General features: G+C 39.2%; 3 protein-coding genes across 3 annotated transcripts; 2 read left to right on the plus strand and 1 right to left on the minus strand.

Moving 5' to 3' along the window:
• The first annotated feature begins 17,256 nt into the window (after positions 1 to 17,256).
• Positions 17,257 to 28,933, plus strand: e2f8 (E2F transcription factor 8). The gene is made up of 14 exons (XM_053319526.1): positions 17,257 to 17,309; positions 19,096 to 19,156; positions 19,296 to 19,562; positions 19,664 to 19,817; positions 20,908 to 21,225; positions 21,576 to 21,737; positions 22,072 to 22,209; positions 22,382 to 22,597; positions 22,709 to 22,790; positions 23,888 to 24,377; positions 25,449 to 25,718; positions 25,819 to 25,954; positions 26,617 to 26,972; positions 28,666 to 28,933. The coding sequence occupies exons 2-14, from the start codon at positions 19,103 to 19,105 to the stop codon at positions 28,834 to 28,836; spliced, it is 2,814 nt and encodes a 937-aa protein (XP_053175501.1). The 5' UTR covers positions 17,257 to 17,309; positions 19,096 to 19,102; the 3' UTR covers positions 28,837 to 28,933.
• Positions 28,934 to 33,746: 4,813 nt separating this feature from the next.
• On the plus strand, positions 33,747 to 37,524 carry csrp3 (cysteine and glycine-rich protein 3 (cardiac LIM protein)). The gene is made up of 5 exons (XM_053322921.1): positions 33,747 to 33,858; positions 35,275 to 35,446; positions 36,117 to 36,240; positions 36,834 to 36,927; positions 37,454 to 37,524. Exons 1-5 carry the CDS (start codon positions 33,747 to 33,749, stop codon positions 37,522 to 37,524), a joined length of 573 nt encoding a protein of 190 aa, XP_053178896.1.
• Positions 37,525 to 41,602: 4,078 nt separating this feature from the next.
• On the minus strand, positions 41,603 to 58,032 carry zdhhc13 (zinc finger DHHC-type palmitoyltransferase 13). Its single transcript, XM_053316089.1, has 17 exons — positions 57,983 to 58,032; positions 55,884 to 56,116; positions 53,611 to 53,733; positions 52,485 to 52,562; positions 52,035 to 52,179; positions 51,701 to 51,765; positions 51,192 to 51,354; positions 50,298 to 50,423; positions 50,052 to 50,185; positions 49,802 to 49,904; positions 49,167 to 49,289; positions 49,004 to 49,066; positions 47,967 to 48,060; positions 46,641 to 46,724; positions 46,369 to 46,526; positions 45,652 to 45,749; positions 41,603 to 42,224 (listed from the first exon to the last, which is right to left on the minus strand). The coding sequence occupies exons 1-17, from the start codon at positions 58,007 to 58,009 to the stop codon at positions 42,086 to 42,088; spliced, it is 1,956 nt and encodes a 651-aa protein (XP_053172064.1). The 5' UTR covers positions 58,010 to 58,032; the 3' UTR covers positions 41,603 to 42,085.
• Between the last annotated feature and the right edge of the window lie 14,057 nt (positions 58,033 to 72,089).

Genomic DNA, 72,089 nt, shown 5'->3' on the forward strand with positions numbered 1-72,089 from the left:
GAAAGAAACCACAGACTATGTTTAAAGTCCAAAAAAATCAATGTGCACTTATACAATCCATTACTCCTACAGAAATACAACAACTCGATAAGAGCTTTTAAAAACTTAGAAATAGAACCTGCACTGTTTTCTGATAAATGCTGTACATTAGTGTTACATTCTTTTTATAGTATAGCTGAGACTGTGGAAACAATAAAAATGGTATTTACTGTAGAAAGAGACACTTACCGGAAAATAACACTCAGACTACATTCAGACTGAAGCTTGAAATAATCGTTTCCACATCATCATGAAAAACACTGTTGCTATCCTAACCTACTGTAATTTATATTTCAAAAGTAAAAAATTATATTAACTTGTTTTAAATGCTTGATTATAAGGGTTGGCTGATAGGATGAATACATCGTATTTCTGCCTCATTAGTATTCGATGCATCGAGCTTGATGCAAATAACTTATTATCTCTCAAAGCACAATTTGTGCCCCATCAATATTTATACTATAACCAGCAATATGAGGCTTGACTCACAAACAGCCAAAGCCTGCATTCAATTGAAAAGCACTGCAATCGACTTCAGATGTATAGCTTTGCAGATTCACACTGCAGTAAGATGTGAATATTTGACCACTAAAACTTTTAACTTTTTTTTTTTTATTATTGCACATTTTTACTCTTGGACCATTTTTGAACCAGCGAGCAACCAAAAATAGAAAACCCTGATCTTAAGGTCATACCAGCTGTCGTTTATTTACATTGATTGAGTCCTTGTTATAGACAGAGTCACATGAAAAACATCTGTTCAACCGCCTAGCTTTAGTGCTCTCCAAGGAATTGAATGGGTCAATTACAGCCGAGCACCATGTCTGCAGCACCGCCCTCCAATATAGTGCTAAGGCAGCATCCAGCAGGCCATCAGGGGGGACCCGACACCTTCTCCTGGGGGCAGAAACTCCTCAATACATCCCAACCTACTGTGATACAAGGATTAAATAGTGTCATGGTATCCCTACTAATGAGCCACGTAGTAAGAGCACTGCAATTATTCAGTCAAGTATAAAAGCTGTGGACCGTGCACTTCTATCACATTTTGTTCCCCTCAAATTAACGACATGTGTCTATGATCAGATTCATCAATACTATCGCAATTTTACTAAAGGTATAGGAGGTAAACTGAAGATTAAATTGCTGATGATACTATATATGATTTGCAAATGGATCTTGTCAATGTGAGGCAATTGGGTGCACATCTGACATAGCTCAAAATGCCTCCAGTTTAAGTGATATGATAATTTCATATGAAACTTATCTTAGTGGTATATTTAATACATGCAATTCAAATGCATTATCAATAACGTCAGAAAATGATTCCTAAAAAAAGAAGCAGCTACCAGCGCTCCTCAAGTACAAACACCAGCAGTCATAATTGGCTCCTTCCCACCTCTGCATTGTGTAGAAGTTATTCATCCTTCAGATTCAACAGTACTCTGACTCCTTTGCAGCACATTGACTACAGAAAGCATTAAGATGCAGAGAAGAGCAACAGAAGGTGTCGAGGAAAAGGAAAAGGAAAAGCGAGAGACTTGGGGGAGGGGGGGAAGGTATTGGAGACAGGAAATCATTGTCTGATTCATCACTTCATGTTTAGCGGATTACACACTGAGAGAGACAGTAGTGGAAAATCTGTTCCATGAATAAAACAGGATTAGATATTCAGAGAGATAAAAGGAGCATTGAGGTGTAATCCCTCCATAGGAATGCTAATAAATGATCTCTTGGAGGCAACATACCAACAAGAAGGTAATACAATGTATGGTCATGCATCTAATTAACACTTACATATTGTTATCTGTATACCTGTGTTACATGGGTTTATATAGCTTTTGGATTAGTGAAGTGAGATGGCACCACGCTCTTGCATTCTGTAAGGTAAAAAAAGTGGACAAAAATTGTAAATTATGAAATAAAAATGAGATTTTGAGCAACAGCTAGAGGGAAAATATAATTTCCCTTCTGGAAAAACAGCCCTTGATAGAATTACAAAGAGACCCCATGTTCCCTCAGTACCATTGTTCATCGCCGCAGTGCCAATTGTGTTTCCCCTCGCCCTGCAGGCAAACACTGCCCAGCAATATTTAATTGAACAACAAATGGAGCAAATCTCTATTTCTCTTAACAAAAAGGAGGCTGGGGTAGAGAAAACTTGTCCACCTCCTCTCTCTCTCTTCCCCTTCCTTTTGTTGGGAGCCTTCGACTACAACAGTGACCATAAATTGCTCTCCAAGTGTGGCGGATTTACACTATGGGCTCAGTGATGGAGGAAGGGGTTGAGGTGAAGAGGGCTGTGTGTGTGTGTGTGTGTGTGTGTGTGTGTGTGTGTGTGTGTGTGTGTGTATGGGTCAGATTGGTTGAAAGAATGTGAAGAAACTCAAGCTCCACACTCAGTGCTATAAATGAAAAACAGCACCTTCTCTTTTTTACCCCTCATCCCTCCTTATCATTTGGAAAATTCCTGGTGTGTAAAATTGAATTCTGATGGTGTTTCCCAGGTTGAAGATGAGAGGGCAGGAATTGGGAGGCAACTGCTTTTTAAAACCCCACCGCTCAGTCCCTCTTTTCCTGCAGACGGAGAGATAAAAAGGGGTCTCTGTGTTTATAGAACGAATGCCAAGGTGGGCTCGCATTAAGGCAATGAGGCAAAGAGGAGCCCACTTCCAGGATCATACATGCTGATCCGGTGGCACTGTGCTCTTCCATGTGTTCGCAACCCGGTGGCAACAAATGACAGACATTTGCCGATTTTAATATAAAATCATGCCAAGTGTGTCCCTTTCCTCCTCCTTCAATCTATTCCAGTCACATACGCACAGAGATACAACCTCAGCCTTAAGCTATCCTTACAGGTGTTACACATGGATTTTATATTTTTATGAGCTTGAAATGAGAAAATGCATCTAATAATATCTCCGCTGGAAAGAACCCATCAAAATAACAGCTCTAAGAGTAAAACATAATTAAACAGTGAAAGTGGTTGCAGCATTTACATCTAATGGAGGGTAGAACCGCTTTAAAATAAGCTGTCTCCTGATGTGATGAACGCTGGTTCTCAGCTTTAATTATAACCTCATTATTCACTGAAATAAAAACCCATAGAGAAAAGAGTCCTTAATCTTTAAGGACTGTTCCCAATTCACAGCCACCTGCTGAAATTATTAACAGTGTTAAATTAAAAAAAAATGGTGCTGTTCTCCGTGTGTATATGGATACAATGGCCACCGCACAGAGGAAATCCCATCGCCACAGGAGCGAGCTGAAGCACCTGTTCATCAACCGAGCACCTCCTCTGAACCAGACTGAACCAGATCCTGCCCACTGACCCCCAGACAGGGATTACAATGTTGTGCGAGTCAGGACAGCCGGACCATCACACACCCTGCTGGGCGTGTTACTGACAACCCCGCTTCTCTGGTCATATAGACTTGAGCTGTCACATAAACATGCAGTTAACTCTGCATAAAATCTGCACATATTCACACGACTGGGATTTAGCTGTAAGGTGTACAGTTGACAAGATTATCTTCAGAAAGAGAAAAGGTTTATCACCAATCTTTAAAAGAGAAAGTTAGGAAATTAATGGAGGTTTAGAACAAAAAAAAAAGCTCTGGAATATAAAAAAAAACTGCTCATGCAAATCAAGGTGTGAAATTGGAAGCTTTTATGTGCATTTCAATTGGTTATTTTCTTTTATTAAATTGTCATATATTGATGCCTCAGTGCTACTGCTATCCTATTTGGTTCACTGTAGGCAATTTAAAAATTATTATTCTTTCAAGTGTGATATCAGAAAAGGCGGTTTGTGTTTTAGGGAAATTAAGTAGGCAGTCTGAAACAACAAGAAAATGACTTTCATTATTAAACTGTGAAATAAAAGTCATATCATATTTTTAAATGAAACACGTTGGGGGTAAAAATGTATTACACCAACCTTGAATGCACCACAAATGCATTACCATGCAGTTGTAAGGACCAAAAATGACAATGAAATGTCATTCTAGGGTCATCAAGGATGTCCTTCCTGACACGAAGCTGAGCAGGCGTTTGGTATGTGAGGGGTCAGTGATTTAGGGGGCCTAGTGAGCCAATCCTGTGGCCCCATAGCCAAAGTCCAAGCCATCCCACCAGCCCCTGCCACCTGTCCTTCATCCTCCCTCTGGGTGCTGCGAGAGGGTGACGGCCAGATGGCTCTTGAGGGCCAAGCAGCATCCTGAGTGCGGTATCCTCCCCGCCCCCAGCCTCAGAGCTCCATGCCTGGTCCCACCTCCACCCTCTGACCCCCTCCTCCTCCTCTCCCCTTTCCCCAATCCAAACCCCTGAGCCCCAGCGCTCGTCAGTGCTGCATGACTGGGCAAACACAGTCCTTCACCAAAATAAATCCCCTGTCTCTCCTCTGCAGCTGCCTGGTTTGGAAGAAAAGCTTAGCTGGTGCCTAAAAGAGCCCTCATCTTTAGTGGCTTTACCACAGTTATGCAATTAAGATTTTCACGATCACAAAACTCCCAAACGCCTGCTCGATGAAGATCCTTCTGTTGGTTAACTAAAAATCTTGACGTCTGCTTCAGCTACAAAGAACCTGAGCTAAACAGGATTAGGAGATCCAGGCTCTGTGATCAATAAGGACAGTTATCACTTATCTTGGCAATCCAGTCCAGTGCTGGCTGGAAAGGAGCAACTGTTAAAAAGGAGGCACAATGTCTACAATAGGTTCTAAATAACCTCACAAGGCCGCTCGTTTGTCATCACGCTATCCTATCTCTCTGATATTACATTCAATTAGTTTCAGATACCAGCAGTGCCGTGCTGCTGGCACACACAATCAATCAAACACTGTCAATGACAAATTGTCACCCTGCTAATCGCTCTCCATATCTAGGCAACGGGCCAACGTAACAGCGGAGGGAAGAGCCGGGGCGGCGATCACCAAGTCTGATGGATGCCTCAACTTGGGGTCGCAATCCGGTGTCAATTCTCGCTGAGAGCAAAGAAACTGATCATTATTCAAATCTCTTCCTGTGCCAGCAAACAAATTGTCATCATAAAAATATGCAGAGTTTACCGCAGACGGAGACATGGCCTTCGGCGTTTGTTAGCTTGTTTAAGAGAATAATGTAAGAGGGCACTGACTGCAGCAATCTCGGTGATGGTTAGCACAGATGTTGCGGATCTAATGAACAGGTTGGCAGCTCAGGGAGGGTACTGCCACTGTGACCTTGGCCATATGTCTGGCTAAATGTCCACTGCTGGAGGAAATGCAGGAAATGCAAGTTTTCTCTCTGTTGCCTTGACTTCTCTTTACAAGCACACTTTGACAATTTGATACAGCTAACGATTATAATGGTCAAGTAAACACGTCAACTCAATAATCTGCTCAGTGTTTCTATTTTGCTGCAAAATTACCTTGCTTTGCTCAAACAAGAAGATCACTGGAAGGATTGATGTATTGACAAAGTAAAGATGTCACAGAGCGGTTGCATTTCAAACAGCACATCAGTTATTCAATAAATCCATATACACCGCGTTATTACAGCAACTCCATTAATAAGAAGCATGTAAATACTGTAACTGAAACATACAGCCTTTGGGATCTCTTACTGATCTCATACCTTTTGTATTAGAGGTGTTCCCATGAACAAGAAGCCAGAGATCTTGTATACAAGCAAGTGAAATGTGTTTAAATCTCCAGGTTATCCAGCCTCAGGAACATTAGAGTAGAAAGAGTGCCGCTACTGATGTCATGCTTCTAGCAATAGAGATTATTCAATGTACCTCAGGAACCTAGAGACCTTAGGAAACTGGAACAACAGCAGGAGTAGAGATGCTACAACTGTGCAGTGGTTCAGGAATCTGATCAGGATGCCTGCCTATCCTTGTGAAGGTATTCCAGGTCTACACAACAAGAAGGACACCTCAGGGCATGTCCAGAGCCTACTGGAGGAATTACATATTCAATCAGGGATGGGAACGCCATGGGATCCCCAAGGAGGAGCTAGAAAGGTATCAATGGAAAAAGGTGTTTGGGCTTACATACTGATGAAAGATGGATGGACATGTTGCTGTTGTGCACGTTGGGATCTAATTTAACTACTTCACACATACCTTTGATAGCCTTTAGACCATTTAAAAAAACTATTTAATATAGTAATAAACAATTAAAATGAAGCAAACTCTGTCATTTTAACTATTAACAAGCCAGTGCCCCATCATCATGTCTCATTCCTGCACAGAAAGAGACACCAGAGCCTGACAGGCATGGGAAGAAACTGTAAAGCTCAATAACCGAGCCTCTCCTGCTGAGCGTGAACTGTATCCTGAGGTTCAGGATTAAGTCCGTCCTATGAAAGAAATAAACAAAGCCCATGTAGGGTTTCCCACTCGTCTGTGCCTCTTTAGCTAATTATGAGGTTGTTGGAGAATGGCTGCAGCAGAGCAGTCAACAGCACACACATCCACCGTAAACACCTCATTATCCTACAGAGCCCCACCCAACCGTATCAAACGCCTCTTAATGAGCAGTCAGAAATGACTAGTGAAAATAAATACATAATTTCCAATGGTTCTGATTGAGCAATTAGTGTCAAATTCCTTTTCATCCTCAACGAGCTGAATCAATAATGGATTCCATTACAGAACGTCCTTTGTCACCTTCTGAACGCCCTTCATCATTTGCGTCAGACGTTCGTGGGAGGAATCGAGAACTGCTGTCAATCTATTTATATGCTTTATTTTAAACAGTTGTTGTACTCAAATCTGGTACAATTTTTAATTTACCTCTCTCCTCATTACTTATTTTGTTCTCGCTATAGTCAAACCTGGACTACTACATGTCTGACACTTGTACAGCTATTGTGAGCAATGCTTTCTAAAACAAAACATGTGGTTCACTTTAACCCTTAAACAGGCTCAGATACAGACTCCTTAACACCCTGTTAGGAGCATGATTGGTGAAGGTGGTTGTTCAGTTGTAGGTGTCTTGAATTGGTAGGGCTACATTGGTAGAATTGAAGCTTGTGGTAAGTCTATACTATGACCATTTTTATACCTTTTTATACCTAACACTAACATGTATCTTGAAGGACATACAACTCATAAAAATCCAAAATATACAAAATATATTCACGGAAATGTCTTCCTTCGGTGCGCATGACATAACTAGGATTTTATTTTTCACATCTCATTTTCCCCACTGTTTAAGGGGTAAGGCAAGATAAAAAATAAATTCATTCTTCTGACTTATATCAACAACACTGCCTGTGTTTAACATTAGTGCTGCAAATCTCTACAGTATCCGCACCAACTCAATGTGAGGTCAGGATATAAATCAAATAGCTGTTTGATAACATTATTCTTATTCAGTGTTTCATTAACGCTCACATGAGGCTGCATACGAGGCAGCGATATGCCAACTGTTCAATATGCCGTTCAGACATTGCTAAATCAAAGATCAGTTCACGGTTAAATTTTTCTGACTGCACTCCAGTAAATTAAGCATGCCTGTCTAGACCTGTGTTCACAGACATGTAAATCTTTCCAACTTCATTTTCATGTCAGCTCACGCAAATTTGTGCAACAGAGATGCTACAAGTGAAATTTAAAAATTTAAATATATGGTGCTGTTTCTCATAATGTCAACTTGTCAATTAAAAAAGGCGACCTCTTTGTTAACTTAACAACATTAAATTCTTCAGGTCATCTATCTACCTCCGATAGTAATGTTGGAAGGAGTTTAAACTTTCACTCCTGCCTCTTTGTACTTCAGTAAGATGTTACAGATTTGACTGATCCCTGCTGGAGTGGTCACTTTCCCCCCCACGCTTCATCAGGTTAGATTTTGAATGTGTTGGTGTTCCCACTAATTCCACTATTACCCAATAACATATTTTATAAAGGCAATCAAACATACAAAAACATTTAAAGTTTCTAAGGTGGGGTTAAAAAGAAGTAAGATGTGTCATTACATTATTCAAACTACCCATTCAGGACTGTCCATCAGTGTGATCTCACAGCTCAATCAAGTCATTTCCATTCAGTGTGGCTGTATCCGAAATCACTCCCTAGTTACTATACAGTGCACTACATTTACTCTCCGCCATGTGTCCCAATGCTGAGTGTGTAAATATCTCCACTATATAAACATTAGAGTCCATGACATGTACAAAACTTTCTGCTAACAGTCCCACAACACAATGCTCCACATTTTAAAACTGTAAGGCATGACTCCAGCTGATGTTGATGACACAAAAGGATGATGATTGATTTGCTGCTCCTCACTATTCAGTGGGCTATTTAGTGTCTATTATATATTGAGTAGTGAATGAGTGGACAGCCTATAACTTTTTGCAAACCAATAATCTTCTGACTCTGGTGCTTCAAAGAATGTACAGCCCCCTCCCCCCCAGCATTTGTTCACAGTGCTTCTAACATGCTCTGAAAAACATACTTTCCAAGAATAATGTTACCATGCAGAACTTTCTCAAACCAGAGAAAACTATGTGATTTTCATCTTTACAGCTAAAACATAAAAATAACCCCCCAAAAAAGCATATATGAGTCACAAAAACCCAGTATAAAAAAAACCAAAAAAAAAACATATTGTACATCATCCCGCCTCTCTTTACTGCAGCTGGACAATTCTAAACACTAAAAGATCCAATCTCATACTACGCTAGTTGAATGAATATCAATTGACTCCAAATCGGCAGGTTTCTGATGGTAGCAAAGTCTGCAGTTCTGCTCTATCGCACAATGAGCCTGGATTCAGTGCCACACAATAGGCCTATGATTCCCCTCTAATGCTCTCTGCTTCACCATGTAGGCCCATGATTGCCACTCAAATGAACATGAATATATGGAGCAGGGGGGGGGGGGGGACATGTGAGGGAGTAAACCTGCAAAAAAAAAAGGAGAACAAAATCCAATTATCGCCGACTGGGGCCGAGTATCACATATAGGATCTTGAACTCACACAGCCTCGGTAATTGTTCGGGGACATTGAATCTTGCTGCAGGTAATTCTCCAACAACGGGCGTCCATGTGTCCATATTACTAGCCCGGTGTTTTCAATTTACTTAAGTCGGCCGATGTCCATTAAGAGGAAAAGGTGAGTATTGGCTCAGTCTGGCACAACCTCTCCTTCCCCTGGAGAGCGTCAAGCGTCTGGCCTCGTCTGGTCTCTGATTGATGATGCCGCCACCTTTTTGCAGCCGCGACTGAGCCATCTAATGAAATCCAGACGTGCCGCTGCTGATAACTCATTGAGCATGCAAAGGGCAAAAAACTCACTTTATGTATAGTATCAGGGGTCAGTTACCGTAGCAACAACAACACGTGAAAAAACCCTAGTTTGAGTGGGATTTCATACACCTTAAGCTTTATAGAACAGTAGACAGTAGACGCTTAAGTCCTTGTGTTGCTCAGTGTGTCACTTAGCATCCAGAGAGAGGCTCGGCAGTCTGGAAAAATGGAAAACAGCAGCTGGGACTTTTGGTTGCATCAATTAATATTCATGTTCTACATAATCCCACGTGACTAATTTAACACACCTGATCAAATCAATAATTTACCGGGGGGGTGGACAGGAGGGAAACGAGAAAAGGGAATAAACCTCTCTTTTGAGTCTGATCTTTGACACACCTCTGGCAGGAGGAGTACAGTCCGACAAATCCCTGCACTGTTTGAAAGTGAACCAGATACAGCTGTGACCAAACTGCAAAATGCATGCTGTGACCTTGTAAGCTTCAACAGCTGTCCAGTCTACAGCTGCTCCGAGCGGCTGATACCCAGTTGAGGTCACCCACCTAGGGATGTCTTCCGTTTTGCTGCGTTCGCTGTAATGCACATCAGAAACAGAGCTGGACGTGGCATGAAAGCTGTCGTTAAGTGAGAGTCAGCTTTCACTGAAGCTGAGGAGCAGAAAACCAGTCCGTCTCCACATTAAGATGAAGATTGATGTCTCGTCTTTTTGACCACTCAAAGCGCTTTTACACAATAAGTCACATTCACCCATTCATACACTGATGACAGCTACTACCACGTAGGGTGCCAGCCTCCTCATCAGATGGAGGCTAACATCCACACACATTCATAAACCATTGGCACAGCCATCAGGAGTAATTCAGGGTTAAGCTGGGAGTTGAACCCGCCGATCCTCCGAGCCTCAGCCACTCAGGAGGTAGAACAATTCCTGTACTCTGAATCAAGACATCCATCTATTTAGCCTGCACAGGTTTGCCGCTTGGTGTACCTGTCTAAGTCCATCACAACAGCACATCAAAAACCTTGTATCCCCCAAATGTACGCTTATCCAGAGGTAAGAAGAGCCAGATAAAGCGTTGAAAGGGTTAATGCCACAACACACGACCATGTAATCCCTCATCTGATGTCAACCCATGAAAAAAAAAAAAAAAAATCAGGAACCTGGAGCTATGAGGTTTGCACACAAGCATCATCAGTACATTCACGTCATGTGGAAAATGCAGAGCGAAGCTGAAAAAAGGGAAATCGAGTCTCCAGATCAGGTCTTCCATCAATCTTGGAGGCAGACAGCTGAAGTAATTCTACACAACCACAGACCGAAAAGAAGAAGACTTCATAGACGCCTTTGTTGCTTTGACCAGCTCTTTGGCTTTCAATCAATCTAGTTATGCTTCCTTTGACAACTAAATTGGTTTTCTGATGAAGGTTGAACTAGGTCGCAATGAAATGGTGACAAATATTTAAATCTCCTCCATGACAAAGTAAAGGGATGAGAGTAACTGTTTAGGAACTTGTTACCAACTTATCGAAATGAAAGATTTTAATGACTTTTGGAGGTTAGCAGATGTTCTTCAACCTTGGCTCAGCACATTAAGTAAAAGCAATGAAATACTTCTTCATCCACTGGCGTTCAAGACTAACCGAGTAGATGTATGTACTTTTTTAACGTCATAGCAACTGTTTTGGTTTGCTTGAACATCCTAAATTAAACAACTTATTCAGAGCGCTCACTTGTTGGATTCGAAGAAATCAGCCAGCACAAAGCAGACAGGTGCGAGTACCGTAGTAGATAAAGAGGATTTGACATGGACTCACTCTTTTCTGGTCCTCCAAGGCGTGCAGCACAGGTTTCCTCCTCTGGTGCTGTTGTGGACTAGCCTCTGCTCCTGCCTCCATCTTCCCATATGTGAGTGAGTCTTCAGGGCTCTCCCACTGCTGAATATCCAGCCTTTACGACAAGCCTTTTTAGGGAACGAAGGGAAATACCTGCTCAAAGTATTTCAGTCCCCTTCCTCCTTGGTTTCCAGTTGTGGTGCATGAAGATCTATCCAAAAAATAGGTGAAATAAAATGTCTGTCCATCAACTTTGCTTCATGAAACTGATGACACCCAACCTCTGAGAGGATCCAACCTCAGCTATGCGCCTTGTCTCAGTCATATCTCTTCTTGATGGTTTCTCTTTGCAGCTCTTGGTCCCAAAAGGCCATCCTGAAGCGAGCATCAGGGCAGACGGCAGCGGGAGCCAGAGATAACCAGGATGTCTCTTTCTCTCAAAACCATCACAGCTGCAGTGGAGATCTGATCTTAAAGGAGAATGTGATAATCATGATCCTCTTTACTGGCCAAGGGTCACGGTGAGATCCACTGTGAAAAATGTGAGATGGGTTCGGTTTCCCGGGTAGCATCCACCAGCAAAAAAATGTGTGTGTGGCGTCACTCACAGCTCAAAGGTCAAGTGTGGTATCCTGATAGCGAACAAAGTGCTTGGGTTGGGAGAGAAAAGAGTTCAAATGAAGCATTTAGAAAGGTGTTAAAGGGACTGAACACCAACCTAGATTATAAAATGCTGCTTTACACTACTAGATAAACCAAATTTGATACATATTTGACTTTATATTAAACCTTACATTCGGTTCAGAGTCAAATTTGACCCACTTTTACCTTTAAGAGGTTCTTCTAGGTGGACTATTCCTAATATGACCCACAGTACACAAAAATGTATGTGTTGATAAACAATATTCAAAAATCAGCATTCAAACATACTGAATTCATCATATTCTGTTCTGATGGACCATAAAATAGTGATTTTGAATGTATTTTTTTCCATAATATTAATCACACATTTATTAATGACTAATGGGGAACTTCCTCTAAAGTTGCATTTCTTTCCATTTTTATCTATTTTATCAATTAAATAGTTAATTTATGCAAGTAAATGATGAGAAAACTGAGTCAAGGTCTCATTAAACCATCACCTAATTGCTGCAGGTGTGCGCTTTTCACCATTCACACCATGAAATCACTTATTAAAACATCTCCACCTAAAACTTTTTATTGCCTTACAAACTTGCCATCATGCCATGCACTTCTCGTGAGTGTTGTAAACATGACTATCCAGCTTACACTCGGGAGGGGAAGGAAAACATTAACTCAAGAGTTACAATCTGGAACAAATTGCTTGTCGAAAGGTTTGAGCTACTGCAGCATCCCTGCAGGAGAAATCTGCGAGACCTTCCAGGCTGCACTGACAGACCGGCTGCACTGAGCTTTCTGGAAACTGCTCCCAAAATTAAGCAAAAAGATAAAAAATGGCAATAACATAAACTGCGGAGGAGAAGTTAGCTTTAAAGAGAAGTATCAGTGGTATGAAATGATGCTTACCCCGCACTTCTGTGTTTGTTTCCTTCCCGGTGGAGATGGTCCCTGCCTCGTGTGTACTGCTGTCCGTTTATTTGGCTGAGAGCGGAGCAGCCAGCTGGTGCGTTTACGTGCTGTCGGAAATATTGCAATGAGGATAGTTTAGGAGGCTTATACATTAGCACCAGCCACCAGCCAAATCTTGGTAAAATGTGAAAGTGGCTGGTAGATTTCAGACACAAAATGATGATTGAGTGACTGGTGAATTTGAGCATTTATATATCATTGCCTGGTAGACACACACATTTTAAAACGTTAATTTATACCAACAAGTACCTTTTTCTGGGCAACAACTACAGTTTCCTCTTTTAATACCCCATTTTTACAGGTGTACTGTCAGGTGGCTCTTATGTTAACTTATCTGATATTAGCTGTTTAGGTTTTACTGTTTTTATTCTCGTTATGTTATGTTCACTTTTACCACTGAATGCTGGAAAAATCTCTGTAAACTTATTTTAAGAATAAACCATGAGATATTTAGAGACAACAAACCTATTTTGTTACACCATTGTCAAACTTTATTCAAAACTGATTTTAATTAAGAACACTAGGCTACAGAACACAACACATAGGATATGAAGGAATTAAGACCATCTCTGCCTGAGATGAGACTATTATAGACAAGACAAGGTAAAGAGAGAGAGACAGAGACAGACACCCTTTTCCACCGAGCTGGAGCTGGTGCTGGTTCGGAGCCAGAGCCTGACTAAGCACCGGTTCTTTGCTTTTCCACCGCCAAAGCTCCAGCCCGGAGCCTCAGAACTCTTTGCTGGTCTAAAGCAAGAACAGAGCAAGAACCGATTACGTCAGCGGGCTGGGGGCGGGGCTAACGTTTATTAGCCGGCTAGCGGGGTTAACGTTTATTAGCTGACTAGCGTGGCTAACTGTCATTTACAGAGGGTTAAAGATTTGTTGATTAAAAGTCGTCTTCTTCTTCTTTTCTTCTTCTTCTTCTTCTTCTTCTTCTTCTTTTCCAGCAGGCTAGATGCTTTGCGCCATGTTGCTGCCTCTCACTGGTGAATCATGGAAGTGCTTCAAAGGCGTACACTGGCTTCGTAATACAGTGACGTAATCGCGTGGCTCCTTGCCGGTGGAAAAGCAACAGGTTCATAAGAGGTGCTTGGATTCAATTGAGCACTGGCTCTAGCACTAACTCCGAACGAGCACTGGCTCCAGCTCGGTGGAAAAGGAGAGAGAGAGAGAGAGAGAGAGAGAGAGAGAGAGAGAGAGAGAGAGAGAGAGAGAGAGAGAGAGAGAGAGAGAGAGAGAGAGAAATCAAGGATTGCAATACAGCAATAAAAAAAGGAAAATATAGTAGATTAATTATAAAAATAATAAAGACAGAACATACATTTACACACATTTACACTTTATATACATACACTCAAGGAAGGTAATACAATTGAAAAACCATTGATAAACATCTAACAATAATTATTAATAGGGTAAAAGAATAGAGATCTTAAAGTTAAATACCAGCCATCAATCATTAACAAAGTATTGTATAGTATCCTTAGTCCAGGGGAAGGTCACCATTATCCATTCATATTGTACTTACAGGTTTGATCTATGTGAGTTACTGTAGCCTACTTACCCAGGTACAGTGGGTGGTCTAATTTACGAGGAGTAAGTGAAGGCAGCGTCAGGGTCCCACTCGCTCTCTCTCTCACATCCGTAACATTACGTCACTGGGCTGCTTGAAGCTCCCAGCATCCTTGAAGGCGCCCGTCGGTTTCCATGGCGACTCTCGAGAAGGAGGGTCATACCGCCACCTAGCGGCGAAATAGAGACACGTCAGTGAGATAGCAGAAGACGAAAGGTCCAACTTTAATGTGTCAATTAAAAACTGAGTGTTTTAGATATCTGTTTTACCCTGTTGCATGAAAGTTAACACTTACTATAACACACAGAGAAGAAGAGCAACAGTACATCTTCATTATTCTCCCAAAGACCACAAAAAGATAAAATATATGTGCCATGATGGGGACATTTACATTACTGCAGGAGCAAAGTGTACAGTAAAGATAGAAGAGCATCAATAAAAACAAACAAATAACATAAACTGAAAATAATAAGGGTCTAAAAACTGCCACAAAATGAGTAATACTCACAAAACTTTTCAATTAGACCTACTGACATGTGACATGTAAATTGTTACCTTTCTTAAAACACTTCTCAAACACACTCATTTTATGTTTCCCATAAGCAGTTAAACATCATTCCAGAAACTACCCCAGTAATCAAATCATGTAACTAACTCTGGTTTACCACAAACCATGAAAAGGCTTCAATCAAGCAATCATGTTAATTTAGTTATTTACTGTATAATCTGGTTAGTGTGTGCATCTGTGCATTTAAATGTGACACACAAATCTAAGCTGCTTTAAATGAGAGTGGCAGTGACTTATTTCCCTTTCTTTCAGTAAGAGATACATGAGATCCAGCATGTAATGATGATTACCTACCTATTGCATGTTATGATATATTAGTGTGCTATATTTATGATATCTTTGGTACACATAATACTGTGTTTATTTGCTGCACAAAGCCATTGATTCAAGCCAGCATCAGTGTCATGTGCTGTTTTGCGTGACAAATTGAAATGGAGTGGAAACCGGCACTGTGTCTGGCAGGTTTTGGAGCACACCCAAAGGGGCCTTGTGGACAAAGGCAGGACTTCAACGTGGGGGTTGATCAGTAAGGCCAGAACACAACACTTAAGGGGGTTAATCTGGCCATGTTTCCTTTATCAATGTTATAATATGAGTTTAGGATCAAAATATACGTTAGGCTTACATTAAACCACAGAAAGCAATCTGTAAAGCACAGTTGCAGAAATATTAATAATAATGTAGACTTATGTGTGTCAAGTTTGTCTTAAAGCAGCAGTCAGGTGTCCATATGAACACTGAAAGAGGTTTCCCATGTTTAATCATTCCTCCTGTTCATATTGACTATTAAAATATCTCCTTCAAATGTGTACTCAATGGTAGTGATGGAGAACAAAATCCACAATGTTTCCACACAGTCACTTAAAAGCTTCTATTGAGCTTCAGCAGTCTGAGTTAGTCAAGTGGATATGAAACATTTACAGTCTTTATAGCATCAAATTCCCTCTTTGTGTTTCGCTGTTGAGCTGTGGTGGAAGTATAGTAACAAAAAGAGGGACTTTGGCACTAAAAACACTGTAACATTAACATATAGCTACTTGATTTGACTCAAGTTGACAGCTGAAGCTTCATATTAGCTTCATATCAACTTTTAAATACATTTTTGCACAGAAGGAGGACTGTGGATTTTGTCCTCCATCACTTACATTGTAAGTTTATTATGAAGGGATCTTCATAATATGAAGTAATAATAAAAAGGAGGAATGATTACAGCAAGAACAATGAGTTTCAATGCTCATTTGAGCTCCTGGCTGTTTATCGTTTTTTAAGATAGACTTGAAAATGTGTGAACTTGTCCTTGTCAGGCATGTGCTTTTAGCAAAGAAACATTAATGCAGCTTTAAAAATGAGTTAGAATTGGTGAATGTACATCTTGTCTATCTGGAAAAGGAGACTGATGACTCCAATTGAGTTTTAAATAATGTATATCAGCATTGATATGTCAATTTTGAAGTATTTTCTGATTTCCAGCACATAAATCTATCCCAAGAAATATCATTAGTCTTAACAAGCAAATCCAACATGAAACCACAACTGAAGTTGTTAGTGAAGCATATCAGCAACAAATAAAACCATTTGTTAACTCAGGATATGTAAATTTGTGATTGTTCTTGTGTGTGTAATTTCACTATATTGTAATATACCAGTCTGTAAATTCACATTATTATGACTATAATATTAAAAAATATTGACCAAAGATACACGTGAGAGATTTTTGACTCATGAAAAGCATCAGTGTGTAATTATTTTGAGTCTTTATGTTTAAAAAACGCTAAAATTATCTGGTGTCAGCTTCTTAAATGTTAATATTCTCATAGTAAATGGTTTCTTTTGTCCTCTGTGACCATAAACTTAATATATTTCAATTGTAGACTGATGGCTGGGTCAAAAAGGTTACATTCAAGACTGCCATCTGGGCTTTGAGAAACAAGTTGTTACATGTTAAAAGACAAGAACAACTGATCGATCATGGGACTGGGTTCATCAGGGTTACTTGCCCCCCTTCCCCTTTCCTTTCCCCTTCCCCTTCCCCCACACACAGGGAGGAGGTGTGGAGCTGGTTGGTGTTGGTGCTGCTGTGAGTGCGCATGCTCGCACTGGGCGGGCCAATACAGTCTATGGGCCAAACGCTGCTGGTCACCCACACACACACACACAACTAGGTAAACTTTTTCCACAACTGTAGTAAAGTTGACCAAGAGGTAGGCGACTGCTGCCCAGTGGTGTAAAAACTAAAGAGCTGTGAACGTTTTGTACAATTTCCCCTTTTTGGAAAACATATTTATTTGGCGTGCTTGTCCGTAACAGTGCGTAAAATCCACATTTTTAAACCATCAGACGGATCTACTTTTTTTGGAGGTAACTGGGTATCCACAACACGTTACCGCGAAGATGAGATATGTTTTGCTGATTTGAGTAAGTCAAACCTTACTAATATATATATATATGTGTATGTGTGTGTTTTACCTTGACAGTATTTGGCACTGTTAGTACGAAATGAAGATAGTTTCATGTGACCAGAAGCTCTGGTTTCGGCAGTCGCTGAGTTGCCGCCGCCTCCTTTACCTTTTCCACTCTCTGTGGCTATAACACATTAACATAACTATTATTACAGTAAAACAAAAAGGTTGAAGTATGAGAAGTATCAGTATTATCTTGCTTTTTATTATGTTTGGTTATACTGTCCCCCAAAACCTTGCTCGGAGCTGGCTGCTACGCGACAACAAACATTAACATTAATGGGGGAGGGGGGTACGACGCTATTAAAACTATCACATTAGTTGTAGTGATGTGATGTAAAAAAAGCACCATTAACTTAACGCTTAATGGTTTATAATTTAAAGCGAGGCGCCGCTGTTACCATATTCACGTTCCGCGCCAAGGATTTTCAAAAAATATTTACCTGCGCGGGACATTCTATTCACTTCCTCCACGTCATCGCACGCCGCGCTCCCGTTGGCTACTTCACAGAAAAAGGGCGGGACCTCTGCGTCCGTTGGAGCCTAGCGATTCGATGGATCGCACGTCACTTACCGCCAATATGAATCTGGTGTTTTGATTAGATTCAAACAGATTTATTTATTTTAATAATAAGATTAAAACCTGCAAATGAGAAGACAAGACTAATATATCCACACCATCAATATATCTATAAGTTATTGTTAGTGCTGTTATAAATATAATAATAATGTGGGCAACGGATAAAAAGCGGTAAGAAGATCCCTCCCAAAATATTTTAACGTTGGATGACTTTAATGTTACATAACTGTAGTGTAGAAATGAATGATAAGCATAATTAATAATGGAAATGTTAAGTTTAGGGTTAGAAGATGTCATAAACGAGCGATAAACTAGATTAATGGGGAAATAATGTTAATTTATTGTTTTTAAACGTGTGATAGATGAAATACATGTAAAGTAGCTTAGTCTAGGTTCATTTCTGTTAGTTTTCTTAAACCACATACTGTTTAAGTTAGTTATTAAAGATGTGTCCTAATATTTAACTCCATCTCTGAGCTGCACTTATTATATTAATCCCTGACAGACATCAGCTAATATAATCCTTATTAAATCCTTATGCAAAGGTGGAAAATGGGAGGGAAATAGTAGATATTGTTAGTCTAGCATGTTTAAAGTTTGATAGAAATGTTAAATAGCTTACTTTAGGTTAATGTCTGCTGTTTTCTGTTTTTCTTAACCTCATACTTTTTAGTTTTTAAAGATGTTTCCTAATATTTAACACAATCTTCTGCTGTCTTTATCACTGTATTAAACCCTAGCAAACATTCTTGTGCAGAGGTGAAAAATGGAGGGGGGAGGGATAGTAGATAATGTTAGTCTAGCCTGTGTAAAGTGTGATAGAATTGTTAAGTAGCCACATATTGTTTAGTTTTTAAAGATTTTCTGTAATATTTAACACAATCTCCAAGCCTCTTTTATCACTGCTTTAAACCCTAGCAGACCCCAGGTAATATAATCCTTCTTAAACTCTTATGCAAACGTGAAAAATTGGAGGGAAATAGTAGATCATGTCAGTCTAGCATGTCCTAGCAAGTTTGATAGAAATGTTAACTAGCTTAGTGTAGGTTTAAAGATCTTTTTCTAATATTTAACGCCATCTCTGATCTGCTCTTATTTATCACTGCATTAAACTTTAGCAAATGCCATCTAATATAATCCTTGTTAAATTCTTTATACAAAGGTGGAAAATGTCAAGAGCAGCGTTTGAAACTCAAAACTTGGCCCAGAAATCAAATTTCCAGGTCAGTAAGTGAAGAATCTGACTTAAATGCAAACTATTACTCATGTTTCTTTTGTGATAAATCCAAAAATACTTCAATAAGAATGAAGGAGCTTGTGTATGAATCATGATCTTTTTTCCTTTCTTCTCTTGCTGATTAGGATGGTGGTTTTGTAGCACCCCAAGTTCCAGGAAATACTCCAGAGAAATTAACTGGCCCCTGCGTGTTATCAGCTGATAGCCAGCAGCAGTCAGCCATGGGTCCCCTCACTACGCCTAAAAAAGGAAGGGAAGTAGGCTCGGTGGATCCCTGGACGCCGACCTCCAATCTTAAAATGCTCATCAGCGCTGCTAGTCCCGACATCAGGAACAGAGAGAAGGAGCTGTGCATGGATCCGGACGGACGGGACGGTCTGGACTCTACGCAGGTATTAAAATAACAAAGTCTTAACACATCAACTCCCAGATTCCATAAAGAGATGCAAAGGAGTACTTGTCTTATCTGATGTTCTCTGATATGTTCTTGTAGGACACTGAAAATGGAGAAGAGTGTGAGAAAATGATCAGCAGAAAAGAGAAGAGTCTGGGTTTGCTCTGTCATAAATTCCTCGCCCGCTACCCAGATTACCCGGACCCTTCCGTCAACAACGACATCTGCCTGGATGACGTGGCCACTGAGCTCAGTATGTCGGCTATATATCGGCTATTTGCTATCTTTATAATCTAACATCATTACAGTCAGTGTCAGATTTGGAGTTTGTATAATGCCTGTCAGAAGTTACCAAAGGTTATGGTTTAATACAGAGAGGGAATCATATGTATTTTTACTTGATAAATCTTTAAGAACAAATACAACTGTTTATGGTAGATATAGCAAATTAGTAATACGAACTTTAATGTACATTTTGCCTGAAAACATCTGTTATAATACGTTTAATAACTTCATTAATCGTACTAGGTAGGAAAATGTGAATTGATATTTATTTGGAAGGGACAGTAACGCATCAATTAACATTTTTAGTCAATACCACAATGTTAAATTGTCAGAGTTAGTCAAGAGGTCATTTTTTATCTGTAGTCCCCAGTAGGCATGGGATGATAATCGTGTTCAAGGTATACCACAATTGAAAAAGCCACGATAACCGAAACCCCCAAATTTTCTGTCATACCGTTCCTAAGGTATGAGCTGTTTTTAGTCTGGTCAAAGACAGAAAGTGCTGGTCAGAAATCTCTCAGGTGGTGCAGCTGCAGCGTAGAGTATCACGACCCCTCACACTGTCATTACAGATTCAGGTTAAATTAACATGTCTGTCTTTAATTTTCTTCCTTTTAGGAACATTTTAGAGCTGTAATCACAATACCGCCATACCGTGAAACCGTGATATTTTTTCTTATGGTTATCATACCGCCAGAATCTCATACCGGCCCATGCCTAGTCCCCAGGCAGGTCAACAAATTAGCCAAGGACAATATTATATTATAATATATAATAAGAGGAGACAGAGAAAGAAATAAGAAATAAACATTACATTTTTAACTATAAATAACACATCATTAATACAAGTACCTGAGTTAATTTGTTTTTGCTATTATAGCTGATTATCAAACATTTTACACACTGATATAAGTTTATAGCAGCTTCAGATTCATTTCACATTACCTACTGTATCTTCCTTAAATCCCACTTTTCCTGTCCTTAACTTGACTTTTCCTGACTGTGATACGCTTTCATTTACCACTTCATTCACCAACTCGTGTTTCTGCCCCGCACAGACGTCGAGCGCCGCCGCATCTACGACATCATGAACGTCCTGGAGAGCCTGCACATGGTGAGCCGCTCGGCCAAGAACCGCTACACGTGGCACGGACGCACCAAACTGGCTCAGACCCTGGCCATTTTGAAGCAGGTGGGCGAGGAGCACCGGTACGGCCAGCAGATGCAACAGATCCGCCACCGACTCCTGGACAAGGAGTTCGACTTTGACGGCGGGGAGGAGAAGGAGAACGAGGTGGTGGTGGACCTGGAGAGCAGGGAACAGGGACAAAGGGAGCTTTTCTTTGTGGAGCTGCCGGGAGTAGAGTTCAAAGGAGGTGAGAGAGCTGAGTGGAGAGTTTTCTGTCATATTTTTAGACCCACTTCCTCAAATTATTTGTGTCTAGCTCAGAGCTGAATGTTCCCATTACAGTGTTGGTAGAGTTTGGTTGCTTATGTCTTTCCATTGGCAGAAAAATCCCTAAAACATGCAGTGAAAAGTTTAATATAGTAAATTTAAAGACTATTTTTAGTAATGTTACACTCAAATTGTCTTAAGATCAACACTTTAATTGTATAGTGATTACATACATTTTAAAACAATACTTCCTGTTTCATGTTGCAATACAGTGTCTGGTTTTTTTGTGGCATATTGACACATTTCTGACCTCCTTTTCGTCCTCTCCAGCCTCCGTCAACAGCCGGAAGGACAAATCTCTGCGGGTGATGAGCCAGAAGTTCGTCATGCTCTTCCTGGTGTCTAATCCTCGAGTGGTCAGTCTGGACATAGCCGCCAAAATCCTGATCGGGGAGGACCAGGTCGCAGATCAAGACAAGAACAAGTTTAAGAGTGAGTCGATGCCAATCATGCCACAGGTGTCTCTCAGTAGGCACAGTTAAGGGTCTCAAGTTCTGGATAAGCTCACAGTACAAATATTTATAAGGTGTTAGTCAGGCTTTCTTACACCATTTAGTCCTTCAAAATAAAATGCATCACCAGTATTACTTTAATCACATGCAAAATTACTACTTTCCACTTTAAAATCAGCAGTAAAAGGTTCTCTTAGCAGGCTGCATTGATTCTGGATATAGCTTTATTTTAATATGCAGGACACAGTGTGAATATGTTCTGTCTTCCTTGAATTAACATTAGCTAACCTAGCCATCTGTTGTGTGTTTTGCAGCCAAAGTGCGGCGGCTGTACGATATAGCAAACGTGCTGCGGAGCCTGAAACTGATCGAGAAAGTTCACGTGACGGAAGAGAGGGGGAGGAAACCAGCGTTTGAATGGGTCGGCCCCAATAAATTCCCCAAAGTCAAAGGTATCAAGACTTTTTTCTTTCTTTTTTTTCCTGCTGAGTTAATGTTTATAGTTTGACCCAAAAACTTCCTCAATTTTATATTGTCTACAGTTTCTCTTACTCGCTGATTTTCTGCAGCTGCTCATTTTTAATCCACTTAGTCCTAACACTAAATATTAAACACTTGTTTCAGACTTGGAGAGCTCCACATCCAAGCCTCTACCCAAGAAGACGAGCGTGCTGGAGCCGCGTCCCTCTGTAGACAACTGTGCCAAAAACCTCTTTCCATCATCGGGGGGTAAACGCGGCTTCACCAGACACCCCTCCCTCATAAAGCTGGCCAAGAGCATTCAGGACGACCGGCGCAAGATCAACTCAGCGCCCAGCAGTCCCGTCAAGAGTTCCTTCAGTGAGTGCACACACAGCGTTTCTTCTTCTTCAGACGAGGTCACAATTGCGGTGTGTTGTCATGAAAAGTGAGATGACACGTCTAACCTTGGTTTCCTGTTCTCACCTTCAGATGACTCATCAAACGCCGACTTCCCAAACAAGATGGCCCAACTTGCTGCTATTTGTAAGATCGAACTTGACCAGGAGTCAGCGTAAGTTTTGGTTCCCTGTAGACTGGTTATTTAACGAGTGTTATTTAGAGTGTTTCAAGGCTCTTTAAATGAAATCTGGTGCGTTTGTCCATTTAAATGAGAGTATTTACGCTGATGAGAACACTACTGATTGCAGAATAAAGACCTGCACCTAGTCATCTCTGGTGTCACATATCAGTCACTGCATCATGTGATATCATCTTGTGTTCATTTGAGAGGTAAACAACTTTAATAAATCCATCTGACCGTAACAGCAACTATTTTCCCATCATGTCACTGCCTGAGCAGGTTTACTCTTTCTAGCTGCTCGTGAGGTCCTGATGCAGGTTTAAATGCTCTTTAACTTCTTTGTATCAACATCAATATCTGAATGGGTCAACATGCCTTGGTGGATCAGAAAATGTCTCTATTGATTAGGCTGCAAATAAATTGATTATACTGCAGTTAAACATTATGACTGTAAGAGAAATTAAGCGACACTTGAGTGAAGTCTAATTTTACTTTGTTACTGAGAGATATAATGGTCTGATTCAGCTTCCCCCTGACAGTTAAGAGCATGACTTGCTGTCACTCAGGAAACAACTTTTGTTTCCCTTTTTGTGGCCACGCAGTACTCATCAGATAACTGAACACAAAAAACTGTATTTATATAGCACATTGCATACATTGCAATGTGACAAAGGGTTTTACATAGTCAGAAAAAAAGGAAGGAGGAATAATGAGGAAACACCAGAGGTAGAATAAAAATGTAAAAAAGCTAATAAAAGAATAATAAAATATTAAAAATACATAAAAGGAAGGAATAAAATAAAGTCATTATATAATAAAGTGAGTAAAACCAGAGATATTAGGAGTAAAAGAGCAAAAGTAATGAAGTAAAACAGAAATAAAAAGGTTGGTTATGAAGAAGAAAACGATCAAATAAAATTAATGTAATAAAACCGTCAACCCTTGAAATGGACAAAAAGTCACAATTCATCATTTAATGTTTGGATAGAAAAGAAGAGATCTTTACTACTCAGCTCTCAGCCTTAGATTTTATAATTTATGATCCCTTGTAGATCTGTGGAGGGTTAATTAATCTGCTCCTCTTTCAGGACCGGAGATGAAGATCCACATCCTGCTCCATCTGAGCCCGACGCAGCTGCTGCCGAGCGGCTCGAGCCGACCGCCTCAAACTCAATGGAACCACCTCAGACACCAGTCAACACTACTGTCCACCTCACGCCTCAGGCCCAGCTGCCGGCTCAGCCTCCAGGCGCCGTCGCCTACATCCCCGCACAGTGTTCCCCCCTGATCCCCGTCCTGTTACCTCAGCAGCAGGGCAACGTCCCCTACGCCGTGTTTTTGCACTCGTCCTCCCTCAGGCCGAACCCTCTGGCCAGGCCGCAGCCCACCAGCCTCGCCGTGCGCTCCATGACCTTCGAGGATAAGACCGGCCGCAGCCCGACGGCCCAGCCGGCCGCAGCAAGCCAGGCGGCCTCCAGAGCACCGGACGTGAGCCCCCTGGTGCTCAAACGGCTGTGTCCCGACTCAGCATCAGAGAGCAGCCCCTCCAAAACCAAGAGGACTGACTCCAACTTCAAGGTGAGGAAAATGAATAATACTGGTAAGCTTTTTCATATTAGGTACACCTGTGCAATTTAACACAATCCAATACAACAGCACTGCAGTCAGTTTTCACTGACATCAACAGGAAGATCATAATTCTACTTTAGGTTTATTATTATAGTCGTACTTTAGACTGTATTATATTGACGTGTTCCTTCTCCTCATGCATGTTTAGGAGGTTTAAAAACAACAAAAATAAGCATCACTGCAAGTTTCTACACCAACAGGAGCTATAAACAGAAATAACTTAATTTACTAACATAAAAGGCACTACTAAGTTTTTCTGTTAATGCGTAAAAACCAAATCTAAAGGCCAATGCATGATGCAAGCAAATAGAGGAATGACTAAGGAGTACACACACACATCCTAAAAAACACTGCAAGTATGCAAATGAAGAAAATAAAGTAGCTCCAAAGAAGAAAATAGTGTTTTGGGAGGTTTTTTTCTATGAATATAGAAGAAAAACTGATTGGAGAAAAAATACACTAAAGCCAAAGAACAGGACGGAAATGATGAAGTGATTGATTGAAATGACAGTGAGAGGATTATTTCCTTTCATATCTCTGTTATGAAACTGCTCAGTCTCTTCGTGCTCAAGTAACATATCTTCAAAATCCCTCCACAATAAAACCTTAATGTGCTTTTAATGAAACAGATGTGTAAAAGATACAGAATCATCTAAACCAGAGGTGTTAAACTCATTTTCATTCAAGGGCCACATACAGACCAATTTGATCTCATGTGGGCCGGTTCATTAAAAAGATGGAGGGAAAGAAGGAAGAAAGGAAGGTAATACGAAAGGAAGGAAGGGAAGACAGGCAAAAGAAGGAAGGAAGAAAGGTAGGAAGGACAGATGGAAGGAAGAAAGGGAGGAAGGACAGAAGAAAGAAAGGGGAGGAAGGACAGATGGAAGCAAGGGAAGAAAAGACAGGAAGGAAAGTGGGCCGAAATGGTCCCCTCAGGGGGCCGGTCCTGGCCCACGGGCCGCATGTTTGACACCCCTGATCTAAACCTTGTGTGTTGTGTTATCTGTGTCTCTCATGTAGGACGCTTCTCCAAAGCTGTGTGAGATCCTGCAGGCTCGTCTGAAAGCCCGTCGCGGCGGTCCACTCTCCAGCCGGCCCTCGTCTCGCGCCCTCCACCTGGACCCCGAGTTCGTCAACACCCCCGGCGGTGCGGCCGTAGCCCACCAGGCGCTGGAGCAGAGCTTGGAGACCTTCCTGGAAAGGGAGGACAGGACGGCCAACTCTGACAGCGAGGCGGGACTAACGCCGCTCAGAGAAATCCCACTGACGCCTGGACAGCTCCACACAGAGGTAACACGATGCTTACTGAGCTTCAGTTATATAGATTTTAATCCTTTGTTGTATTAGTTGAACAGCTTGGGTCTAACATGTATTTCTCTTCTCCTTTCAGACTTTAGTGCCAGCAGGATACCTGATCCCGATCTCCCAGCAGTCCCTCATCGGCTTCAAGGAATTTCAAAGTTCAGGCGGAGAAAGCAGCAAGAGCTCAACTCCCACTTATAATATCTTCCAAACTCCAACTGCAGGTATTTACATCATTAGAGGATGATTAGATAAAATGATGGTCCTCAGGTTAAGGACGGAATGAAGGAAGGAAAGGGGTAAGAAGGAAGGAAGGAAGGAAAGGAGTAAGGAGGGAGGGATGGGTGAACGAAAGAAGCAAGGAAGGATGGAAGGAAGTGAGGAAAGAAGTATAGAAGGAGGGGAAGAACAAAGGAAAAATTAAAGAAAGAGGGAGGAAGGAACAGTCAAAAGAGACAGGGTCAATTTGACCCGGGAGGACGACAGGAGGGTTAAGCCAAACTATATATATTCAGATTTGAGCTGCAACAACTTACAATTTGATTTTAAATTTATAAAAAATGTCCATCATAAGAGGACTTCTTTCTTTCATCTACAAATGCTTCAACTTTAAATGACTTTTTTGAACTGTTAAGATCCCCAGAAATATGAATTTATGATGAAAGAAAAGCAAATAATTCTCACATTTAAGACACTAGAGCATGAGAAGGTTTTGCAGGTTTGAAAATGAACAGATGAGTGATAAATGAAATGAATATAATAAATTAAACACGAGCACAAACACAGATTATTCTCCTTTTTTCTTCTTGTTCTGTCATTTCTTCTGCAGTAGTTCAGATAGAAAGCGATTGAACAGATGTGACCGGGGTTTTTTTGTCTTCAACAGGCTCCAGACCCCCCCCAGCCCAGGAGATTACACCCACCAGCATTCGCCTTCACAAACCCATCGCTGCTGCTACCGCTACCGCCACCGCCGCCTCGCCCCACGCTACCCCTCAGGCCCACCGCCTCCACAGCCCCAGCCCCGCCATCCTCAACTTCACCCTGCAGAACCTGGGCCTGATCTCCAACCCCAGTCCCGTAACTGCTTTCGCCACCCCTCAGACTCCGGAGCGTAGCAACACGCTGCCCAGCCCGCTGGCTCTGCAGCAGAGAGGCATGGTGTTCATCAAACCGCTGTCACCGGTACCGGTCCAGCAGCCTGGACCTCCTCAGTCAATGGCCCTCATCAGCTTACAACAGGTACACAACTGCTGGGTTTAACCCTCCTGTTGTCCTCCCGGGTCTAATTGACCCCATCTGTTTTCACTGTTCCTCCCTTCTTACTCCCTTCCTTCCCCCCTCTCCTTCCATCCTTCCTTCCTTAATCTCTCCCTCCTTTCCTTCCTTCTTCCTCCCTCCCTTCATTCTCTCCTTCCTCCCTCCTTTCCTTCCTTCCTTCTTACTCCCTTCCATCCTTCCCTCCTTCTTCCTCCCTCCTTTCCATCCTTCTTCCTCCTTCCCTGCTTACTCCCTTCCTTCCCTCCTCTCCTTCCTTCCTTCCTTCCTTCCTTCCTTCCTTTCTTAATCCCTCCCTTTCTTCTTCCTTCCTCCCTCCCTTCATTCCTTCCTTCCTTCCTTCCTTAATCCCTCCCTCCTTTCCTTCCTTCCTTCTTCCTCCCTCCCTTCATTCCGTCCTTCCTCCCTCCCTCCCTCTTTTCCTTCCTTCTTCCTCCCTCCCTCCCTTCCTTCCTTCTTCCTCCCTCCCTTCATTCCGTCCTTCCTCCCTCCCTCTTTTCCTTCCTTCTTCCCTTCCTCCCTTGACTCGAGGACGTCAGGAGGGTTAATAACTTGTCTGCTGCTGACTTTGTATTTCACCCTTTGAATTCAGTATTTTAACTGTTAATTTAGCATTTTTAAAGGGTAACTACACACTAAATCATTTTAAAGTTCTACATATAATCACATAAGCCTGTTAACGTCAAAAAATACAGGTTTTTCCAACAATATTGTGTGTAAAAAAACAGTTTTTTCTGCTCAAATTAGCTTTTTTCTGTCTGCTTTTGAGTTTAGCTAAAGTCTCTGCTCCTCCCCAGTCGTGACATAACAGGCACTCTGAAGTGTATCTCATATCAGCTGCTGTGTTGAGCATAAATATCAGAGCGCTGTTTAACTGCGGCTTCCCACACACAGCTGTTGGTAGCGTTGGCGAGTCTGATAAGAGGTGACGTCACGTTACTCAGAGAACTGTGATTATATAAAGAACTCAAAGATTTGTTGCTTTTCTGTGGCAGTGAACGCAACACATGGGTCTAACTGACGATGGTGATGTTAACCATTATAAACAGCAGGACTACGGTTATGACACGTACGCAGTGGCGACCTGCTAGCTCAGCTACAACACAGATATCACACCGAAACTTTTCAAAAGGGGCCGTGAGTGTGTTTGTAGCGGCTGAGTGTGTTTCCAGCGTTTACAGCACAAACACAGAGAGTCTGACAGCAGCTGTTCAAGCTCTGACTAACAGCTCTTATCATGAGTCATGCTACACTGAGCCGCGGTCAGTCTGAATCCACTCTGGTAGGTGTGCTCTTATTTCCAGCGTTACGTAGCTACGAGGCCACACACCCGACAGTCGTCCTCTGCTGCGTTTTTAAATATGCAGGGATGGAGGGAGCTGAGCAGAATTTGAAATATCACTTCACCGAAACCACAAAAATTTGCATATGCACTTCAAATAGTTTCTGTTTTTGGATTTCCAGGTCTTGCTGTCAGCAGTTAATGAGGACAGTTTATTTGGTAGAAACTAGCTCCGATGAAAGCTGCTCATACTGACGTCTATGTACTAGAAAGATGACTTGTTTTTCTCCCCTCTTCATAATTTGGTTGAACTAAACCTTTAAAATCACAAGCAGTCAAACTAACTGAACATCGTCTCCTGTCTCCTCCCTGCAGCCTCTGATGACCACCCCCAAAGGGACAGCGCTCCCCCAGCACAGCTTCTTCCACACGCCTGTCCCCCTGTCGCCTCTCGCTGCCGTGGTAACCAGCGGAGGACACCCACCGAACACCAAAACTGTTTACATCCCTCAGAGGAGGCTGGACGTCGCCACTGAGGATTCCTGAGAGCCTTGAAGGAACCCGACTGATGTCTGTGTACATAATGTGATGTGTGTGTGCGTATGTGTGTATGTATGGGTGTCGTATGTGGGTGGGTGTCTCGTGTTTTAGGGATTTTTTTTTTCCTTTTTCTTTTTTTCTTCATTACCTCTGAACATTTCGCAGCGGTCTCACTGCCGTCGTTCTTATCACGACCTCAGTCTAAAAATAGCTGCCATGCAGACTGGAGCTGTGGCGGAGTGGACTCACGGAAATTAGGTGTCGAACTAAGTTCACCAGATACTCACGAACACTATTGTCATGCTCAAAGTGATGCTGGTCAAAAGCATTTCCCCGTAGCTTATTTTTATCATTATCATTATTATTATTTTTATTATTATTTGATTTCCAGAAAACAAAACCAAACAGCTCTTTTTTTTCCAACTGGTTTTTCTATCTTTTTAAATTTTATTTTAATGTGAAATTCTGTTTTATTCTCCAAATTACCAAGATAAATAAATGCCACATTAATGCTGTAAAGAGCGATACACCAGAGTCACATCAGCGTTTTTTTTTTTTTTGACTGAAAGTCAAGTTTGATTGGGAATAAATTGCCAACTGATAATTTTTGTCTTTAAAAGTAAAAAAAAAGAAACTAATGAGATGACTTTTGCACACATGTACATGTCAGCTGTTACCCCCCTTTTAAAAAATGGAAATATTGAAAATATGTGAATACTTGTGATCTTAAGCCTAATCAGACATTTTGATGACTTTAATTTATAAAAGAAGAGTATGTTTGTTTTCTGATGTCCTGTTTAATGTAAAATGCAAAATAAATTTTAATACATTTTGTCTACGAACATCATGTGATGTCTGTGTGTGTTTTGGTGTACAGTAATATTTCTCATAATAATCTGCTCATTAATTATCAGAGTTTAAAGGCGGGTCTATGAGCATGATCTGTGATGTCACAGCTAGTACGGAGGTTCGTGGTCTAGTATGAAAAAAAAAAAATTTACAGTGGAAGAAAGTTTTTTTTGAGTCAGGTTTTTATTACATGATTGTACTTTTTTGAGGAAAAGCACATATTTCAAGTTGATTTTATTTATTTATATATATATTTTTTAAAGCTTATAATATTGTGTGAATGAGATAGTTTTTAATATAATATTTCATTTACATTAGTAACAAAGTTTTTGCACACCAGAAAATATAGGCTATATAAGTTTGTGGCATAAAAAAACTCAAATATTCTGCACACTGTTCATCACTTGTACTCACTTTATTGACCCATTTTTGGTCCTCAGATTACATCAGGTAAAATTAATGATCATATATTTAGATTTATAGCTTGAGCTTTGTATATCAGGAAGTGTTATGCCAGATATTTTTGTCTTGAGTCATCACCTCCAGTTTCTTTTGCACAGAAAGTGACAATAAAGTTCTGTTGAAATCTTGAACATCAAGATATAAACTGAATGTTTCCATGACTCCCGCTCATAATTATAACTAAGCACCAGCTTTTTATAGCCCGGTTCTTGAATCATCACTGATTTGTCATTCACATAGAAATAACAAATCCAGCCTGATTATCAATGTAAACCACTCTGCTGCATATATTCTGTATATGGTGTGAAGGTGGCATGAAAAGCCCTCTGATGGTTGCTATGCAGAGGCAGATTCAGGTAACAATATGACCTCTCCTCTGGTGCCCCCACTAGTGGTCAGGATCTAAAACCAGCAGCTTTCTCTACACTTTTATCAATTTATCTATTTTGTGTTCTGATTTATAAATAGCACTACAGTCTCAAAAGCTCTTTGGTGTTTTTATACATTTTAAATTTTATTTATTTTAATTTAAATCATCTAGAAGAAATGTAGGCATCAGGCTCTGACTCTGGACCAGCATGTCAAGTGTCTGAGAAACATCAACGTTCAGGCCTGTTGTGTCCCAAGTGGAGATGTAAACTGCTGATTCATACTTTTAAAAAAGGTGCAGTGTGTAGAATTTCTTGGCATCTACCAGAACGGACTTGGCAGAAATTGAATTTAGTATTCATAAGTATGTTTTAATTAGCTTACAATCAGCTGAAAACAAGGATTTTGTTTTTTGTTTGTGTTTGCTTAGAATGAGCTAGTCAGGGAGCAGGTCCTCTTCCATGGAGCACTGCCATGTTTCTACAGTAGCCCAGAACAGACAAACCAAACACTGACTTTAGAGAGGGAATTCCACACTTCTCATTACCACTGTAGGTTTTACTACATACTTTGAGGGGAATTCAGTTGGTAGCAATCAGTAACCTCATTAATAGACACCACTAAATCCTACACACTGCACCTTTAACTCATCCCCTCTTCACTACTGTAACTCTCTTTTCACCTGCCTCAACCAAACAACCTGGATCATTTATAAGTGGTCCAAAATGCTGCTGCTAGACTCTTGACCAGATCATCCAAAAGGTTTCATCGTGACACCACCTCTGATTTATCTTCACTGGATTCCCATTAAATCCAGTTATAAGTCCTTGTGATCATCTACAGAGATATGGAGCTCTCTCCCTTTGGTTTTAAGATCTGTTGAGACTGAACCTGTTGTCCTTGAGTCAAGGAAGGAAGGAAGGAAAGATGGAAGGATGGAAGGAAAGGAGGAAGGATGGATGGAAGGGAGGAAGGCTGGAAGGAAGAATGGAAGGGAGGAAGAAAGAGGGAAGGAAGGGAGGAAGGAAGGACAGTAGCAGGGAGGAAGGAAGGGAGGAAAGGAAAGGAAAGGAAAGGAAGAAGGAAGGAAAGAAGGACAGAGGAAAGAAGGAAGGGAGGAAGGACGGTAGCAGGAAAAGAAGGATGAGAGGAAGGAAGGAAGGGGGTAAGAAGGAACGCAAGGAGGGAGGGAGGAAAGGAAGAAGGAAGGAAAAGAGGGAGGAAGGAAGGCAGGAAGAAGGATGGAAAGGAAGGAATGAAGTGAGGGAGGAAGAAGGGAGGAAGGAAGGAGAGGAGGGAAGGATGGAAGGGAGTAAGAAGGAAGGAAAGGAGGACGTATGGAAGGAAGGAAGGAAGGGGGGGAGGAAAGGAAGGAAAATAGGGATGAAGGAAGGAAGGAAGGAAGGAAGGAAGGAAGGAAGGAAGGAACAGTCAAAACAGACGGGGTCAATTTGACCCGGGAGGACGACACAAAGGTTAAAAAGTAATTTCTCTATTTTCTCTTTTTTATTGCTTTATATCTGTATGTTTTTGTTTTATCTCCTCTATGAAACACTTTGTAACATCCCTGCTCATGAAATCTGCTATATTAAAAAGTTACCTACATACTTACTAACTTTATGCATGCACTCTACGCCCATCATTTATATCTATAATCCTCCAACACACCCAGCGTCGGTGCATCTCTGCGTGCAGCTGTCAGTCACAGTTCATCGGCTCAGGCTTGAGTTTCCTGTCTGAGTCCAGAACAAATGTCAAATGAGTGGCTGATGTTCAGGCCCTCTTTCAGGCCTGTGATGAAGGGGTCGGAGGGCTCGGCTTTTGTCACAAGTTATTTTAGGAGGATGGTTTCATTGAAGCGTCACCGGTGGTCTGTGGTGATGGCGAGATGGAGGGTATTTAAGCTGAGCTGGGAGCGTTCACTGCCATGTTGGGAGAGTAACACACTGGGTTGGATTCAAGGTAAGCTGTGATTTTACTTCCTGTTAGTAATTGAGTTGTATATTACAGTCTAACACACAGGTAGCATGTGATTTATTGATTTTGTAGACTCTTCTTTGAGCTGTTTCTCATTGATGTTTTTGACCCTGACTATCCTCTATATATGAGATTTCCCATTTGTCTGGAGGGGATTTAGTATTTTCAAGTTGAGTCTGATGATGATGATGAGGATGAGGAAGAGGCTGCTCGGTTTTTGTGTTAGCCTGATGTCCCAGTAAAGCCTCTGTTCCTGGAATATCACATACCAGTCCTGTGAGGTGATGGACAGCCTCTGATATGAGTGGAAACTATAATGTCAGACAGAAGGACGGGCAGGGCACCGAGGACACATCTCCAGACTTTTAATGAAAAATTGAGGATTTAAGAGTCAAGAACCATCAAAACTGATTATTTTTAAAAAGTAGTAAAGAGTTAAATGGTTTCAAATTGAACATTAAACAGAGAGCATTAAAAAGAGAAGAAAATTAGAGTCTAGACAGTATTAGGAATGGGTAAATTTTAGGTTTGGGTTAGAGTTTAAGTCATTTATTAACACTTTAAATTCAGTAATTTAATAATGTCATTTTAACAATTTAAAAAGATTTCAATATGCTTCTACATTGGGTTTAAATTTGAGGGGAAACAACTGAAAACAAGTGTAAATAATGAAAAGGGACATGCCAAAAAATGTGCATGACTCACTTTATACATTTAGATTACGAGTTTATATCTAAACCCATTGTTACCTTCCTACTTTTTATTATATATTTTATTATTATTTTATTACCTTATACTTTTTATAATACAGTTTGGACAGGGAGATCCTACCTCATGTTCATTTATATCATTATAAATCAATAGTTGAACAATATTAAGGTATGTTAGATTAGATAAATTGTTAATTTAATGGATTAGTTTAATGAAAATTGATCAGTAAAGGTTTTGATCATTAATTTGCTACAAAAAATTAACATCCTTTCTTTGGTTCCAGCATTTAAACATCTCCCATTGCACTCTGGCTGATTTTGATGAGCATTTTTTCCACTATTTTGTCATTTTATAGACATTATTTCCTAAATTGATAGAATTAATTGAGAAAATAATGCACAGGTTAATAATTAATGGAAATTAATGACCTTATATTAGACTCTGGGACATTTATGACATTTACAATAACAGAGTATGTAATCAATAAATAAACATTTTATTTCTATATTATCTATTCTTATCTTTTTATTCATTATTTTTCCTTTAAGATGCCAAACTGGGGAGGCGGAGCAAAGTGTTCAGCGTGTGAGAAGACGGTTTATCATGCAGAGGAGATCCAGTGTAACGGGAGGAGCTTCCACAAGCCCTGCTTCATCTGCAGTAAGAAGACTGATAATCTAATCTCATCTCAAAATCAGGATTACAAATGAAAAAGATGGTTTAAAAAGTATCAGAAAAGTTATATAGAGTTAAAGTAAAGAGCTACAGGAGAGACGGGAAATAGGGAATGGGGAGTATCTTGAAATTCCAGTTTGATGCAGTTTATTTTACTCAATCATCATCAAAAGCCACCACAGCCTCTTTGGATGTTTTCCTCTTTCTACTATTTGGTTGGATTAAAAGCAGCGAATGAAACAACCGCCCCCCCACCCCACCCCCCTACTATACCCCATTTTTCATCCCCCTCCATGTTTAATCTGTTCGTCTCCAGCTGTTTCGTGCTCTTATCAGATGCCTTTTGACACCTTCAGCTGCTTATAAAAAGCTCCCAGTGAACTGACAGTAGAGCCGCACAGCAGCACATTTCAACTTCACTAGATTTCCTCTCTGTTTTTTAGCCTTTTCCTCCACCTCCTTTATTGATTTCCCTGCCTTTATTTCCTGATTATCCCTAATTTCTTCCCTTTGATTGTCATTTATTTCTTCCAGTTTTCCTCTTGCCATCTGGTCCTTTTAATTCCTCAATTCCTTCTGCATTTCCCCTCTCTTTCTTTCCATTCAATTCAATGCCTTTGTCATTGCACAGCAGTACAACAAGTAAAAACAGCAAGACATTATACATAGAACAATAGACCATGACTCACATACTTTCTATTCTCATAATGCTCCTTTTACTCTTCTTATTCCTGCATCTCAGACCTCTTCTGCTCTTAGCAATCACTCAAATTCTCTGCAGAAAGCACCCTTCTCTTTTGTTCTGCTTCGGGTGATAGTTGATGTGTCTCTCTCTCTGGGTGTGACAAACTTTCCCCTCCATGTCTCCTGTTTGGACGGACATCCTGACCTAAATATATCAGTTGTGGTTCTGTTGTGGTGCAGCCAAAAGTAACAGAGGCATAACTAGATCTCCTATATAGCTGCAGCGGCCTCTAATCCAAGGGACTCAGAGCTACATGACAGCCCAGACAGTGGACATCTCATATACATTAACTCTTAACACAAAAGGCTAAATACTCCAGCTGGTTGAAACATGTGACCTCTTGATTGTTCCACTGGGAGCTCTGAAAGGCCTCGGCGATAAGCTCACCCATCTGCTAAAGTGTTCCATCTTTTCTCAAAGCTTCGCCTCACACCCTCCTCCTCCTCCTTTCTTCCTACAAATAGAAACACAAGACATCTGACTGTGTGTAATGCTACTGTTGACTGATAAAACAAACTAGGTGGGAGCTTTATTTAACCTCCATTACTCCACCGTGCCTGTGTGCATTTCATATGTCACATTTCACACAGCCTCCCAGTCAGACAATAACTAAATACCTAAAAGAGTGTAACATATTTCTGTTTCCTCCTGCACAGTGACCTGCAGAAAAGCACTGGACAGTCACACGGTCGCAGCACACGAGTCTGAGATTTACTGCAAGTCCTGTTACGGGAAGAAATACGGTCCAAAAGGCTACGGATACGGGCAAGGAGCCGGAGCTCTGAGCTCTGATCCTCCTGGAGAGAACGCCAACCAGCAGGCTGGAAAGTACGAGTTCATACACAGTGTAGATAGAACCACCATCAGGCTTTTAACCCAAATCCCAAAAGGAATATATTTGTGTTTTATTTAATTTATATATTTAATTGATTTTGGTTTTGTGTGCATGTTTCCAGGAATTTCTTCATTATTAACATTTTTGGTGATTTTATTGAACTGAACCTTTAATTATCAGACACTGAGCTAGTTAATGTCACTTTTCTCTGGTATGATAAAGGTTGCTTTCTGAACACAGCAACAAAAACAAACTTACCTTAAAAATATTGTTTTCTTTCTGGCCGGTCGCAGCACACGACACCACAATACACACAGAAGGAGACGAGCAAATAACTGACTCTAGTGTGTGTGTGTGTGTGGCTGGATAAGTAACTGTAGATTGGAGGTCACACCCAAACACACCTGTATACTATCAGACCATCAGCATGCAATTCACCACACACCCACAGGGCACACATGAGGCGTTCAAACAATAACAGTGATGAAAATCAGGCTGATACATGTCTACACTGTTATAGATACAATCAATCATATTCGCATCGCTCCTCAACAATCCACAAAAATCAAACTACTGGTAAAAAAATAAAATTCAAAGATCAAAGACCAGTGACCAGATATGTCATTAAAAGTCACAAATTAAATATTTTCTGTTTTTTTTCAGTTCAAAACCACGACCGACAAACTCCAATCCCAGTAAATTTGCACAGAAGTTTGGGAGTTCAGACCGCTGCCCTCGCTGCTCCAAAGCTGTCTACGCAGCGGAGAAGCAGATGGCAGCGGGGAAGGTAAGAACCATCCTGCTGAAACATGGAGCTTTTTAATTTGGGGTTAGTCATTTGTGTGATTTAGTTTATTTTCCTATATTGAGAGCACGAGATTTAAAATCAGACCAATTTACCGAAAGTTTGATATTTTCTTTAAAAGTGTTTTAAATGTTGATTACAAAGTCGCCACCATGAACAAGGAGAGTGAAGAAGACTGCCTTATATAATCCAGTGGAGTGGTGGTTGGTCTTCAGTGCAAGTAATCAGAGTCAAAATTGCACATAAATAAAAAAAACAGAACATCACTGAAAAACAATAAAAATCATAATGTCTGTTAAACTGTCTGGTCCAGAGCATCTCTACAATATAAACCAGATTACTGCAGACATTACTGACCACATACATGCTCCTTAAAGGATAAATCAGGACTTTAATGACCTCATGATCTTTCTTTTTAATCAAACTTGCAGGAAATTGAACATTTTTATCCCCACAATTAAACTCTGATCAAGATGATCTGCATGTAAAACATGGTTTAACCTTTATTATTGTATCCTATGTGAATAACAAGTGTGTGTGTGTGTGTGTGTGTGTGTGTGTGTGTGTGTGTGTAGCCTTGGCATAAGACCTGTTTCCGCTGTGCCCTGTGTGGTAAAAGTCTGGAGTCAACCACTGTGACTGACAAGGATGGAGAGCTGTACTGTAAAGGTACACACACACACACACACACACACACACACACACACACACACACACACACAGTCAGCCAGTCAGTCAATAAACTGAGGCAATAACTGGTGTATTAGTAAAGAAACAGTGTAATATAGAATAAAAATGCATCATTAACTTAATTAAGGAAGGAAGGAAGGAAGGAAAGGAAGGAAGGAAGGAAGGAAGGAAGGAAGGAAGGAAGGAAGGAAGGAAGGAAGGAAGGAAGGAAGGGAGGGAGGAAGAAGGAAGGGAGGGAGGGAGGAAGGAGGGAAGGAAGGAAGGGAGGAAAGGAAAGGAAAGAAAGAAGGGATGAAGGAAAGGAAGGAAGGATGGAGGAAAGAAGGAAGGAAGGAAGGTAGGAGGGAGGGAGAAAGGAAGAGAGAAAGGAAGAGAGAAAGGAAGGAAGGAAGGAAGGAAGGAAGGACGGACGGAAGGAAGGAAGGAAGAGTCAAAACCGACAGGGTCAATTTGACCCGGGAGGACGACAAGAAGGATAACTCACATTGTTTTGTGTTCTCTTCAGTTTGCTACGCCAAAAACTTCGGGCCTAAAGGATTTGGACTGGGGAACGAGGCCATGCTGGAGGAACCGTAGTGAACATTATCTGCAATTAAAGAACCTCAAACTCACATTTACTGACTTGAACTGCAGCTGTTTAGTCGTAAACTCCGATTTTAATTCTGTTAGTCTGGATAGTGTTTGTTATACATGAGTCAACACAAAATAAAAGAATTTTGTTACATTAAAATGTTTCCTGAATGACATTTATTAAAGATTTAAAATAAATAATAATTTAAATACAGTTTGATTAATTTCATTGTTTATCTTTTTGTACTTCACATGTTGAGCTGAACTAATCCTCATTAGAATAAATCACAATCTTTTTGTTCTTCCTGTTGCTTGTAATTAGAGTTGAGGTGTAGTTATAGTAAGAGGAGAACAACACACTATTAATTTGCCTTTAGTCAGTGAATTTATTTCCACCAGTTTTTCCTGCCGGCTGCTGTCAGGAACCAATTAGCAATGCCTCATCTTGTTAAAATTTAATTATTAACAAAAACTTATTTGCATTCATGATTTACTTCTCTGCAATAATTAATTAGACTAATCAAGACAAGAAGTGATTAATAAATGCACTGTGCTAATTTTCCCCCTCGAACAGTTTCGCCTGAGCAGCCGTGCAGAGCAGGATGAGTTAAGATGTTTTTGTCAAAGTAAAATTAGAGTTGTTGTTATCTCACACTATTAAATTAGAAGAGCTGACAACACAGAGGAAAACATTCAATGCAATTTGTACTTTTAAGTCACGCCTTTACATCAATTACAATATTCTTACAGTTTTTTGTCTTAATGATGTGACGCAACCCGATGTCCAATTGGTGTAACCGATATTTTTTCATAAATATCTGATTATATACAGGGAAATAAATGTGAACTAAAATGTGGAACAAATACAACACTATGTTTTGTAACAGATTTTATATAATTTATCACAATTTATTCAGAAAAAAATGTTTTTTAGGATATGTCTTGCTCAATATTGACAATATGCTTTAAAAATTAAATGTAGAAACACACCTGACCCTGAGAATCTTAAATTATGTGTCAATGACGGTGTTTTTGTGTCCATTTAGTCAAATTTAAAGGGGTTAAAATGTGAAAATAAACGTATGAACCTGGGTCCCGTATGAACATGGACCCAGAATCAAATTTCTGCTTTTTTTTTATTTTGAGAGAATATATTAGAGGATTATGGCAAAAATGTCTAAGTGGTGTAACCATAAAAACTACCAAATAATTCAACTTGCTTAAAAACACTAAATTCTGAATAAAACACCATATCAACTAGTTTGGCATGATCTTACATTATAACTTTTTATATTAAATAAAAGTAATTAAATACAATTGTTCTAAATATCAAATTTAATCTGGTGAATCATGGAGATCAGGAAACATTTACATTATTTAAATGAAGTAATTCATTGTATAAGTCCACTTAAATACACTGAAGGTGGATAAAATATTATGATATTTATCATTCTTTTGTGGTTACACCATTTGACATTTTCAGGAGCATTCAGTCTTACCAACAAAAATACAAAATGTACATTTCAACAAACCTGATGCTGCTTTTAAGACAAATTTTAAAGATATTTTTGAATTGCTCATCTTATCTTATTTATCACTGACCCTTCTCAGAAATATCAGCCTGAAAAGATGAAAAGAATTCAAACCATCCAAGTGGAAAAACATCTTTGCTTTTATTAGTTTCAATATACAGTGCAGTGACCTGATGGTACATATAGCTTTCTGTTGTTACTGATGTAACATACAGTACATGAGTTAAATGTGAAAAGCTTTGACAATATCATGACACCTGAAACAATAAGAAGCTGCCCGTCGTTTCTGTGGTTGGGACACTTAAGGCTGCTGAACGTTAAGACATTCTGTTTTTACTGATCGATTCAAGAAAGAAAAAGAAAAGCACATAATGAGAGTGTGATGTGAGTTTCCAACAGTCCAACAGATGAAGCACACGTCGAATGCTTTCAGTAAATCTGGTGAAACTTTTGTCTGAAACTATCACAGGTGTCTTTTTCAGCTCAACAGCGTCTCTTGAGAACATATATTATGGTGCAGTGGGAACAAATATCAAGCTTTCTCTCAGCCAGGGTTGATGATTTACTTGTGAGCACTGTTCCTCCTTCTTTCTAATACAGTTTGTTTGTCATGATTTCTCATTCAACTAAGCATCTACTGTAACTGTCCTCTTTGTTTTACTAAAAGCTCTTTAAGACAATGAGGTGACATCCTGGTTGGAGCTTGACAAAAGCAGCACAGTATCTTCCAAGTGTCTGTTCAGCTACTTAAGTTGGACCATGCAAACTTCTTACAGCTGTAAAAGCCACTCATACAACTATTGCTTCCCAGTCTGACTAGAGCCTCAAGTTTGTGTTGCTTTAACCCTCCTGTTGTCCTCGAGTCAAGGAAGGAAGGGAGGAAGAAGGAAGGAAAGGAGGGAGGAAGAAGGAAGGAAAGGAGGGAGGAAGGAAAGGCGGGAGAAAGGAAGGGAGGGAGGAAGAAGGAAAGGAGGGAGGAAGTAAGGAAAGGAGGAAGGAAGGTATGAAGGGAGGAAGAAGGAAGGAAAGGAGGGAGGGAGGGAGGAAGGAAGGAAGAAAGAAGGAAAGGAGGGAGGAAGGAGAGAAGAAAGAAGGAAGGAATGGAGGGATGGAGGGAGGAAGGAAGGAAGAAAGAAGTAAAGGAGGGAGGAAGGAGAGAAGGAAGGAAAGAGAGAGGAAGGAAAGAAAGAGAGAAGTAGGGAGGAAAGAAGGAACAGTAAAAACAGACGGGGTCAATTTGACCCGGGAGGACGGCACGAAGGTTAAAGCTGCGTTACTTGATTTTTTTCCTGCCACTTGGGGACAGAGACGCTCCATCAGAGGTTGAGAAAACCAAAACCTCATATTATAGTCTCATACAGTTGCTCTAATGTGTTTGCTTACATTTGCCTATTTTCTATAATTACATACAAAAACTAAAAAGTTAATTCAATAGTGAACAGTACATTGAGATATCAGACTCTTACCGCAACACTTAACACTGGGTTTTATAGCAGGAAGTACCTAAAGCACTACATACTGCATACATTTAATACTTAGAACTCAAATACTCTTAAATAAAATGGCAGGCAGTTAATGTAGTGCACCACAAATTAAATATGGAGTTATTTTAGAAACAGCCCAATTCACTCTCCTTTTATCTCGAGTTTGGTCTCCACCAACTCCTGACAGAAATACAGTATCTGGCTTTTTAGCTGCTAAATGCTCCACAACTCTGTCAGTGAGCAGTAAATGGAGATTTCTGACACTTATCATTTTCCTGACACTTTACTAGGTTTGTTAGCAGAATGTAGTGTACATGCCAAGTACACTAAAGCACTACATAGCGGATACATTTCACACTCCGAACTCAAATACTCTCAATTAAAATGACAGAGGGTTAATGTAAATATGGAGTGATACATCAGACACAGTCCGATTCACTCTCCTTTTATCTCTAGTTTGGTTTCCACCAACTCCTGAGAGAAATATTTGGCTTTTTAGCTGCTAACTGCTCCACAACTCTGTCTGTCTGCAGTCTGGTGCAGGTCGGGTAATGCACAGTTGGTTTATCAGAGCTTTTTTTTCTGTTGTTGGAAATTGGGGTTTTGAAAGTGCTAAGACTATAAATATAAACCAAAAAAAGCTTAAAGAGGCTAAAAGACAATCTTTGTTAATTTAAAAAGAAATAAAAGTTATTTTATAGTCAGGCCTCTCAATGCTGACACATACTACAAGCTGGATTCGCTGCCTTGTTTTAAAGTAGCTGCCTGAATGAATGCATCAGCCACACACACCGATCTGATCTAATGTGGCAAAAATCTGACCAATAACGACAACATATGAACAGAAATCACAGATAAACCTTCATCAACAATGACTGAGACATTCAACTTGATATTTAATTCACACCACCACAAACTAAGGCTTCAAAAAAAAATGGCCGCTGACATGAAAAATCTTGCACCCTGAACATTTATATAATCCTTAACCACAGTTGCGTTTACTGTTGTGCAATGTTTCTATTATTTTGTCCACCTTGAAGTCCACACAGAACCAGTTGAAAAGACAGGCACACAAAACGTTGCTTTATTGAAGTATAATAGTGGTTATTCATTATTAAACACATGCAACTCTTACAAAAAGTCATAAAACCAAATGTTAACATGTACAAAGGTCCTTTTTTCCCCACAACAGATGATTAAAAAATAGGCTTGATGTGCTCATAAAAAACAGCTCAAAAGTTCAATTACAATTTAGGCCTTTTAAAAGGTTCAACCTTTCCCCAAATTAAAACATTTGTGATTTTTTAAATCCACTTACATTGGTCAAGTATAAGGCAGCAGCAGTCTGTACAAAGAGCAACTGAATCGTAACGATATCTACACGTTGCTTCATGTTCTTCTCGACTTCTCCGACCACGTTCCTTCTTCACAATGAACCGTACATTTAAAAAAATAAATAAATACACTCTGTGCTTTTGGTCCAGAACCACTTTAAAACTCTCACCCTTGACCCTGAGCGCGGGGCAGCAGGGGCGGCGGGGGCGGGGGAGGTCAGACCATGTCGGTGTGTCCGAACATGTGCTGGTCTCGGCCGGGCGGGTACTGCTGCGTCCAGTCGATGACGGGAGCTTTGAAGAGGCCACAACAGCGCAGGTGGAAGAAGGACACGAGGTTCCTCACTACGCCCAGACTGTGGAGAGACAAAAGAGAGAGAGAGAGAGTTCAGTCTACAGGAAATAAAAGTAGGACTTCACCGCTGACAATACACGACCATACGATTTGAAAATGACGTTTCTTTGTGTCCATGTGGTTTAGTAACATTTAAAGAGGTTAAATGTGGAAATAAACATCTGAATAACTTGCACACATTCTTTTTTTGTGGACCCAGCATAAAATTTCTGCTTTTAATCCATTTTGAGAGAATATAATATATTAGAGGATTATGGCAAAAATGTCTAAGTGGTGTAATTATTTCTATATGTACACTTAAATACACTGTAGGTGGATAAAATACTTAACATTTATCATTCTTTTGTGGTTACACCATTTGACATTTTTTTGGTAAAAATTTGATGCTTTTAAAAACTATTTTTTAAGATATTTTTGAATTGCTCATCTTGTTAACCCTTATTTTCAATTTCCGATAGTCTCCAATATTAAGGATTAGTAGTTTTGTGAACTTCATTAAACATGTTTCCATTTTTCATCTGTTACTTATTTTCCCATTTATTCATTTCATTTTGTTTGATTATTACCATCTTTTATTTCATCTCTCCCTATGCTTTTATCTTTTTTAACTTCCATTTTTTTCATGATATATTTTTGTCTACTTACCATTTAAGTAACTTCTTGTTTGCAAGTATAAAGAAGATGGATTATTTGGTGTGTTATAATGTTTAGAAGTATTTAAGTCATATATTATAAAAGTGTCCCCTGTCCATCTTTGAAGGCAGTATCTGTTGTATTTGGTTTAAATTCTGGATCTGCTGCAATTCCCTAAAAATACATAATTTCCTCCTCCTTCTTTGCATCCATCACTTTGCAAATCCTTCTCTACTTTTTTAACGAGAATTCTTTCCACCAAAATTATTTTATTATTTATTATCTTTTCTTCCCCCATAAAAGATTAGTGAACCCATATTTTTCCAATCCTTGCAAACATTTCCATAAAAATCATTTAATTGGACTTTTTTTTTTTTTTTTTTACCAATCACTACACTCTTCCACATTCCAATTATCTTATTCACAACCTCAATTATAAAGCCAGGAGAAGTAAAATTAAACTTCAGTCACAGTTAGCCAAATTTCTTGCGAACACATTTGAGGCCTGAGGGATTTTCTTTTCTCTGGCAGAGCTGCATCACTTCAACTTCCAGCACACAGTTACTAAACTTAAACTAAGTGAACCATTTCTTACCTCATGCTTAAAAAACAGGACACATATTAGACCACAGCCTTTCAAAAAAGCCATTTTAGGCTTCAATAATCACAAAAAACTAGTCTTCAAATACACTCTAATATATACTGAGCTGCTGTTTCCTGTTAATTACGGGAAGATATTTCAATTTTTTAATAATTATTATTTCCGTTTCTCGACACAATCTCAAATCATAGCTACTTTTTCAGATTTGTATCGACGTGGGCTGAGAAGAATTAATTACATGCTCCTGATGAGCTGGTTGATTGGTGGGTGGACCTGCTCACCCGATACAGGGGAGAATAGAGGAGAAGGAGCGCTCTCTTCCTCTCTCTCTCTCGGCATGCAGCCCTGACCACCTGAGATTTTTCCTTTGTGTTTTTTTCTTTTTGTTTCATTTTGTTCTTTTTGAGGACGGGGGCCTTATAGTCCAATCTTCACAGCTTTGTTTCTTTTGATTAGGCTGGCTCACGGCCCTTCCTTCATCTTTTTGTTCTTTTTGAGGACGGGGGCCGTGTAGTCCAGTTTTTGCAGCTTGGTTTCTTTTGATTAGGTTATGCATTTTCTTATAATTTAGGGGTTGAAGTCCTGGGTCCTACCCCGTGCTGCTGGGCTGGCTCACGGCCCTTCCTTCATCTTTCTGTTCTTTTTGGCCAGGCCTCCAGACTCCCATAGTTTTGGTCAGTTTTTGACATTATTTGTGGATAAAATTCAGTTTTGACACTTGTATTCGGGGTTCGGTGTTTCTATATGTTGCTGATCACAGATTTGAGTCATCTGTTTTGAGGAGAGTAGAGGAGAAGGAGCGCTTTCTTCCTCTCTTCCCCTCTTCCTCCAGGCATGCAGCCCAGACCTTTGTGTTTTTCCTTCTTGTTCCTTTTTGTTCGTTTTGAGGGTGGGGGCCTGGTAGTCCAATCATCGCAGCTTTGTTTCTTTTGATTAGAGTATGCATTTTTCTTATAGTTTAGGGAGGGAAGGTTTGGGTCCTACAGTGTTTCTACGTTGCTGGTCACTGATTTAAGCCATCTGTTAACAAGCCACTTAAAATCCATGTACACAATTATAATATTCAGCCTGCATTTGCACATCTTTTGGCATGTTCACAAACTTCTCAGTAACATTGAATAAGAGCAGAGTCCTGATCATGTTTCCACAGAGAATAACACCACAGTGTTACCAGTAATATATTAGGACTAACGTGCAATAAGACATTCATTATTACACAGTAAGTCCTGACAAGAGACCTTGACTAGAAACAGAAGACGCTGTTCTTCTGACTTTAGATATTGTGACGGCTCCAAGGCCTCTGACCTATTTTCCTTTTGTTTGCTTTGGATCTGGGAAAGTGTGACAGTGGCTCATCACTTATTTGGTGTGAATGCTCCTTTATAAATAAAGCTCTGAGCATTCAGTCCGTCTCTCTCCTCTTTGAGTTGCTGGTTTGTTTGGTCTTGGAATATTCAGGGTTTTTTTGTCTTACACCTGCACACACATTCACACACCAATACACTGCAACCATCACTGATATATGACACATATATTTAACCCTCATGTTGTCCTCCCAGGTCAAATTGACCCCTTCTCTTTTGACTGTTCCTTCTTTCCTCCCTCTTTCTTAAATTTTTCCTTAATTCTTCCCATCCTTCCATACTTCTTTCCTCACTTCCTTCCATCCTTCCTTGCTTGCTTCCTTCCTTCCTTCCTTTCCTTCCTTCCTTTCTTCCTCTCTTCTCTCCTTACTTACTTCCTCCCTCCTTCCTTCCTTCCACCCTCCTTCCTTACTCCTTTCTTTCCTCCCTCCTTTCCTTCCTTCCTTCCTTCCTTCCTTCCTCCCTTCCTTCCTCCCTTCCTCCCTCCCTCCCTTGACCTGAGGACAACAGGAGGGTTAATTTAGTTCATTTCAATACATTTCTCTTTCCTAGTTTAAAAAGTAATGTGTTGTCTCCATAGTTCGCCCTACCTTTGAGCCAGGTTGTGACAATATTGATTTAAAATACTTAACCAACATAAAGGATATGCTATCATAGGGCTCCACTAAAGTATGTAAAATAAAGGCCTAACCTTTATTTTTTTAATGATAGCGATGTGCAAAGTAGCCTGTATCAAGCTCTAATTTGGTTGTGAGAGATCATAAAACAAAACAGTGAGTAAAATGTTTTACTATTACAGTCAAGAGCACCGATAGGATCCGATAACTCACTTGTATGGATTTTGTCTCAGGGAGACGGATTGTCTAAGTTTTCTCTGGTGGTTTGTCAGACTCGTCCTCTCAGCTGTGGTCAGTCCCAGGAAGGCGATCTGCTCCGAAACAAAGCAAACATGAGTTATATATCGAGGTGAGAGAAGCAGCGCGGTACAAGACCTGAAAGACAGTGTTGACTCAACGGGTATCACTCACCATTTACAACAGGTCACTGATATAAAGCTCATGAGTTAAGTTGGTATATATTCCTCTAAAAGTCATAAAGTCTTAAAAGAAGGAAGCCGAGTGAGTTAGCTGCCAATCAAGGTATTTTCATTACTTGTATTCTGCCTAATTCCTGTAATGAAATCCATTATAAAAATTCATATCAAGTCATTATTTTAGATAATATTGTATTATCTTTTTATCACAATAATAGGAAATTATAATAGATCTTCTTAGACAGATATTGAAATACTTAATTTATAACAGCAGATATTCAGAGTGTAGTTTCTATTCCTGTTGAGTTTTAGAGGCAGAAAACACTAGTTATATATATGTATTTATTTTCTTTTTTATTCCTTTTTGCTCTACTTGTTTGCCCTTGTTTTATTCTTTTAAATGTAAAGCACTTTGAGCAGCATTTTATGTATGAAAGGTGCTATATAAATAAAGTTTTTCTTATTAGTTAGAAGATCTTAGAGGCATATAAACACACTCCACACAGTCAGTCACCTGGTAGAGCTGCAGTACCAGGATGGCACCGGACCAGCAGGTGTGGTAAAAGGCCAGCAGGAACACACTGAGCACCCAGGGAGAGCAGCTGATCAGCGAAGAGACCACTCCCCACAATCCCTGATCCTCATAATGCATCGGACAGCGAGCCGCCCAGTCTGAAAACAATAGAAAACATCACAGACATGAGTATCCACTGCTGTAAATGTAAAACTAAGTCACGTATTGTTCTTGTACTATATGTATGGATGTATGGATGTATGGTCACTCACACGTGAGACAACCGTAGAACATCCAGGAGCCCATCAGTAAGAGGGAAAGGAGGAAGAGGACAAAGAAGTGATGGTTCCTCGCACCTGGAAGAAATCATATTCAACTCACTAAAAATATGAACCAATATTGAGACAAATGCTGATTACTGAATAATAAATCAGTCAGAATGCACGATATATCCTCACATGGTATAATAATAATAATACTATACACACCAGTCAACGATGGTCAATGAGTTATTTTACTCTAATAAGTATAATATCAAGCTTTAACACATTTTAAGCTTTGTTATAACATCACTTTGTAGTAATGTTTAGAGATAAAGTGAGTTCATCTATTATTTTCAGGTAATTTTCAACTTCAGCTTCTGAACTTTTACTCACTAATAATCCTGAATAATCTTCTTCACGACACAAATGTGTTGATATTTCTCTTGCTATATTTAAAAGTGTTTGTTTTGACAGAATAGGAAACAAGTTTTTAATTACATCTGGCAGTGAGTTCTCAGTTTTGTTAGTTAATTAGCAGAATATATATAAAAAAAAAACTTAATTAAATCTAGTGGAACATTAAGGACTGTGCCTTTTACAAGACAACAGATGTAACAAATGTCTATTTATTTTATTGCTATTTATCTTTATCTTGCTGTCTTTCACCAACCTCTGTTTGTTTGTGGATATGTGTTTTTGACATGTGACATATTGGATGTTGTTTATTTTGTAATGCCTGTTTGAATCGCTCTCTGTGGGATCAATTAAGTTGTTTGAATTTGAATCTGAAATGATTACTTTCTGATGTGGATCCAGGACTTGGAAAACATGACATTTCCTAACATGTTGTCTCATGAATCACTGAAGCAAATCCTGTGAGTTAGTTCAGGCAGCTCAATTCTGGTCTGCAGCTACACTCACATGACGGCACTTTCCTCTCATCACAACATATATCCAACACACCCTTTTAATTATAGTGGTGTTCTTAAACCGTCAGTACTCAGTTGACAGGGCTGCTGCCGCCCCCTCTGATGCTATTTATAAAAGCACTTTAAAAGCCCCAATAGCACCTGTAGGCTGTGCGTCTACCTTCCTCTAGAGGGGCAGTACTTAATGCTGTATATATTCTACTATCACATACAATCTGATTAAAACTAATCTGACCACTCTCACCATTATTTGTGCAAAATCAGATGCAGATTTAAACATTTTCAGTTAAAAAGATTGCTCTTAGTGGAAGTTGAGGCTCTCACATCAGATAGTTTGACATATTTTGATGGTTTTAGATGTTACAGTTCTTTCTCATCGTTTGTTATTTGCTACAATCTGTCGTACCGATGCAGGTGTTGGTCCAGACGGAGTGGTGGTCCTGCTTTGCCACACAGGCGTCACAGTTGAAGCAGTGGTTCGCTCTCATTGGTTTCTTTATCTGTGAAGTAACAAATATAACAATATAAAACAGTAGTAGTAGTAGTAGTAGCAGCAGTAGCAGTAGTAGTAGCAGTAGTAGCATAGTAGCAGTAGTAGTAGCAGTAGTAGCATAGTAGCAGTAGTAGTAGTAGTAGTAGCAGTAGCAGTAGTAGTAGTAGCATAGTAGCAGTAGTAGTAGCAGCAGTAGTAGCAGTAATAGCAGTAGTAGTAGTAGCATAGTAGCAGTATTAGCAGTAGTAGCGGTAGTATTAGCAGTAGTAGTAGTAGCAGTAGTAGCAGTAGTAGTAGCAATAGCAATAGTAGTAGTAGCAGTAGCAGTAGTATCATAGTAGCAGCAGCAGTAGTAGTAGTGACAGTAGTAGTAGTATTAGTAGTAGCAGTAATATCATAGTAGTAGAAGTAGTAGTAGCAGTAGTAGCAGTATTAGTAGTAGCAGTAATAGCAGTAGTAGTAGTAGCATAGTAGCAGTAGTAGTAGTAGTAGCAGTAGTAGCAGTAGTAGCGGTAGTATTAGCAGTAGTAGTAGTAGCAGTAGTAGTAGCAGTAGCAGCAGTAGTAGCAGTAGTAGCAGTAGCAGTAGCAGCAGCAGTAGCAGCACTAGTAGTAGTAGTAGCAGTGGTAGCAGTAGTAGTAGCAGTAGTAGCAGTGGCAGTAGTAGTAGCAGTAGTAGTAGCAACAGCAATAGTAGTAGTAGCAGTAGCAGTAGTAGCATAGTAGCAGCAGCAGTAGTGACAGTAGTAGCAGTATTAGCAGTAGTAGTAGTAGTAGTAGTAGCAGTAATATCATAGTAGTAGAAGTAGTAGTAGCAGTAGAAGTAGTAGTAGCAGTAGTAGTAGTAGTAGTAGCAGTAGCAGTAGTAGATGTCACTGATTCTGTTATGAGTGGCACATTTATTGTAAAATAAAGTGGTTAAATGGGTTTTTGTGGTTTTTGGAGACTCACCATACAAGAAGTGCAGAATATTCTGGGGTCCAGACAACCGGCCTCGGCCAACACTAACACATTCTGACAGCACAAACAAACACAACTCAACTCAGTTTTGCATTTACATGTGAGATGATATCATTAATGCTTCGTAACTTATAATTTTTAACAGGCCTCTCACCATTTTCTTCTCTTCTTCAGTTGTCTTGACGTAGCCTGGGTCGGTCCTGCAGGTGCGGAGGTAGTAGTAGAGCAGAGCAGTGGCGTTGAGAGCGAACAGAACCTGAATGGTGGCGCTGTGTCCATGTGGCGGTCGAAGGTTAAGAAACATTTCATTCATTATAAAATATCAGCTGCTAAATTTACCACCTACTGATGACAGTGAATACTTCTGTCATCGCTCTCTAATCCCTGTCCCATTGTCTTTGCCTGCGCCTTTGTCTGCGCCTCCCACATTTCTCATAATGCATCTAAAGCAAATTGCAGAGACTGAGGCATGAAATTCCCTTTTTTTCATTTAAAATGGGTATATAAATATAAATGTGCTCAGCTTCCTGAACAATAGTCACATGTCTTACATATATATTGCATTCTGCTCTATTTTCTGCTCATGTAAATGTAGAAGCTTGTGTTTGCTGCTCTTCATTCATGTCAATTAGGAACTGCAGCTTTCACTCTGATGGACTGACCTGAAGTAAAATGTATGTTGAGAGCTGATCTGCAAATGTCTATCTCAACAGTCATCTAGAGGTAAAACAAACACCCATATGTAGATAGTCTTGCAGCTTGTTTTTTTTTTTACTTCAATGAAAGGATATCTGGCAGGAACCAGAGGCACCAGGTGACGAGCATCCAGAAAACTGAAGCCATGAGAGCTGAGGCCGGTAGAAGAGACTGAAAGGCTGGAGTTGGGAAATTCCTGTGTAGACACAACCCAACCAGTTTTGTATAACATGCAGATAAGGAGCATGAGAACCAGTGCAACAAGTGGGAGTTGTATTCATTTCCCATTTAAATTTTCATTCAGAACAATCAACAGAAGAGCTCAGTGGAAATGTGTCTTCACCTCGAGGCCAGATTGATGGCACCGATCACACAGGCCAGCAGGATTCCTTTAAGCAACCAGGACTCTGAGTTCATATCGAGTATGGCGCCCACACTTCCAAACATGGTGGTGCAGAGGAAAAACTGCAGGAACACCTGGAAGAAAGGCAAATGGGAACATGCTTGACTTAACAGGCAACTATAGAGATTTCTGTGTATTTTTTAATGTTTAAAATGTGATATGTATGGCTCTTTATTATCTGTGTACCCTGTATCTGTTCATGATTCGCAGGCAGCGGGAGTTGGAGCGAATCCTCTCTTGTTTGATGTGGTTGAGCATGTGGATGAGCAGCGGGCTGTGAACCTGGTGTGCCAGGTCGATAGGTGTGTGGCCCTGAGGGAGAAATATTAAAAAAAACAAAACACCATGAATACCTGAACTGTTTCAAAATGTGAGGTAATATCATGTTTACACACGCAAGTAGGTGAACTAATGGCTCGGCCTATCTATTCTCATCAGATTTAACCAGTGTGAAGAGCGTACTGTACCTACAACATTTACATAAGCAAACTGTGTCTTGCTAAATACATGATTTAACTGCTACAATAAGATTAGCTTAAACAATTTTAACAGACAAAACAGCTATCTATCCACTCCAACTGTAAAAAATGTAAAATGAAACTTTTTTTTTTTTAGATTATGATTCCAGTATTTTAAATAAAACCAGAAACGAAAAAGTGCTTAAATATGTTATAAATGCAAGGAAGTGCAAAATACAAAGTGTTAACAGATAATAAGAAGAAGTTGAGCAATATGTAGTTTTTCTCTGCTTGCAAAATGTCCAGAATTTATTTGATTATTAAGCACAGAGAGAAGTGAGTTGCTGACTAGTTTCATGTGTCACTGTGTGTGTTACAAACAGCAGGTGATTGTGTGTGTGTGTGTGTGTGTGTGTGTTGTTTTGACACTTCTACTATTACTCTGATCGTGATGGTTTGGTTGTGCTGTATGCTGCGATAATGTTCTATGTCGCTGTTTATTTATTTCTTATTGTTGTGTTATTTGTTTTTTGTGCTGTCACTGCAAATTAAATTTGACCCCTTGAGGGACAATAAAGCTTTGAACTGAACTAAACTGAGAACTGTTTTTTTTGAGTCTCACATTAATGTTTTCAGCATCAACACTGGCCCCGGCCTCGAGCAGGATGTGGGCGGCGTCTACGTTTCCTGCCAGCACAGCGCAGTGCAGCGGCGTGTTCCTGTTCACTTTATCCACAGCGCTCACAGAAGCATTATTCTTGATTAAGAAATTTGTGGGTTCAGGCCTGGGATAGAAAAAAGGATTAGGGTTAGTGATATTTTACTTTTTTTAACATCCCCTCAATATACTAACATCAAGAGGTTGTGAATAACTAACAGACTAAAGCCATTTATTCTTGAATCACAGTAAAAAAAAAAAAAAAAGAAAGCATGTATCCCTGGAGAAGACTCTGTTATCTGATTTAACACTATCATTATATGTCAAAGAAAAAGACAACATGTACACAATACTTTCAGAACTACTGTTATAGCCTCTATTCAGTGTCAAATTCAATGATATTTTAGGTATTTATACATTCAGCAGAAACCAGAGAGGCATGGGTCACATCTGTGAAGGATAACAGTCCTTACCCAATAATCTTCTGGGCTGCTAACATCAGAGGCGTCTGTCCGTTGCAGTCAGGTCCATCGACTTCCTGAAAGCAAAGAGGCAAATGAAGATTACCGACAAGGAAAATCTAATCAAAACAAAAGCAGACTCACATCAAGTGGAAATGAACTCCACAAATGCACTTAGAAAAGACTTTTAAATGTTGAAACAAAAGAGAGAGAAAGGGGAAAGTTTGTGTGTGTGTGTGTGTGTGTGTGTGTGTGTGTGCGTGCGTGCGTGCGTGCGTGCGTGCGTGTGTGTGTGTGTGTGTGTGTGTGGTGTGTGTGTGGTGTGTGGAGGGGGTAGTGGTCTGACCTGTCCCTTAGCCATCAGATAAGCTGCTATGGCCATGTGCTGGAAGAGGATGGCGAGGTGGAGAGCACGATAACCTTCTCCATCTGCGACGGAGGGGTCTGCTCCGTATCTCAACAGCTGGATCACCATGGGGAGGTGGCCCTGCCTGTTCACGGACAAAAACCACCAACAGTTTTAAGGAGGAAACAACTGAAAAGTCTCCAAGAAATGAGGCAAGAAGCACGGCCAATTTTTGATTTTTAGAAGTGGGAATCCATTTAAAACGTGTTTTTGAAACTATGTGTCAACTTACTGAAATCCTAAAATCCTACATTAAATTCAAATTCCTACAAAATAAAAGCATAATCCTTTTTTTTTCCAGTTAATAGACATAAACAATATTTGATACAATTTTGAACTTGAAAGCAGACCCAACCGCAGCAGGGAATCCCCTCCAGCTCATACAGTTACCTTATGGCCCAGTGAAATGGAGTAGAGTTCAGGTCTCCTCCAAGCTGGTCGACTATCGCCCCTTTAGAAATGTAATACCTGTCAAAAAAAAAAGAATAAAATCAGTGTTAGAACAAAAACCAGTGTGAAGAGTTTTGTTTATGCTCCTGACTCTTGAGTTTTATCTGAGACCTCTCTATCAATAAATAACAACACATGAAGTTCCTGAGGAAGCATTGCCTGTACTGGACCTTTGTTTGTGTTTGGATGTTAAACTGAGAAGATTTAGAAACACACAGACCTCTTCATATTTTCTTTAGGTTGGAAATGAAGCATTTTGGATGATGATTTTTAACTCAGATTTAAGGGAAACGCTGCAGTTGTATGATGTGTGTGTTGAGAGCAGCTGATACAGTACTAAATACTGTCAGTGTACTTTGGCCCTGTGTGTCCCAGCAGATAACGACTACTAATCACTGAGCATGTGCAATACAGTGTTAACCCTTTATGTACCAAATGATCATTCTAAATTATATTGTAAGATATTATAATATAGTTTATGTCATCACTCTCAGATATGAGAACAATGTGAAGGGTTTCCATTCTTCACAGTGAGATGAGCATCCTATATCTTACTAGGAGCACTGTAGCCCCTTACTGAACATTTTGGGAGCACAAGCAGAAAATGTAGGTGCACATCTTAAATAGACCCTGCAACGCTATTATTCACATTATTTACAATTTTTAATTTTTAGACTATATTATTATTATCATTATAACAATATTATTATTTTTGTTATTATCATCAGTTTCTTGGCCCCCCATTTTTAACTATAACTAGCGCTTAATAAGTCATGCAGCTGCCACAAAGTGAGCTGGCAGTGAGACACTGACGAGTGTAGATGATGACTTTCACTCTCACTCTCATTCTAACTCTCACTCTCACTCTCACTCTCACTCTCACTCTCACTCTCACTCTCACACACACACAAACACACACTGGCAGACTCGCTCCCTCCTCGTTTTTTAACATGACATTTAAAAAAACAACAACAAAAAGTTGTCAAATTTGCAGGTCGCATATGTGCGCCTAGTTGTAAAAAATACAAAAGATGGTTGCAGTCTGTAAATATCTCTGAGGTCTTACTTGACTAGATCCGAACGGTTGTTGATGGCCGACCAGTGTAATAACGTGACGTTCTCTTTGTCCGGCTGCCTGACGTCGTATCCTGCTTCCACCAGTTCCTTACAGCGGTCCAGGATACCAAACCTGAGAGAAAAAACACACAAATTATAGAACTAATGCTTCAAATTGCACAATTCTTCAAAATTTAAAAAAGACCAGCGTGTAGGATTTAGAGACATCTAGTGGTGAAGTCTCATATTGCAACCAACTGAGTACTCCCCAGCCCCCCTTCCAACTGTGAAGGAAAATCTACGGTGGCCATGAAACTGTCTAGAGCCACTGTTTGGTTTGTCCATTCTGGGCTACTGTAGAAACATGATGATGCAACATAGAGGACCCACTATGTAGATATATGAAGAAATAATAATGGAGGAACTGTTTGAGGAAAGGTTTTGTGAGTTGGTTAGAAACTTTAAACATATGGTTTTTGTCTTTTATGCAAGAGGAACATTATCAATATCTCCTCCACAGTCGCCATGTTTGTTTTTGAGTTTGTTGTTGTTATAAACGTTTGACTCGGTGCTGCCCCCTGGTGGATGTATTGGTTAACATCCATGCCAACGTAAAGGACGCATGGAAGCATGAGAGCAGTGACGGTAACATCGTTTGAAAAGGACGGATATGTTTTTGATTAAAACATAGTTATGAACATTATATTCCATTTCTTATCCCGCTAAAGGTTACACACTGGTCCTTTAAAACACACATAAAGTAATGCATCTCCATGACATTGAACAAGACCAAATACTAAAGCACATAACAAGCAAAAACTGCTAAAAAACTGTGTGTTAAATAAGTAAACCAGATTGAATTTAACCCTAACTTCAGAGTGTGCTGTGAAGATGACCTCATGGTTTGCACTGTACTGAGCAGAAAAGGAGTGGCTCTGCAGATTACTCTTTCTTTCTTTCTCTCTCTTGTTCCCGCCTTACATTAAAAGTGACCTTCGCTCTGCTGCGTCTGAAACTCATTGATCAGTTAATAAAAAGCAGAGCTGGAGCTTCAGTCGTCTCATTTCTCACCTACTGCACACCGGTTTGTGCTGCCTTTTTTGCTTTTAAACTATGTTGATGTTTTGAAACTGGTTTAAAACCGGACGTGGGATGAATCACTGCATACCTTCTGACTAGGATAGAAGCAGGAATCTCGTAAAAAAAAGCCTTTGTGCAATCCTCGAGTTCTGTTGTGCAACTCCTGAGCAAATATATTGATGAGATACTTGGAGTGGACAAGGAGTGGGCTTATTGTGGTGCTCCTTTTTCAGATTTAGCTTGAATCTTACATCTATCTGAAAAAAGAACTGAGTTGTCTTGTTATAGCATTTGGAAAACATTGATCTTAAATAAAAACTAAAGTCCTAAACCATTTTGTTGTATAAAATCTAGGTGACATTTTTTTCTGGTCTAAAAGGAAAGAGAGCAAAGAAAACACCAATGAAAAACAGTGAGTCACAGATGTTACTACAGATACACTCACTGTAGGTTTGGCTTATAGGTTGGATGGTTTCTAACGTTCCTAATCATCTAACTCAGGGGTGTCAATTTGTCTGCTGCTTCAGAGGTTTTCCCCACCCTGACAATGAATATAATATAAACTATGCACTCATTTTTCACACTAAATAGACGGTTTATTATAGTAAAGTTATAATATATAAATTATATATTATTTGCAGATTATTATGCAATAGTTTTACTGGTCTGGCCCATTTGAGATCAAACTGGACTGTATGTATGTGGCCCTAACTAAGATTAGTTTTTCACACCTGATCTAACTTTTTGTCACTGTAATCCCAGATCAATGAAATAAAGACCCAAACTGTAATAAATGGGAATCATTGTGGATTCATTTACGGAGTGGACAGTAATGTGCACGTCACTGACTGAAATTACAGCAACTTAAACATTTCACCTACTTAACTCAAATCTGTTGCTTTACCTTCTTTGATAAATCACTTTAAATTTTAGTCTTTCATTTGCACTGTATGTTCTTTTAATAATTTTAAAGCAAATCATTATCTTATGCTGCACTCTCATATTTTATGCTCTATTTTAGTCTACGGTAGCTTTTTTACTGTTTAATATTTTGTTTTTATGTAAGCACACTGAGTTGGCCCTGTGTATGAAATGCACTCTATAAATAAAGCTGCCTTGCCTTTGATAAGTGTGGCGTCACATGAAAGAATAAAGCATCCGCTGGTTGACAGAGAGCATTAACATCCCCGTCCCACCACTTACTGCGTCGCCTTCACGATGTCCCAGCTGCTGCTGTCGTCCATGTGGGACCGCTTCTTCGGCTGCTGCGTGAGCTCCATCACCTGATCCGTGTTTTTGCCAAACTGTCCGTGAAAGGACGGCATGAAAGGGGGCGCCATCCCGCCGAACGCCGCCGCCGCTCTTGGCCCGTGACTGTGGGAGTGACCTCCGTGTCCATGGTGACAGCCGTCATGCATGTGGCCGTGACCGTGACTCTGTAAGGTAGAGGTAAGAAAACATTTGGTGTAAAAGAGTCCACCTTAAACTGGCAGTGAGCAGTGGTTTTACTGGGTTGAATAACTTCTCCTACAGGTATCGAAGGGATGAAAGCTGGTTTAGTGAATTTAGGAGAATTTAAAGGATGGTGGCCTCGGGTTTAAGATGCTAACCATATAATCACAACTAGAGCTGCAACAATAAGTCAATGAATCCATTAGATGACTGACAGAAAATGACTTTTAATAGCCAACATTTTCATGAAAACATATATTTTAAAACACGACTAATTATAAAAGTACATTTTTACACATATCTTACTAACGAGCATTGTTAAGTTTTTAAGTTATGGACTCTTGTCTGGGACATGTGGGTGGTTTCTGGCAAAGGCAAGCATAGTAAAAAAAAAGAAAAGAAAATGGTCCAAAAAAATGTAATTCCCTTTTATTTCATACATATAAATCACAAAAAATATTTGACATTAGTGTGTGACATGATTAGTCTTAATTCTCAAGAATGGGTGTTTGATACTCGAATAATTTAAAACCTTTTTTTAAAGCAAAAAATGATAAATGTACATGATAGTAAACTGAATATCTTTGTGTTGACTGGGTAGGACTGCAGGAGGGCCACAACACAATACACAGTGGCTGTTTTACTGTCATGAATTTTATATTATGTGATGAACTACTCCAGTATCAAAGCAGCGCCTGGCTGCTGCTCTCCACCCTCTGGGATGGATCTGCTGCAAGCTATTTTTGGATGATGATACTCTGATGATAACAAGCTGCTGTCATGATCCCAGACAGATGTTAAAATGTTTAAAAAGCTCTTTGTGGGAGAAATTTGGGGGGTAAATAAAATGACATGACATGACATGACAGGAAGGTCGCTAGCTACTAACTCATGGTAAAAACTGATCACTGACTGGCTTTAATCCATAAAAACACATGTGGTTAATGAGTTGATATCAGAAAACAGCACAGTGGTTGTAATGGTGAAAGAGATTTAAAGTATTATAATAGTGGATTAGGGTAATGTGGGACACTGACTAATGTGGGACAACTAGACTCCAGTGCATTTATCACTTTTTCTATTCAGTTATTTTAAAGTTAACTAGTATATGCAAACTGTGTAAGTTATATTGTTTAACATTACACATGTGAACATACAGGCTACTAGTTTTTTAACCTGTCTGATGAGGAAGCAAAAAAACAAAAAAACAAAAAAAAACATATAGTCCAAATGTTTTGGCAGATAAGGCTACTTTGTATAAATCAAAATATTTCTAATCCTAAAAAATTGTGTCCCACATTACAAAATCCACCCTAATTATAATAATATAAGAATATATATAAATTACTGACATATGGTAAAAGCTGATCATTGACTGGCTTTAATCAGTATAAACACATGTAATTAATGAGTTGCTATCAGAAAACAGCACAGTAGTTGTAATGTGAAAGAGATTTAAAGTGTTATAATAATATAAGAATATATAAGGAAAGGTGGCTTTAAACAGGAAATGAAATGGTTAAACAGGCTTTTGGCTTGTCAGTACATCAATACGTCAACCTTCTTTAAGGTGGATGACAATGCATTTAACACAAAGGATGATAAGCCTAAAGTGGCCATATAACCACTGATGCTGAAGGAGGGATTAAATCAGAGAGTATTGATTAGCAGCAGGTAAGTAGCAGCAGGCTAATTATGTCCACTGAGCGCCGGCTAACACGCTAATGCTAACCAGCTGCGAATATAATATCATTTAGGATAAAGTCGGTCAGCTCAGGGTTTAAGTAGATAAGGCAGTGAGTACGCAACAGAGGCAGCAACAGTAGCTAATAAAGATAAAAGCGACTTACATCACTGCCGTCCTCCCTCCAGTCCATCTTGTTGTGAAGGAATGGAAACGAAAAAGGAAAGTTACTTCCTGCCAACGGCCAGATTCTACTTCCGCTCAATTGCTTTTCAAAATAGTAGGTTTTTGAAACGCCAACATTCGACTTCCGTTGCTACTCAGCTTTTCAAATTACAAGTGGTCGATATGTCATGAGATGTTTTCAGATGTGAGAAAAGTAAGAGAATATTTCAGTATGGTTTATTTTTCATTAGCTTGTGGTGGAAAGCTCTATGTAAAGTGTCTTAAGATGACTTTTGTTGTGACTTATATAAAATGTATTCATTCATTCATTCATTCATCTATTTACTTATCAGCCAACATACCTGTCAATACCAGTGTATATGTGATAAACTAACATTAGCCAATTATATCAGCTTTACTAACCCTATACCTCATGCTGGGAATATCAAATATGTACATTGACTGGCCACTTGAACACCTGTACAATTTAATGCAATCCAATACAACAGCTCTGTCTTAAATTCTACATTTACAAGCCTTAAACATTTTCAGTTTTTGTTAACATTATCAGGAAGGTGATAATTCTACTTTATGTTAATTATTGAGGTTGTAGTGGAAAGTGGTGCTGTACTGGAGTACATTATACTGAATGGTGGTGCTAATATTTGGTGCTCTTCTGAGTGTATTTACTAAGTCACCATGTAAGACGTTTATCTATTTTCCATTTTAATTATTTGTATTTCAGTCCTAAAATATATATTTATAATGTTTGCATCTGCAGTTTTACACTTCACTGATCATTGACTGCACTACAATTTCATGTCACTTCAAATTTTGACTCATTCAAGAAAAGAAGTAAGCAGTGATTCAAAGGACTGTAACCATGCTATCACAATGCAAAATTATAATTTACAGCTCTCTTTCATTCTTCTTTAACTTTTTCTGTGTTTAAATTATACAATACAGCTCTGTCCATACTGTTGTATGCTTTTGGTCTGGGGATGTTTTTCATGGGTTGAGCTGGACTGATTGATGTGTTTCACTTATGATTTCCCTTCTTTTATATTTAGACAACTGTGCACTTTTAACTTTCACCTTTAGCATCACATTTCTTGTTTCAGCACACTGCCTGCGTGTACAAAGTCAGGTCCAAATAGTTTTCTCCATTTGGTGTTGGAGAAAGAGCTTGACCTCATCCCTCACCTTTATACCACATATAAAGTTTAGGTGTCAACATACTTCCTTAATATATGATGTGTTAGTAGGTTAGTAGTATTGTTATTATGCAGTGCTGCTTTTATTTAAGCATTATAAAGTTCACACTTTATTATAAAGGAAACATCATTGAACAGGAAACTATCTTTCTGGTCATTTTTGCTACCTTGACACATTGCATTTATTTACACTTTCCTTCTTCCTGGTATGCCAGAGTGACTTTCATTGGACTATTATTTTCCTTCCACCTTCAGACCTTTTTTTTTTTTTGCTGCTACTTGCATTATTCAAAAGTAAGAATACATTTTTTATAGCATCAGTGAAGAAAAACAACGCCCCAGTGGCTATGAAAATCCAGGTTTGCTTTAGTTGAAACAAACAACAAGAAAAACACTGAAGCAGTTCTTCTTTAAGATAAATAATACATAAATAGTCCTTAAACTTTATATTTTTTATTCACAGTGTGTGAGTAAAGGCTTTTAAAAATTATTATTCACTTGGAAAAGTTGCTTTGGTGTCATAAACAAAACCCAAAGCGGCTCAACTTTCTTCTGCTTTCTACTTTAATGCTTTGTGGATAGTTTGATAAAAATCTGTTGGGGTGAATTTGAAACTCAGGCATCAGAGCGAGACACTATTTAAAAATAAATAATATATTTTTTGCATATTATGTAACCGTCACAGAGGATGAGTGAAGCAGCCTCAGAAACACCATAAAGATAAAGCTCCATAAGGACACAGGGGGGAAATATTACTGACTTTACCTGATATTTCATGCAAATTTCTACGACAAACCAGTTATAGGAGTATGATAGACTGAGCCTGAAATGTGATAATGGGTGTGAACTATGGAAATACTTCCTGTGGTTTCAATACCAGGTTTGAAAACCGGTATAACCGCTCAGCTGGGAAATAGACAAGAAGAATTTGCTTGAGGAAAACAAGAGAGATAAAACTTTGTGGACAAAACATGAAGAGGTGCAATGAAAAAAGCCTTTAATCTAAATGAAGTGTAAGGCATTCAGAGACTAAAACAAATGAATAACCTCCCTCTCTATCTCCCTTTCCCCCTTCCTTGTGTGTCTGTGCTTGATTGCAGGAAAGGAGATAAGTGTCCAGGAGAAATCAGGCATCAAATCAGTTGACATCAATCAGGTCCCGCATATATACCTGGTTCAGCCTACACCTCGTCACATCTCTAGCCCTCCTAGAATTATATGGTTTCTGTATTTTGTTAATCCTGTTTTCCTGTGCCATGTCTCCAGCCCTAATAATACCCCGATAATGTAATATAAACTCCTCATAACTCAATAAAAAATGTAATAAAATCTGATAATGTAATAACTTCCTGAACAATCTCTGTACCTATGATGTAATGAATGATTACATTAACGGGAGGTTATAACATTATTGGGTTCTTTTTGCAATAATAATGTAATAATTTTCCAATATTGTAATAACATTATTACATTTTTTATTGAGTTATGAGGTTTTTTAAATTACATTATTGGGAAATTATTACATTATCAGGTTCTACAAGCCTTCATCCCAGTCTCCCAACAATAAAACTATCTTTCTAGACTGCTCACTGCCTCCTGCCTCAGTGTATTGCACTTAGGTTCACTAGTCAAGCCCCTTAACTCAAGTATTTGGGTTAGGAATGACAAATATGTTGGAAAACAGACAACACAACTTCTGTAGAAATGAGTCAAGATGAGAGTTTACGGTTAAGTTTAAGAGTGTTGAAATAAACTGGAATTTGTTATAATAAACATTCAGGATTTTAGTTTTTCTAATGCTCATGTTGGTTCAAAGTTATGCAGCAAACCAAACCAATAACAACTAAAATAATTGAAATGGATAACACCCCATTTTATTATGTGATGTATGTCATTCACGCCAACTTCAAATTTTAGTCAAGTCAAGTCAAGTACCTACTATATATATACTATATATATGGCTCATTTTTTTTGGGGGGGGGCAAATGCTACTAAATTCATACACAACTTTTACCATTGATGTAATGCTGTAGTTAAATGTTGGAACCCATTCATATTTTAGGGGCCCAGTAAACATTATAGTCAAGTATTTTCTAATGCAGCAGTTTAAAAGTCTGAGACTACGTGCCTCCCCTCAGACAAAACTTGGCACCACATTAGTTTACTTGCTTCCTGGATGCCTGTGGGATTATGATTATGTTATTCGAGCCCATAGACACTCAACAACTGAGCCAAGATAGCCAGATATTGCTGTTTGATGTACAGTACTTCAGACTACACACAAAACACAGTTATTTGTATCCTGACTCTGGGAAAACTATCTCTGAACTTTCTCTCTAACTCTTCTATGTGATCTCCTTTTGATAACTTATGATAACTAAAGTAATAACGGATGCAATATGTTTTCACTTCGCTTCACCGAGCCTCCCTTGAAGCTGTTTGGAGCACCCCCTCCTCCCCCGACGCCTCCCGGAGAGGCCCACCTCACACTTTTTAAAAAATCTCCGTTCTCAGGTGCAGCACTTACACGGTGAGACAGCAGCTTCAGATAAAATTGCACTTGGCAGCATTTATTTTTCTGGGTCACTTTTTGCTTTTGATGAGGTGAAATCACAGCATGTGTCACAGAGATCAGCAGACATCAGCTCCTCATGCTGCAGAGGAGTATGAGGAGCTTTTTTTATTTACCTTCACATGGATAAGAGATCTGGAGATACACATGAACCAAAGCAACAGAAATCATGGAGCTGGAGTGACTGTCACCATGGAGCTGTTTGTTCTGTGAGACCGTGTGACCTGTGAATGAACTCAAACACAAACATGGAAACAGATAATTTATTATACAGTATGTGCTTTACTAAACACTAATTGTTTGTGTTGTGTTGCTCATTTTTTGCAGTAAATGTAGTTATAGTTAATAGTCTGTTGGGCAGTTATAGGTTGTTAAATTATTCAGGAAGTCTTAACAGGCCTTCTGAAAGCCACAGTCTCCTGAATGGAGTTGAAAGATGCTTTATCCTGCTTCATCATGCAAAACATACAGGTATATATATATAGATGTCATGCAAAATATATGATATATAGGTGTACTATAAAGTCAGTTATCTTCCTTCTAAATATATATATATATATATATATATATATATATATATATATATATATATATATATATATAATATCTAAATAGAGGATCAAATATAAAAATAGGTTTAAGCATCACATGAGATTTGCAGGAAGACTTCATCATATGGCTCCTCTTTATTCACTGATGTTTAAAGCAGGAGGTCAACCATATATTAACATATAAAAGTCAAATGCAAAATAACCCCATTTTGTAATAAATACACACATCCTTAGTTATTTCACTGCACACCAGAGGCTCTCTTATGTGAGGCTCAAATGAAAGGCACGACTATTCAAATGAGAGTTAAGATCTAAACCCAAATAGATGTTTTATAATTCATAATATCCAATCAAATATATTTATTATTCTGGAAAGGAAAGATAAACCTTAAATATAATCCACTTCTGTGTGATACAGTTCCCCAATTTACCAGAATAACTTAAATTCTTGGGTCATGCACTTCTGAACGATGAGCAGATGATGGCGCCATTGTTCAATCTATGATCAGACAGATCGATTCATCTGTTGTGTTGAAGCCTTCGGGATCTTTTTGGACTGAATGTACGAAAGACACAATCATGATCATGTAAATATATATTATGAGGTATAAATGAGTGTTGTCTTAAAACTTGCTTGATATAGATACAGACAGATTTATTACAGTGAGAAAATAAAAATCTGCTTTAGTTGCTGGTAGATATGTTACAGTTGTGTGATTGATTTGAAAAGTCTGCAGTGCATTATCACACAGTTTTAACCTTTATACGTTTATTATCATATCATACAGAAATCTCCATCCACAGTCTGATCTGTTGTCCACTGAGCAGCTCTACTGGAGCAGTTGGAGGTTAAGCGACGTGCTCAACGGCTCATCAGTGGACATAATGAAGGAGAACCATGATATGCTGCCTCACAGCTCCTACTAGATTTATCCTGCTGATCTCAGGATTCGAACCAGAGACCACTCAATCAGTCCGTCAGTCACAAGTCAAATGAAAACTCTGTGAATGTGCAGTTTTTAGATAATTTAAAGTTTTTTGTGTGTCTCTTGTCTGACCCAACAAATGAGCATCAGAAACCTAAGAACCTCAGCCAACATGGAGTCACTTTTTGTGGCAGTGACAGTAAGTTGAAATAAAACTGAGTCAATTAACCAGCAAGTGAGGTGAGGCTGCACACAGTACACAGGAAGTGATCTTCAAAGCATCTCATTGCAGGTGTATCTAACATTTTAGTGTTTGACTATGTTTACTGTGGAAAACTTTTCTTGTGTTTTATTGTCTCTCCTCATGGCCCACGCTTGTTGCAGCCTGATAAACTCGATTAAAGCTTTTAATAACGAGGTATTTGTCTTTACAACATGATATTATGTGGCCGATTGTTAATTAATTAGAGGCTGTCACTTTTTTTTGTTCTTGTTTTTTTTCCCCTCTTTTGAAACTTTCTTTTGATAAAACAGTTAACTTAACTTTTAATTACAATACACACCAATGCCCAAAAATAAATTGTTAATTTGCTAAGTGCCAGTTTTTGTCATTTTGACAGGATAAAAATGTACCTTGTTTTTTCAAGCTATGCTAATTTAGCTAATTTCTTTTTCCAAATGTGAGTATTTTAAGGCAAGATAAAAGAAGTTGATTCCAATTAACTTAATTTCCAACTAAAATACATTAAATAAATGTAGACTAAAGACTAGCTTGCGTGAGTGTGTGTGTGTGTGTGTGTGTGTGTGTGTGTGTGTGTGCGTGTGTGTGTGTAGGCCAACCACCAAGCAGAAGTAATTGAGCTGTCAGGAGGAAGTCATAACAGTGAAGACGACTCAGTGAAGAAGGTCAAAAGTGTGATCGTTTGCATCGAGATGTGAGAGGAAAAATAAAAGGAACAGAAGTTAGAGCATTTTTTATGAATGGAAGAGGAAGACTGCACATCATCATCGACACATTATAAAGCCTGAGTCCATATTCCTCAACGAGCAGACGCCGGGGTCATTAAAAACAGAACGATTAAGGAAGCAGGACCTTCCAATGAAAACATGTAGGGGATGTGTGTTTCACTACCGATAGAGCAGCACAGGGGAAACCTAAGAGTGGACTTTACTCCCGTTAAAGCCTTTGTGGAATTTAATAATGCTTATGTTGTGTGAAAAGCTCACAACTCCAATTTAGGGTATTTAAACAGTCTTTGGTGGGTTGTGAACAACATGTTGGCATTTTGAAACCCTCTCAGACTATTAATGAACAAATATGTCATTAAGCTATAAGAATAAAGCTTTACTATGGTCTCCAAGCAGCTGACATTTTGGAGAAGGACAATATGATATCTGTCAGGGAATATATGAATTTATTTGAAATAAGCATTTAACTTCATACTGAGAGACTTTCCTGCAGATATGTTTATATGTATTTTATGTAAATATCTTAAAGAGCAGGTTCAGAATCACTCAAGTCTGTCAGATTCCCATATGAAGATTGAGACAGTTTTTTATTCTTGCAACCATTCCTGCTTTTCATACTGGCTGTTTTAAAAGACCGCTTAATGACTCCTAATGTGCTTTCAATATCAGTGATGGCAGATGAAATACAATATATTGAAATGTTTAGCTAAAGTTAATATGAGGCTTCAGTCATCTCAATTAGCCAAATCAACCTTTTACTGCAGCTTAATGAGGACGCTAAAAGAGGGAATTTTGTGCTAAAATAGACTTTAACTTTGAGAGATGTCAAATTAAGACTGCTGGAGCTTCATATATGAGCTCTTTCAATGTGCATATGGATACCTGCAGACTTATTATAATATTGTGAATATATTCTCTAAAACACAATTAACTGGCTTCCTGCTGGGAGCATAAAAATAAAGTGAAAATGCAATTTCTGTCAAAGCTGTTATATCTAACACGTTACCAAACAATTACCCATTTATAGATATAACTAAACACTGTAAAACATTAGCATCAGATCATCAGAGTCGTGTTTGTGTTCTTTTCTTCACTAATTTTGTCTGTCTGTTATTTGGAGCTGGGCAGGGAGCGTAAAGTACGTTTAGTTGAATATTTTTACTGAAAACAGCTGTCTCCTCTCCTGCATCAGTAAACAAGATTAATGAGAGCAGTGACATTGAACTTTACAGAAAAAGTGCTGGGAAACCAAAAAAACGAGCTGAAAAAGGCTAAAATGCTTCATAGAGCTGAGAGGAACTGCAAAGAATTCAGTGCACTATGATTGACATGTTCACCCATAGTGATTCACTGTATTCAAAATTTCTGCTTTTAATCTATAGATAGATAGATAAATAGATAGATAGATAGACTTTATTGATCCCAAGCTTGCCATTAGAAGATAATGACACAAATGTCAAAGTGGTGTAACCATAAAAACTTTGTAACAAATAATCAAACTTGCTTAAAAACACTAAATTCTCAATGAAACACCATATCAACTAGTTTGGCATGAACTCACATTATAACGTTAAATAATCGGAATAAAATCGTTCTAAATATTACATTTAATCTGGAGAATCATGTCAATCAGGAACCATTTACATTAAGTCATTATTTGTATAAGTGCACTTAAATACACTGTAGGTTATCATTCTTCATCATATTTGACCTTTTCAGGAGCATTCAGTCTTACTTTTGGTTAAAAATGGTGTAAAGTCATTTCAAATGATATAAAACCAACAAAAATACAAAATGTACATTTTAACAAACCTGATGTTGCTTTTAAGACAATTTTTAAAGACATTTATGAATTGCTCGTCTTGCCAGCCCTTATTTGTCACGGACCCATTAGAGTCATTTTTGATGAATGATCATTGTTACTTGAAAACCCGTCAAACTGAACGTGACACAAGAGAAGAAAAAAGTCAGTAATGTGTATAGCAACCTGCTGCATTCACCGTGTCCTTTGCTCAGACTCTCTAGAGATACTTGCAGATATGAAAGTGAGAAGACTCCAGTTGATGGAAGTTAATTATGGTAATAAAGTGTGTGTGGCCTGTGGGACCGAACGCTGCAGATCTGTCTGTTGTGGCTGTTGTAGACTCTCTGCTAGAAGCTTCATAAAACAAATGATCAAGAAGTGTCTTAAAGCGAGCCTGTTATCTTGTTGTTTTATCATATGAGGATATGAGATTGTCGCAGACTGCATGATGGAAAATCTACAAAAATGTGCTTAACTGAATCTGAACTATGCACATAAATTTCCATGGGTGAAGTCAATAATGTTTCTAATATCTAATCTTAAAGGGAAAATCTAGTCCAAGACAGGTACTTAAAAAAAGCTATTGGTTGTAAATGAAGTTAAATATTTGAGCCAGCCACAAGTAATATAAAACATCAATCAGATTTGGGTGTCAGTCCCTTCAAAGTGAGTCACCATTTTTTCACTGACATTTATTATAATTATTATTTGGTCTTTTGCAGTTAGTTTAATTGAACAAAATACTTCTCCTTGATTTATGTTTCACATTCTGCAACACCCTCTGTTACTCTATACAACCATAGATCAATTAATTCATTTCCAATTGGAACTCAGCCTAAATTATACTGACAGACTCTCATTGCTTAATAAGCACGTTTATGTAATTAGTGACCTTGAATTTAGATAAATTCAGATTAAGGGGACTTTATGCATTAAAGGAGTTATTTCACCAAGAGGATGCTGTTTATTTTATTCTAGACAGCAAGTGCCAACCCTTGTTTCTAGATACTATGTCTATATACTACAAATTAGTTTTGTCAGTTATGTTTTGATTGGAAATATAATTGCTGTTTGGATTATGGCCCAGGTTTTATGCCAGTGCCACGTTTTCTATATGGCATACAAGTAATAGGTGGTTGGGGTGGAAATTGGGATCATAGGTTTACATCCTGAGTTGTGCATGTTTGTAGGTTTGGGCAACAAAAACAGTTTGGATTAGGGAAAAATTGTTTCCAGTAAATGTCAATAAGTGAAAAACATTGTGTTACATACTTCAAGCCACTTTGCATATTTAGCCAAGAACATTTGATCTAAATCTAACCAAGTGCGGAGTGCCTCAACATAACTTTAAAAAAAAGAAGTTGATTATGGTTTAGTTGCTCTGATTGTGTGGCATTAGATTTCCATCAGTACCCATTTACTGTTGCAAATAAGTAGTATATTCATGTGATTTTGGACACAGGGTTGCAACTACACTAAGTACAGATAATACAAGCCCTTCCTGTACATCAACTCTAAGACTAAAATGAATACTTCAACATATGCTGTTCTTTCTTTTCCTGTGTCTGGTCTCCAAGCTCTAAGCTTGAGAGAGACTCTGAGCTCTCGTATGATAATATTCTGCTTTTCATGTTACTTAAAAGAAAAGGTAAGTATTGGGTTCACCAGTCTTAGACCCCAGGTGACAAGAGGGTGGTGAGTTTCACTGGCTGGCTGTGTGTTTGAAGTAGAATCATAATCTTTTTTATTTGTTTCCAGGCCACTAAATCTTGAATGGAGCGACTATTTCCTGTTCCTGGCTTTTAACTTCATCCGATGACTTTAGTTGTTATGATGAGCTTTTCCTGTGGCCAAGACTCATTCACAAAATAGTAATCCTAACTCTAAAGCTCATGCTACTGCCTCACCCTGAATTTCACAACATCCTTCAATGGACATGGACTTCATTGGTCATTTTATGCAACAGAATCAACACATCTTCATATTTTTCCCATTGCAGATGATGTGTTTGGTTTGCAAAAACACATTAGAAACACAAGCGTTTAACTACATGCCTGATTTAAAGTCTCACATGTAAATTGATTCCCCAGTGTTGAAAGACTTAAAGGCATTTTCAAACCTGCCTTGTTTAGTCCAGTTGAAAGTTGACTCTAGTTCCTTTGGTAGGATTCACTTGGGCACATCTGACCAAAGCAATCACACTCAGCTGCAGACCAAGACACTTTGAAGAAGAGGTGTCGGTTAATTCCCAAACTTAACCTGGAGAGGTTCATTTGAAGTGGGAACGTAGTCTGACCTCGATTTGAACCAGATATAAGGTGGATTGTGCAAGTTCAAGCTAAATGACTCCCGTAGCGAGGTGTGCTTTGTATACAAGGATGTGAGTGAGTGAAATCAACTGTTGTTAGCAGCTAGCTGGAGACTAATTTGAGGTTCGACCTGTAGTAGCAATGGAGTATGTTGCATTTGTGAAGAGGACTTTCTTCAGGACTTTTGTACTGTATTTATGTTCTTGCCTCTGCTGCAGACACAATGAGCAGAGTGAATATTCACATGGTTCATTCGCACCAAACAACACTAACTATATATTTGAAGATAAGAAAAGGATCTCACAGAAAAGGATAATAACATGAGGAGAAGTATTGCTGACAAAAAATGGCCTCCAAGGCACATTGCAAATTTAAGTAAGGGAAGCAGCAAATACATGTAAACTAAGGTGCTGGCAAGCTATGTTTAGGCCCATACATCTCTGATTGAACCCAAACCAATACACAGTCCTTATCAGAGCAGTGTCAAAAGACATTCTGGGATATGGAGGCATCCCCAAACTGAAATAGAGGTAGGTAAGACATAAAGAAATTGGCATTACCAAATAAAGCAAATGACATAATTAACATAATTAAATTAAATAGCAAATAACAGAATAACTGATTATTGTCCAACCATTTTAAACAGGAAGTTCCTTTGATTCTTAGCCACTGAGAAGAAGACTGGTTCATGCTTTCTCTTCAACAAATCTACATCACTTCCAGAGGCTCTCACTAAAAATTGGTGAACTTCCAATGTATCCTGTCCAATTTGCACACTTTACACACCACCCAGCCAAACACATAATTAGGACTATTACACCCATCAAACATAGTTAACTCCCCAGATAATCTGACTAACATGGCATAACTAAATCCAGTCTGTCTCTTCTGGCGTACAAATGAAAGGAGAAGCTACACAAGCAGTAGGTGTGTGCAAGTATGTTCTTCTTACCATCCTCCACCCCGTCGCTGTCACTCCCCCCCTTTGTGAGTTCAATGGCAGGGTCAGGGACTGCATTTGAACTGAAAAGACCAGTGGTATTCAGGGTCAAAGGTCGACCCCGAACACTGCTGACTATGAGAGCGAGGGTCACAAACTAAAACCCTGCTTGACCTTTCTAGCACCCTGCATTTTAATACTGATAGAGGGCTGGCGGGGGCGACGGGGGTATAATGTTTGAAATGAGTCTGTTTTAAAAGACAGTTACAGACACATGCGGAGGTAAATCAGCGCCAATATAGGCCGTTATGATGCCTGTGAGGAACGGAGGATTTACAAGGCCAGAGTTGATGAATGAAGCCAGATAAAGCAAGCTAAAGGGGTGACACTGGGGGAAACATATTGAGGTTGTCGGTCAGAGTTCAGGGTAGACAAGAGCTTTGTTTTGCTCTTTTACTCTCAGTGGTCACAGAGTTCAGGGACAGAGCCAAGGAGCGAAATGACATGTGGAGATTAATTACTGACTTTAGGGATACAGTTGAAAGTAAGAGGGGACAGGATGGAGACATGGAGACATTAAAATGGCAGTTTAAGGCTGGATTCAAGCCCAGGCTGTTGCAGTTAAATCAGACACCTGCAGAGGTTAACATGGCCAAAGGAATAAAAGAAATGTGAAGGATGCTATCCAGTTTCGTGGGCTCTGGATCCTCACTTTGGTATGTGTTCTCAGTGTAAAACAAATGTGTTAAAAGTATGTTAAATGGCATTAACGAAGGTAAAATGTAAATGTATTCTGTGGTTCAAAGTTAATTTCTTGGAAAAAAATGGCATTTGAGGAGTATTTAGTAGCTTTTGATCATATCTTATGGTCTTCCATCAGTACATAGAGTTTGAATACTTGTCATGTAATGGTAGATGTTCAAATTTATTCTTTTTCTGAGCATTTCAAACCTGTATTAAACTGTTTGTTTGGCCACTTGGAGGCAGCCGAAACAACACTGACATATCGGCGGCTGAATTGAACTGAAACTGTCCAGCAACTCGCTATAAAGCCCTGTGAAGCTTGGGGGAGCTGCAGAGTCACTGATAATTCTCAGTAGATTCATTCATAGTCATTTGATACATTTTGATTATGAAAAATATCATTTATACTCACTTTAAGGACTTCCCATCGCTGTTGGACCGAGTGAACTCCATCTGTTACTGAAGATCATGCGATATGACTGAAAACCCCAGATCAGCCTCTGAATGGATCTTCTCAACTAATAACTGTTTTCTGTAGCTTTTTGTAACACTGTTTCTGCATTCTTGGAGATATTTGGATATTTGGAGATAATCACACCATCTGTGAGTAGTGTTGGAATTTGCTGCTCGCATTCAGCTCAAAACTCTGATGCTCCTTCCTACTTCCAAGCGTTGGTCAAACCCAAAACTCTGTGGTTGCTAAACTTGATCAAGACTCTTCTCTGTTCTGGCTTCCACTGAATTAAGGACATCTCCATCTTCTGTAGGTTGAAATCCACCTTTTCTGATGACATTGAAGTTTTCATCTGCACAAACCCACATAAATAAGGCGGTGAATGATAAATACAACGTCACAGTAGCCTAAACAAAGGTTTTCTGTCGCATACTGGCCGGAGTTTTCAGAAATAATCATTTTCAGTGACCCAAAACGGATGAAAGGCAAAAACACATGAAAATATACACGTTTTTCTACATACCCGGCTACGTGTATACATGCCCTGAGTGACGGCTGCAGTGTCTCTTGTGGTGGTGTGTTTGTGTGTTGGAGGTTCTTGGATGGGTGGATCTGAGGTTCCAGTGAGTACTAACTGGGAACACCTGGCCAATGTCCCAGAACTTACTGAAGCCTGCCTGCCCTGATTCCACTTTCTGATCTCTCTCTCTTATCAAGCCTTTTTTTTATTTTATTCTTGTATTACTCTGACAACGTCAACCTCACATTAGTCAATAGATTTCAACCATCACTGATACTGATTTTGATGAATTTCAGTTTATTTTTGTTTAAGTTTGGCTTGCATCTCAACCCGTTACAACAACCCTTTCAAGCACTCACTCATGACTAATGCCTTTGAAGACTTTGCCTTTGCCTTTGCACTGTGGCAAGTAGAGATACCCTCCCAAATTCTCATTGTAACTTTAGCCAAAAACATCTGGATGTCATGTAATTTAAAAAAAAAAACCCAAAAGAAAACAATACATTTCTAAACTCATCTTTGATTTCTTTACTTTTCTCTCCACTGATGAGGTAATCCTTTCAATCTGTTTATCTGGCGGCAGAATATCTCAAACATCTGAAATTTTCCATGAAAATTTGGCAGGCGCGTCGGACTCCTGCCAACCAAATTGATTTGATTTTGGACCTGTGATTTCTGCAATGATTATGAAAGTAACAAGATACAGACTTGATTACGAATCCCTCGAGGATGTCTGCAGTTTTGAGTAATCAGTTAAATCTAAACATTAAGGCGATGGGACTAATGGGTTTGGGTGTAGCAGGAAGATAAATTTGGTGGCTGGTCGAGGAGATTTGTGCTCTCCAGGGTCTTCTTTTCTATCCTGTAAGATTTCAGAAAAGTAAGTGATTTGTTCTTTTTTTTTTTTGGTTAAACTTTCAGTTACATTTCTGATATATTTTCTGCTATTTCTCGTTGCTGTCTTGTTGCCTTTTTGCTTCTCTTTATGAAATGTCTCACCTCTGTGATTACATTTTCGATTTAATAAGGAAAATCAATGAGTGATAATAGCTTTAACCTGGATTCACCTCATCATGTCCTTCATTAAAAAGAGAAAGCAGCACCA

Source organism: Scomber japonicus, chromosome 1 (assembly GCF_027409825.1).
Source record: "Scomber japonicus isolate fScoJap1 chromosome 1, fScoJap1.pri, whole genome shotgun sequence".
Classification (NCBI taxonomy): Eukaryota; Metazoa; Chordata; class Actinopteri; order Scombriformes; family Scombridae; genus Scomber; species Scomber japonicus.

Excerpts from the sequence above, each read along its gene's own strand:
- e2f8 (XM_053319526.1), top strand. The coding sequence starts at position 19,103 with ATGTCAAGAGCAGCGTTTGAAACTCAAAACTTGGCCCAGAAATCAAAT. Across the intron at positions 21,226-21,575 it reads GGGAGTAGAGTTCAAAGGAG|CCTCCGTCAACAGCCGGAAG; the intron begins GTGAGAGAGCTG and ends CGTCCTCTCCAG. Across the intron at positions 26,973-28,665 it reads CCCTCATCAGCTTACAACAG|CCTCTGATGACCACCCCCAA; the intron begins GTACACAACTGC and ends TCCTCCCTGCAG.
- csrp3 (XM_053322921.1), top strand. The coding sequence starts at position 33,747 with ATGCCAAACTGGGGAGGCGGAGCAAAGTGTTCAGCGTGTGAGAAGACG. Across the intron at positions 36,241-36,833 it reads AGCAGATGGCAGCGGGGAAG|CCTTGGCATAAGACCTGTTT; the intron begins GTAAGAACCATC and ends GTGTGTGTGTAG. Across the intron at positions 36,928-37,453 it reads TGGAGAGCTGTACTGTAAAG|TTTGCTACGCCAAAAACTTC; the intron begins GTACACACACAC and ends TGTTCTCTTCAG.
- zdhhc13 (XM_053316089.1), bottom strand. The coding sequence starts at position 58,009 with ATGGACTGGAGGGAGGACGGCAGTGAT. Across the intron at positions 50,186-50,297 it reads GAATCATGAACAGATACAGG|GTGTTCCTGCAGTTTTTCCT; the intron begins GTACACAGATAA and ends CCTTTCTTCCAG. Across the intron at positions 48,061-49,003 it reads TATTCTGCACTTCTTGTATG|ATAAAGAAACCAATGAGAGC; the intron begins GTGAGTCTCCAA and ends GTTACTTCACAG.